Genomic DNA, 72,089 nt, shown 5'->3' on the forward strand with positions numbered 1-72,089 from the left:
ATTACAGTTCTGATTAGCCTTGGACAGCTGGAGTATATATAGCTAAACCCTAATTCAAGAATATTGGAGAACCTTCTACTCCTAGAAATATCTAACTAAAAGCAGTAAACAAATAAACACACATAACTTTCTGGAAATAGATCATTCTAGATCTCTACTTAAAATCAACATGTTTACAAACAAATTTGTTTATACATGATTATATTCTAGAAAGTTCTATAACCTAAATCAATGATATGACCTTCATAGGATGTATTGATAAAAAAAGCTATAGGAGTTATCTCCCTTATCTCATAACTACATGTATTTAGTGTCATACATAACAGTTACTTTGCTCTAAGTGACTTAAGATTTGAAGAATCCCATACAGAGAGATCATACCGTTGAAGAAATTTCAAGATCGGTCTCACAATTACAAGATAATCAAAACGAACATACCACAGTCGTGAAATACATGTACACACAAACACAACATCGCATAAAATCATTGTGTTTTCTGTATACAATGGTTACCATACTTATTTATCAAAGATCGAAGATTGACGGCAAGATATACTCCTTTGATGATGGAGGTAAACACTATCTTACGTATTGATTATCTGGCCAATAGATCGACAACAATAACTGCATAGTGTTTATACAGCTGTCTAGACATACTCCTCTGATAACATACATTTATCCTATAACCGCACGTGTTTAGTAGACTCTTGCTTGAAGACGAACCCTGTGTGACAAGATACATTACTATTTTTTGAAAATATAATTAGAGTTGTCTGCCGTTTGGTTGTAAATTTTAAGAAAGGAAATGTTTCTTTTTTTCTGGCAGACATTTATGTCGAGGCCCAACTATTTTTTCGATACCCTGAAAAATATGTTCCCATGTGAGACTCGTTGACTTCCCTAATAGCTCCACTATACAAGAGAACACCACGAATATACCAGTCTCCCAAAACACGCAATAATAACGCTTTTAATATAACGTTAATTTAATTAAACAAACACATCGAACTTAGAAACCTTGTAGTTTACCCTTTGTCAGTGAGTGATAGGTTGACATGTGCTGGTTCTGTGCCTCTGGCAACATGCTTCAGTTAGTAAGCACTGTCAAAGTGCAGAGATCCACAGATATATTAGTCTCCCAAAATACGCATGCACATCACATCCCAACACACTAGATACATGAGGTCGTCCTTAAAAGATGATATGTCGAATGATATAATTAAATAGGAAATTTCATCTTTCTGTATTTTGCGCGGTCTAGTCGGGATTTGTAGGGAGAGTGCGAAGAAAATAGAAGCATTGAACAATACACTGCGCAAAAGTCATTATTACAAAATAACGGGTCGAAAATGTAGATGAAGCGAACACGAATTCCAATAGAAAACAGAATATAAGGATCGGAAACGTGCGTGATCGGAACAGAAAGTAAACTAGATGTATCGCTGCAATGAAAGATACGGGAAAATTCTTGTGTGATATGTAAGTGCAAATAAGACAATGATCTCCCTTTGCGAGCCCTGTCGAATGAAAACTTTCATTTGACTTTCAATTTATATCATTTTTAAAGCTATAACTAGTTATTTCATAACGAATATGTAAGTCCTATAATGGGTTTTTTTTTATCAGAAAGAGTCAAAATATAATATAAATATAAACTTTATTTATTTTATATTGATTGAGAAACAAGTTATAAAACTTATGTAAATCACTCTCGTTGGCCCGGATGTAAGCGCGCGAGGGGTCTTAGTGTGGGAGGAAACCGGAGTGCCCGGAGAAAACCTACGTGATCGGGCAGGTGACCCCTGACCTTTTCACGTCCGTGTCGGGGATCCAACCCCGGCCGGCTAGGTGAAAGGCGAGCGGCTTAACCACTACACCACCCGATCACCTCGGTTCAAGTGCTTTCTACATTGCTGAGAGGGGTGGTAACAATTTGGAATCGTCAGTCTTTTCCATAAATTGTTTTAACCATGTTTTAACCAATGTTGTTTCGTTAACACAAAAGCGATTACTGTGTTATGGTTTTAACACCAGAAACTTAACGCATTTACTGTCCAATAAACAATCAATATTGATGTTATAGCTTTGGATCAGATCAAACAATATCAGCAATTTTCATAATAATAATTATTTGCTAACAAAAGATGAATTTCAATAAGGATACCGGTAAGAGAGACACATTGGATACCCTCCCGCATTGGCTTGGAAAATTATTCAATACACGGAAAATATCATTTTTTTTTAAAACTAAGCACTAAAGCATTATATACTTGAAATTATTCAGCAGTTATAAGTTTCTGCTGTATTTGACAGCTGTGACCTTGAATGAAGGTCATTGACATTCATGCCAGCATGTTGCAGACCTAATATGAGTACTCCTGGCGTTTTGGTTATGAGAAGAAGTCGATTGAATGAAAAAGTTTATGGATGGCTGACGGCACACGAAGATGGACGAATAAAGGTGACTATAGGGCTGCCTTCGACTCGCATCTCTCGGGTCAAAAGAGTTGTTACTCGGACAGTTGGACGCGTAGTAATCTTACTCGATCATGCTAAAAATATATATTGTACGGAAGTCACAGTATAAAGTAGTGGTTAACGATTAATATAAACAATACGAGGAACTCCTTAGTTGAATATGTTAGTTTCTGAAATAGGTAAATGTCGTTTGTTGAACAAACTTGGTAGCCCTTCATCCATATATGGTTGCAACCCATTCAAGGATTAAGGAGGAGTCAGATTTTAAAGCCAAATTTCAGCATTTTGGACCTCCGTCGTACTATTCCCCTGGGGTCTTCTGCCCTGCAGGTAGGGCGTTAGAATTGTACCTGCTGCCCCTATTACCTGCTGCCCCTATTGCATGATCGTAAAAGGCATAAGTGTCTTCGGCGGCATGCTTCAATGATGCACTATAGAAAGGGCAACAGTCCCACTATACAGGAAGACACAACATGAATATACCGCAGTTTTCCAAAACACGCACCTCGCACAACATACACGCAACACACCAAATACATGGGAGGCCGTCCTTACATGACCATAGCTGTTAATAGGACGTTAATTAATCAAACAAACAAAAAGAAATCTGTTAAAGCTAAAGTAAAAGATGTTCACTAAAGGTATACGATAAATATATTAATGAGTTCATGAATTATTATCCCCCGCGATACGCGTTTGCGGGAGATATTGTTTTGAGGTCCGTCCGTCCGAGATCCTTTTCCGGGCTAAAACACAAAAACCGTTAAATGCAATGCAACTATCTGAATATATCGGACAAGTGCCCTAGTTTTGCCTTTTGCTATTGAGGACCTTCCTTATTGGGAATTGTTTCCATTACCATGGAAATTTAATAAAAAATACCAAATTTCTGTTTCCTTTTGTTTCCGGACTATAACTCCAAAAACGTTGAACGCAGCTCCATGAACCTTTCTCTGTATATCAAAAAAGTGCCCTAGTTGTGCCTTTTGCTATTGCGGACCTTCCATTTTGAGAATTTTTCCGTTAACATGGAAATTTAGTTAAAAAAATACTGAATCACTATTTCTTTGTATCTGGACTATAACTCCACAACCATTTAACGCAGCTCCCTGAACTTTCTGGATATATCGGACAAGTGTCCTAGTTGTGTCTTTTGCTTTTGCGGACCTTCTTTTTTGGATTTTTGTTCTGTTACCATGGAGACTAAGTCAAAAATACCAAATTACAGTTTCTTTTTGTTACCTGATGTTATTTTTCCAGTTTTAGAATACTCGCATTCTATATACATTTAAAGTTATACTTACATAATTGTTACTTTGACCTTGATATATTTTGGTTGTATTATCACCTGCGGGGGTAATGCTACGCTTTGCGGCTCCTTGTATATAAATGTTATCCACCTATTTCCGGTTTCAGTGTTAATTAAATGTTCATTTAAGAAACAAGTGGGAACCGTACCGCAGTATCCAATAACAAAAATATCTCATACACAATTCATTGTATACACGGAAGACCGTCCTTTAATGATATTAACTGGTAAACCCAATCAACAACCAGTTATCGCCAAAATGGTATTTATCTTTTTTCAATTAGTAAATGCATAACACTGCCTCTCCAATTATCTCTGAGTTAAAGGAACGTTTATCTGATGTTAAAATCATTGTAAAATAAAGAGTTATTTATTTATGTGGTTTTTTCCCCCGGTTTGTTTTCATTCCTGATATACCGAAAATACCATAGTCTACAAAATTGGTTGTTTTAAAAACTTTGCTATTTATCAATGAATGGGTTAGTAAGCTAAATTTTTCGTCTTAACGAAATTTGTCGATCTCATCCTCTGAAAATGATGTGAACAGCTCCATTTTGTGCTTTTAGTCTTTCCGGGAGGTATTTGGAGCTCTCTTTTGGGGAAAATTTATTGCTTTTTTTAGAAAACTTTATTATTTTAATTTCAAAAAAAATCTATCAGCACAATTGTATTTCTTTAGAAAATATAATTGCCGCGTACAGTTGTTGCTACAGATATTATATCATCTAGTGGAAATACTGATTTGTTATGTAATTAATGGCAAATGTTGCCATCGTCATTTCAAACACACTAGCATACAATTTCAGAATCATACCGCAGATATCAAATGCAAAACACGACGCTTGGAAGGAAATAAGGCCGTCTTAAAATGGCCTTTACAGAATAGTACGTGAAATGTTCACTAACATTGTCAGTCGAAGTCGAATTAAGGGTTAACGTTTATTCAAGAAACACTTTAAAGTGTTCGTCAGTGATGCTCAGCCAGAATAGTTTACAATCATGGATAATTGACCTGATGACTAAAATATCACATGCCTGGACGACTCGGGTAGACTTGTCTAATTTAGACCCTCAAATATTATTTTTTACTCTCAAATAGACTATAATTTAGTACCAAAGAATCGCCGATGTAATTGCCACATGGATTCCTAAAACACTTCGAGCAAAGAGATAGAAGCTAAAGGTTACGTCCTAATAACAGCCAGGGTCATTTAAAGACAGATCCGTGTGTGCATTGAGTTTTGGTGTGTGAATATATGTACATATACAGTATATATAATATATTTGAAAAAAAAATCCTTACGGACGAATTCTATAAGAAATAAAAACAATAATCACTGACTAGTAACATGAGCGCTTTCGCCCCTTTCAAGGGATATCTAAACCATGCGTAGATGTAGTTATATTGGGTATGCTGGATTACCGTTGTCCACCCATCTGTATTTCTGTAGACACAACTTTGACCGGCGAACTCCTCCTAACTAATTGACAGATTTGGATAGCCATTATGTTAGAAAACACAATGAGGCATTTCACTGGTTCGTGTTATACGATGGTCCGTCTCTTAGCAGGTCCAGACCGTAGAGGTCAAATAGGTAGTCCCTTAGTCGTCGGAGTAGTAAAAGCTTACTAAGTAAATTAAAATATTGCTTATACTTTTTTCAGTGGAATAGAAATAAATTTGAAAGGTTAACTGATTCCATTTATAAAACATGCGTGGTGGGTTTGGAATCGTGTCACAGTCACATGTAAAACGCAAATCCTTTAATGCTCCATCAACCAATATACAAATGTATTTTGTGGAAAAGATATCTGTACTGTTACAACAATAAAGTGACATATCGTTGGTGAGATACGTACTATCGTGACATTATATAGTTATACAAAACGCTGAAACATCACGATCATAGTGTGGTTTAATTCGCAACACTTGTACAGCCCAGCCGTAAAAATCATTATCGTACATAGTAATCAGCATTGTTGTCATTAACTTCAACACAGGCGATGAAAAATGACCAGACGGTGTAAGTACTGCCATATGGTACTGATTGACCTAAACTAACATGGAATGTTTAGGTAATCATATCACCACCGAATATTGGTCAAGCAATAATGTGATATGGGTGTAGAATAGTGGACAGCATATGACAAGAATTACTGGTATCCATGGGAAAGATAGAACAGGGGCATACGTCAATGTTTGAACTATTTGAATGCCACGTGGATCAAATAAATACTCTGTACAACCTACCGATCGTAATGTAATAAAGATTATGGTCACTATTTATAAATGTCTGATAAATTAAAGGGGACAATTCAATGAGGCTAATCCTGTTCCATAACCACGAAGCAAAATATGACATAAATGAATTGTTTTTTATTCCTTATGAAACATATAACAAGAAATATTGACAAATAGTACGACATTATTAAGTATTTTGATTAATACCGTTCAAATTCCAAATCGTTTGTCAATACGATTAAGCAGGTATAATATGTATGATGTACCCATACCCGAGCCAAAAGTCACGTATGTTAATCAAATGCAATACATAACCACGGAGGGGTTGGTGAGATTATATTAAGACAAGAACATGCACCTAATAATGTAAACACACTACTGTAAGAGTAATTTGCTTAGTTCTAGACAAAAAATCTTTACTACACTGGCAAGGGCCAAGGTTCTTCATACAAAACATCCGACCACAATGTGTAATGGCGGACAGCGAGCGAGTTTGAACATTTCACATACATTTCACTACAATGGGCATATCCGAGTAAAAAGCAACTAATCTAGTTTCCATTACAAATTGCTTGTTTCCGACATATGTGCAAATTTTGATATCCTTTAAGACTGAATTTTCCCTTTAAATAGTCGAAGGTCAAATTGCTTTACTTCAGGATGTTGGATTTTTGCATCTACGATTTGTATAAAATATATTCCAAAGCAAACCGAACGATGTGGAGAAAACATTGTGTATGTAATTTGGTGATTTCTGAAAGATATGTTACCATAGAACCATTCGTGAAAATAATTGATTTCTGATGATGCTTTTTTTATTATTTAGTAACGTCCTATTACCTGCCACATGGTAACCAGAGGCAAACAATATCATATTATAAAATGACGATCATAGTTACATACAATGTAGAAACAAAGACAATAAATAAACAAGTGATAACACGTTAAACCGGCTGATGAAATCCAATCTCATTACTGTTGAAAATATTATGAAGATACACTGAAACAAATGCATTTAATATGTCGCTGTAAAAGCATTTTAACATTTTTTGATGATTTATAAACAATACTAACGATTTGATATCTCCTTTAAGTTACGATAATGATTCTGATGCTTCAAATCTAAATATCACATTATGTGTAAATCTGTAACATCACGGCTATTCGTATACGCAGTTAGAAATGATTGCAAGCTAATCTACACTTTCAACAACCTGTTCATGTAAATGTTGTAATCTCATAGAGTCATTCTCCGTTTTTGCACAATTTAATATAAACCATATGTAGCACGTCTAAAAATGTATTTACAGTTTTACATTTGATGGTATACGTGTATCTATGTTTTACAGTATATAAATACTGACCACAATATCAACAATACTACGTGCCCGATGTATATTCAAGTGGTTTGTAATTGTTGCAATCGAATCAATATCAGGAGGACTTCCATTTGTCTCCAAATATGTTTATATGTACTATATGTTATAAAAGATGTATATGAAAATGATGAATTCCATGCTTATTTTCAACCAATTACAATGACATTTCGCCAAATAGCACGAACAAATAAAACCATTTTGCGGCTTTTAAAGAAAATTGTCAAAAACGTTTCGTCGTTAACTTCCGTTGCCGAATCATTATATCAGCGATATGCTAATTCTGAGGCTGATACCCATTTCGTTTTGTATCTGTATAATCGGTTGCCATTAAGAATCTTCGTGGTAAAAAACGTTTAAAGCATAGCATTCTCATGGTATTGTTATCAAAAACATCGATTCTACGATCGGACATTCAAGATATTAACCTTCTTGATAATGATATCACTGAAACACTGTAAACGAATGTTTTTTGGTTTTTGGTGTAATATGTTCCAATCATATAAACCGATTTTCTTTATTTTTTGGTAACTGTTTATTGTCCGTCCGTCAACATTTCCTTTAAATCGCTACTAGTCATAGAGTTCTGCATGGATTGTAACCAAATTTGGCCACAAACATCCTTGGGGGAAGGGGAACAAAACTTGTATAAATTTTGGCTCTGACTCCCCGGGGGCAGGAGGGGCAGGGCCCAATAGGGAAAATAAAGGTAAATCCTATAAATCGCTACTTGTCCTGGAGTTCTGCATGGATTGTAACCAAATTTGGCCACAAACATCCTTGGGGGAAGGGGAACAGAACTTGTATAAATTTTGGCTCTGACTCCCCGGGGGCAGGAGGGGCGTGGCCCAATAGGGGAAATAGAGGTAAATCCTATAAATCGCTACTTGTCCTAGAGTTCTGTATGGATTTTAACCAAATTTGGCCACAAACATCCTTGGGGGAAGGGGAACAGAACTTGTATAAATTTTGGCTCTGACCCCCCGGGGGCAGGAGGGGCAGGGCCCAATAGGGAAAATAAAGGTAAATCCTATAAATCGCTACTTGTCCTAGAGTTCTGCATGGATTGTAATCAAATTTGGCCACAAACATCCTTGGGGGAAGGGGGAAAGAACTTGTATAAATTTTGGCTCTGACCCCCCGGGGGCAGGAGGGGCGGGGCCCAATAGGGAATAAGAGGTAAATATTCAAATGCCTTCAGAAAAGAAACAATGAACCTGTATTCAGAACATGACTTGACATTACAAACCAGGTGAGCGATACAGGCCCTCTGGGCCTCTTGTTATAAGTGTAAAACAATATGAGAGCAATCATTCATCATCAATCATCATCATTATCAACATCTTATCATTATCATCAGCATGGTTATCATTATCAACATCTTATTATCATCATCATCACCATGCCTTTCTATGCCGTGTACATTTGGAATATATATTTCCCAAAAGATCCTTCAAAGAATGGTTTTGTGTCCATCTATATTTATTATCATTATTTAATTACACAAACAATCCAAATGGTGAAAAACAATTACTATGCAGTATATCATTTAAATATGACAGTACACTATTTAAATAATAATAATAATTGACTTTATTTTCATTCGATTGCACATTGAGTCAAAGACTCTTCTCACATGTGGTCGAACATATAAAATGTACAGTATTTACAGCATAGTTAATAAACATACATACTGGCCCTGCAGGTAGGGCGTTAGAATTGTACCTGCTGCCCCTATTGCATGATCGTAAAAGGCGACTAAATTTAGGATCTTATCTTTTCTCTTCTTCCTAACCGACTTCATCTTTCCTAATGCCTCTCTTGGCCTTGAGTTGAGCGTTCGCCCCTGTGAGGAAGGCTCTGGGTTCTGTCCCCTGGCCGAGACACACCAAAGTCTATAAAAGTGGTAGTTTCTGCTCCTGCTTAGCGCTCAGCAAACGGGGAGTGGGACGACTGGTTCGCCCGTTGTCAGTATAATGTGACCGGATGGGGTGTGTTGCTTGGTGTCTTCGGCGGCATGCTTCAGTGATATAGCACTATAAAAAGGGCAATAGTTCCACTATACAAGAAGACACAACATGAATATACCGCAGTCTCCCATAACACGCACCTCGCACAACATACACGCAACACACCGCATACATGGAAGGCCGTCCTTACATGACCATAGCTGTTAATAGGACGTTAATTAAAGAACCAAACCAAAAATAATAAACATACAGTAATTATATAAAATGAAATCAAAGATATCACAGAATAAGTAAATCATATCACAGATGAAATTATCATATCACAAAAACAAAATCATAATATCACAGTCTAGAAAATTGCTATAATTGTACACATAAAAGCCATGCAAACATAAAATCTCATGCTGCAATTATATATAATGAAATAATAAACACAAATAAGTGTCTTGTATACATATATGCCAATATGGCAAAAAATAAAAATTTGACAGATTATACACTAATATAGTATACATTAAAACAAGAAGTAAATGTTATTTGATAACATGAAATACTAAAGGAAGGTTTTAAAAATCATCACATAATAAGATGTGGATAAAGAAATTTCAGTTGTAGTCCATATATAAAATCAATGATTATTTTTATTATTATAAACTTCGAAGAAATGCCTTCTGCATTCAACCTTGAAGGTGTTAAGAGATGGTTTAGCCGTGACCCTTGCAGGAAGGTTATTCCAATGTGCTGGACCATTAAATTTAAAAGAATTTCTGAACTTGGCTGTTTTATGCCGTGGTAAAACAAATTTTCCCATTGTGGAAAGATCTAGTTTGAATGGGATGTACATTACTGACTGTTACAATTTAGGTAGGCAGGACATAAATTATTCATAATTTTGTACATCAAGACACATTCGTTGTATTCAACCCTGTGGGTGAAAGGCAGCCATTTCAATTTGACAAACAGTTGTTCACCTGGAACACTATAATCTACATCTAGAATAATTCGTAGTGTCCTTTTCTGGATTCGTTCAAGTTTTTTTAACAAATTTCTGTGAACAGTGTCCCCAAATGTTGGAACAATAATCAATATATGGTAAAATAAAACAATTATGGTAAGTTATTCTAGCCGACATTGGTAGGAATTTTTTAATTCTGCACAGTTGATAAAGTTTAAAATTTATTTTTTTCAAGACATCTTGCACTTGGATATCCCAAGATAGATGGTCATCGATAATCACACCTAAAAGCTTTTCTTTCTTGACATTTTGTAACTGATAATTTCCATCTGTTATACTTAGTTCTTCTGTAAGTCTGTGCTTCTTCTGTTTACTACCAATAAGCATGGTTTTGGTTTTTTCAGTGTTTATTACCATTTTATTATCATTACAGCAGTTTTTAACATTATTAAAATCATTTTGTAGACATGTTTTAATGATATTTAAGTGTTTATCTGCTTTTTGCATAGAAGTATCATCTGCATACATAAAAAGTTGACATCGTTTTGAGCAGAGAGGGAGATCATTAACATACACTAAAAACATTAAGGGCCCTAGAATGGATCCTTGGGGAACACCAGATTTGATTTCTAGGGGATTGCTAAGAACATTACTAAAAGATACCTTCTGACATCGATGTGTTAAGTAGGAATAGAAAAAAATTATAGTATTTTCTGAAGTAATAGCTTGTGATTGACTAGGTCAAAAGCCTTGCGGAAATCAATAAAAATAACTCCTATCAGATTACCTTTGTCCAGCTCATCATACCATTTGTTTGTGAGAGCAGTTAAGGCAGTCTGCCAAGAGTGCATATTACGAAATCCTGACTGATTCTCAAGGAGAAGGTTATGTTTGTTTAAAAATTCATAAAAAGTGGACTGGACATGTTTTTCTAAAAGTTTTGATAAAACAGGAAGAATGGATATTGGTCGATAATTGCTGACGGAACATTTCTCACCTCTTTAAAAAATAGGATTTACTTTTGCAAGCTTAAATTGGTCAGGAAAAACGTTCATTGAGATACACATGTTTAACAATTTTGTTAACGAATCGCATACATAATCCGCTGATATTCGCAGATACTTGGCTGAAATTCCATCTAAGCCTGTAGCTTTTTTAATGTCAAGATTTTTCAAAAATTTGTTTACATATGTACATGACATTTCTGGTATATTGTAGACAGTGTCTGTAGGGAGCTTTTCAGAAACGAAAGTTTGAATTTTATTAAAACAATTTGAAGGAGTAATTTCCACTATTTCAGAGATATATTCTTTGACTATATCATTAAAAAGTTATTGAATGTATTTGCTATTTCTATTGGATCATCTATTTGTTTATCAGCACCTTCGGCGACATGTTTCAGTGATATAGCACTATAAAAAGGGCAATAGTTCCACTATAAAAGAAGACACAACATGAATATAACGCAGTCTCCCAAAACACGCACCCTGCACAACATACACGCAGCGCACCGCATGCATGGGAGGCCGTCCTTACATGACCATAGCTGTTAATAGGACGTTAATTAATCAAATAAACAAACAAACAAATTATCAGCAGCTAAGACAAAGTTTGGTTTACTATCACACTGGTTTGGAGCAAGTTGTTTGAAATATTTCCAATACTTATTAGCTTCATATTACTAAAACAATAAGTATTTATTATGTGAATGCTGAATATATCTGTACAAAAGAGACAGAGAGAGGTGCAAGTTAATAAAATAGGTGAATAAGGCGCTCCTTGTGCGTAAATGTTTTGTGGTTGTTTTTTTCTTTTCAAAATTAGAATAAAACGGATTAGTCTCCCTTCTGACTATTTTATGTAAGAGTTGTCTCCCTTGATATACTTATAAACAGTTGTTGAAATTAATTCAAATTAACTTTATTGTATATAATTTTTTGAGTTGATGCGAGGAATGATTGAAATGTATGCAAGCGCAAGTTCTGAATATATCTGTAATCAGGTAAGAGGGAAGAGTGAGGTAATTTTGATCTAAAAAAATAATCAAATATGGAAATTGAATGAGAGCCCTAGGTATGCGAATGGGAAATGTATTGTTAATAACATGTATTACTGAATAAACTATTATTTTTTTTTGAAAAACAATAAGAACAATTACATCCTTTTTTATCTCATGAGGTTTGTCATTCCAGAGAAAGCTACAAATAGTAGAGTTTAGTTGGAAAATATATTTTTCGGACGGGTTTGGCAGGTTGATAAAAAGATAATTAAACTGGGAGATAAGGAGTGATTTAATAATGTTTATTTTTCCAATAGGTGTTAGATTCCGCCTTTTCCATGAAGTAATCAGAGCTTTGAGATTTACTAATTTTTTATCAAAATTCAACCTAGGTACTTCCGTTAAGTCAACTGAAAAATCAATGCCTAAAAATGAAAACTTATTTCTACCCCATTGTACTGTAAACGGATATTGTTTGTGACTAAACAACTATAATATCGGTTGGTGCTTCAATTTGAATTGCATCTTATATGATTTTATTCACGCATATGACATATTTCGCATAATTTATGTAAATCTGTATAACTTCCGTTACGTTAAATTATAACAAATTGCGGAACAAAAGCGTCGGGTATTATAAAACATAACACCGTTTCCGGTCTTTTTCGTGATTAAGTAGGTCCAGACGGAAATGCCAAGGTAAAATTGTTACTTCCACAGCCCTTAACGTTTGGTTTTCCCAGTCTTCACATGTTGTCGTTGAAATGTCGTCATATGACTGACAATGACGGCACTGTGTTTTTATTCATCGGAACAACAACATGTACTTACATGGTACCTGGTACTGGTTTGACACCTCTGGTTTTCTTTTGAAGAAATATTTTTGCTCTATCGTATTCATTTTGCGAGAGATCAAAGTAGCAAATAGTGTTCTTGTGTACTTCTATAGCCCATTTGAAAACTGAGTAACATCCTGTATGAATGCTTTTGTCTGTTTTATGGCCATGTCCGCCGACCTATTAACACTTGCACCTAGACCATCGCACAGACCTTTCCCATGGTCTGCTTCAAGGTAGTCCCATGAGGCATCCACTCCAAAATCCTATTTATGGTCACAGAGACATCGGACGATTGTATTGTGTCTGTACTGCGACGTTTGGGAGTCTGTCAAGTAATGATCAAAGTCTGGATCAGTCCTGAAGAATGAGCAGAGGAACCAGAACTAAAACAACATGAGAATTTAGTTGTCCGACAAATTGGTGTTTATGTCGCAGGAAATTGATGAATCTGAAGCCTGCATCACGTTCATGTCCTCGAATGGAAAAGTTTGAGACAATTTTAAGTGGCCTACCCCTCCAGATAAAATTTGGTGAATTTGATAGATGTTCTTACTAAGATCCCTGCCCTTGTTCCCTCAGGCAAAAGTAAACGGGCTCTACAAAATGGTTGACGAAACCGTCCTTCCATTGAGGATCGCTTCATAAACAGAAAACAATAAATGTTGATTCCATCGCTAAAAAAATATTACGATATATTACAAAAACTGTTAGCCATGATGTGCGAATTCTGCCGTTATCATAAAATAATTGTACCGTAATATCGGATAAAGACGATGAAGTCTATCTTCTTACAGACATGTAGTGCATAGACACTAACTTCCGCTCCGTTTATTGTGTTATTATGAAATTTAGATGTTCAAGTTCTGTTTTTTTAATTATTTCATTGCAACAAGTTTCTTCTACAAGAATATCCCTTTTAAAACTCGACTGCTTATGATATCAAATAATTTACCGCCATCATATATAAGTTTAACTTTCATTACTGTTACATGTAACTTACCTTACCAACTAAACACACAATTTGGTTGAAAAATGAGCCAAGATGACATGGAAATATGTTCTATGTCTAATTATATGAGCTTTTAAGAATGATAGAACATAATTTTGTTTCATGCGAAATTTATCTGCTTCTGCTAATGAAATTTGAAAATAGAATTCATGAAATAGTTTCAATTATATAATTACTGATTTTGAATATGATCAGTTGTCAGTATCAAAAAGATATTAATATATCAATTGTTGTTTTTTAAATCTAGTACATGTACAACTCATTTCGTTGTCTGCTATGGCTCATTACTGATTTTCTTTCATTGCTCGATATAACTTAAATGTAGTTTTTTTATCTCCCGTTACCACTGCTATATTAAATCTCCTAGCAGTAAATTGCTCATTAATGTTTTTGGATGAAACGTTCCCTTAAACAGCTACTTATAATGAAATTTCCGAAAAAGTTAAAATCACGCATAAATTGCAACTTTAATTTTAACTTGCAGTCAAATTAAGTATATATATACGCATATATTTTCGGAATAACTGCGAAGTGCCAGTAAGACTGTGTCTGTTATACCTAACCTGCTGCCCTATTAACCGATAACACGAGGCCTTGCAGGTAGAATTGTACCTGCTGCCCTTATTGGATGATGTAAAAGGCGTCTAAATTTAGGATCTTATCTTTTCTCTTCTTCCTTACTGACTTTAACGTCTTAACGTCTCTCTTGACACCGCCTCACTTTTGGCTTTTCGTTGAGCGCTCAGCAAATGGGGAAGGCTCTGGCTTCTTTCCTTATCCTAATTATCTTTAGTCTATACAAGTGGTAGTTTCTACTCTTGCTTAGCGTTAGTATACTATGAGTGGGACGACTGGTTCGACCGTTGTCAGTTTATGACCGGGGTGGGTGTGTTGCTTTGTGTCTTCGCGATCGGTGGCATGTTTAAGTGATTAAGTGCTATATAAAGGGCAATATTGGTTCCACAATACAAGATTCACTTCACACAAGCTACACACCGCATATATCAGAGGACGTCTTTACATGATTCTGGATGTTGATAGGACGTTTCTCTGATTCAACAAAATACTTCATATAGTACTCATGTTTTATTTCATTACATTTATGTCACCGGTTGATTGTGATGGTTACCTGTCGTTTACTGTTAATACCATTAAAGCATATATAATGATTTTCTCTGTCGGTATACATGTAAAACCAATGTTGCTGGGATTGATTATATGTTCTTAGTCTTCACATGATTGTTTTTCTATATGGATACTGGTTTGGTTAAAGATGTTCCACCGCCAACAGCATAAACGATACCCATCATTTGAGCAATAATTGGTGTTTAATCGTGTAAATATATGTATAATTAACACAAAAACTAATTTCAAAAGCTTTATTTTGCTTTCGGTGCATGCGCAATCAGTACTGCATTCCATATAGGACAAATTAGAAGCTCAAACTTCTCAATGGTGGTGATGGTGTAAAGTAAGTAACTTTTGTAACTGAAGAGAAATACTTAATCATCTGCTCCTGTTTTTGATAGTGGAGCTATAGCCATTTAAGGCCGGCCTCCCCAGTGCCCAATGTGAGGCGTGAGAGTCTATATATGTTCTGGGAGGCATAATACAGTTATCTGATAAAGCTTTAATTGTTTTGAAATTACTGATATTTACTATGTATATAACACAGACGTATTGCCGCATTTAAGATGTACGAATAAAACTACCACAGATTAGGTACCAGCGATTTCAAGAAATTATTTTGAACAAGGGACATGCCAATTAAACTGAACTTAAAATTTTGTTACCAAATATATGGTTAAATTGGTGGTGTATGTTGTAGCTTTGCAAATGATTGATTATGCTATAAAATACACTGGCAATATTGGAGTACCAATATCATTTACGTTCAGCAAGATTTCTGATCGTAACTATGGGTTCTTTCCCTGTTTGCATGTTTTACAAACACTAATTCCTCCTACGTATAGAATGAAAATGTAAATTGAACAAATGTTTTTCACCAAGCCTACCCTAGATATTAAGGAAAGCATGGAGTTGAGAAGAGAGGGAGAGGCGACTGAATTGGCGTCTTGATTTATCGTATACATTTGATAATAGTCGACTAGTAAATTGATAAAATACCAGTTATGTTGTAAACGAAAACATAATTCCCATCTGCTGTTCAAATGTGAGCGACATAATCATAGCCTTGGACTAGATTACAATTGGCCCTGCGACCAAAGTCTATAAAAGTGGTAGTTTCTGCTCCTGCTTAGCGCTCAGAATACAGGGAGTGGGACGACTGGTTCGCCCGTTGTCAGTATAATGTGACCGGGTGGGGTGTGTTGCTTGGTGCCCTCGGCGGCAAGTTTCAGTGATATAGCACTATAAAGAGGGCAACAGTTCCACTATACAAGAAGACACAACATGAATATATCGCAGCCTCCCAAAACACACATCTCATACAACATACACGCAACACACCGCATACATTGGAGGCCATTCTTACATGACCATAGCTTTTAATAGGACGTTAATTAATCAAACAAACAAGTTTGTTTGATTAATTAAAGGGGCAATTCAGTAAGGCTAATTCGATATATAACCACGAAGCAAACTATGACATTAATGTATTGTTCTACATTCCTTATGAAGCACATGACAAGAAATAGTGACAAATTCTACATCATTGTTTAGTATTTTGATTGAGATTGCAGATCGTTGATCAATACGATTAAGCAGGTACAACATGTACGCTGTTCCCTTACCCCGAGTCAATTTCTCGCACGTTAAACAAATGCAATACATAACCACTGAGGAGTTGATGAAATTATTTTTGGACAAGAACATGCATCTAATAATGTTAACACAACTGTAAGAGCGATTTGAATAGTTCTAGACAAAAAATGCTTTTGTACACAGGCAAGGGTCAGGGTTCGGCATACAAGACTATGTGTAATGGCGATTGAACATTTCACATACATTTGACTGCAATGGGCTTTTCTGACATATCAAAGTAAGTTTTAATATACTCTTAGAGCGAATTGTCCCTTAAACGTTCTATTTACAGCTATGGTCATGTAAGGACGGCCTCCCATGTATGCGATGTGTTGCGTGTATGTTGTGCGAGGTGCGTGTTTTGGGAGACTGCGGTAAATTAATGTTATGTCTTCTTGTATAGTGGAACTATTGCCCTTTTTATAGTGCTATATCACTGAAGCATGCCGCCGAAGATACCAAGTAACACACCCCACCCGGTAACATTATACTGATAACGGGCGAACCAGTCGTCCCACTCCCCGTTTGCTGAGCGCTAAGCAGCAGCAGAAACTACCACTTTTATAGACTTTGGTGTGTCTCGGCCAGGGGACAGAACCCAGTACTGCGGTATATTCATGTTGTATATGATGTTGTTCTGTATGATGAGATTTACACTTAAAATATACAATGAAAATATATAGAACATTCCGAACTGAGCCAGGTGAGCGATATAAACTCTCTGGACTTCCTTTTCTGCTCTGCTATAGGAATGTGTATTTTACATGAAACATCTTTTGTTATTGCTAAGGTGTGTTACATGGATGACATACGACTTTTACATTTCCACATTCTAACAAGTTATTACAACACATATATGCATTCATTGAGCCCGGTATACACTTTTTACACGGTATGACAAAAAGAAGTGGCTGAAAAATGACAGGACCCATTATTCACATTTTCGTCATTAATCTTATGAAACACAAATTGTAGATAACTTATAGCGATCATGGTTGCATAAATAAAATTGCAAGTCTGTCTACCAGAATGGTTTATGTGAGCCAGAGGGCTCATTAGAAGTTGAACAAACTTAAGTAATTGTAATGTTGTAATCATTACCATTATATACATTACTGTAATTTGTAACTATAAATTATTCAGTGGGACCGTTGTCATTCTCTTTGGCCGATTGACTTTTGTAAACGTTTGTGTTTGACTTCCGCAAACGTAATTACCAAATTGAACTAAAATTTCCGAACGAACCACTATTTTGTTCGTACAATTCAATATATTTTAAGATATTTTCCTATTCACATGTCATAGCAATAATCCCCAATAAAAATGAAACACTCATACAATATAGATATATATAACTCAAAATCTACTTATATTAAGAATTTAAAAGATTTCGAAAAGAGCTGTGTGTGTACGTGTATTATATACTAAATTATCAACAATGATTCTGATTAAACAAACATAATGTTTTAACAAATCCAAAAAAACGAATATTTTAAAATGTATTGGAAATGTTATTACAATGTTTCTTATATAACGTATTACAAATACATGACCTAAATTGAGCTTTACGTTAAACACATTGATGATGGTTATATAAAAACCATTAATAGAAATTCTTTTTTCACCTTTTCATCACTAATGGCGTATTAATATGGAAATGCTACACTACTGGCTTAACTTGCCATTTGCAATGTTCATTTTTATTAAAATTTATATTTATAGGATAGGGTCAATTCTATAGGAAGTATCTGTCCCTGAGACATGAACTATAATGAGGATAAACAAATCCGGACCTCAAATTATTTAGGAGAAACGTTTTCATAGTAGAAATCTTAAATGTTACCTGCATTGAACAACTTTAGGTTTAACAAATTGAATTTATTTTAAAATTATTTAAAGTTATGACAAATGATAATGTATCAAATTTAATTTGTAATTTTATTTATTACTTTGTGAAAAGTACTGCTGCAGTTGTATTTTAATTAAATAGATGTCAGCGTAATTTGTAATTTAATTAATACCCTGCCATGCAATCGTGTCCATCCTTGACTGTACAGACATCGACACGACAGAAAGGAGTTCCCCTGAAAGTAAGGCTTTAGAGGTACGCCTGCTCTCCCCATTGCATGATCTAAAAGGTAACTTAATTTGAAATATATTTCCTTCTTCTTAATGTCTCCTTAAAAACGCCGCACGATTGACATCAGCATTTGCACCTGTAATGACGGCTCCGAGTTTTGTCACATGGCCTAAACAAACATAGTATTTAGCAGGTAGTTTCTGCCTAGCGCTTGAAAAGTGTGGGACTACTGTTTTCCCTGTTGTCAGTATAATGTTACCGGATGAGGTGTGTTCTGTATTTGTGGCGGCAGGTTTCGATAATATAGCACTACAAAAGAACAAGAGTCTATTAGAAATCCTGGGTATACTGCAGCCTCATCAAAAGCACAGAAAATTGTATACAGGAGAAGCTGTTAATAGGACGTTCAGCCAAAACAACCAACCAACGCTGGGAAAAAGTTAAATTAATTATCACCCTGAACAAAATTGAAAGCCGATATCCGATTAGGAGCCATGAACCCGCTGGTTGACAATGTTAATATTTATACTTAACTTCGGATTGGACAAACTATTTTCAGACAGGTCCATTTAAAGACGTTTAGAACATAAAATGTTTGTTGTCGATCATTTCCAATGGGGTTTTTCTGGTAGAATTTCCGAACACTTTAACCATTCGCAGCCTCAAAGAGATTGTAAAATGTTGTTCTATATATATACTGTGCAACTGAAACATTGGCTGGAAAGGGGGAGTTCTTAAAAAGGGCACAGCAAGATATTCTGTCTTCTGTTATTTTAGGTTTATGGTAGTTTTCAATGCGGCAAGGTTGGGTGTCATAATCGTGTTTTGGTAGTATGCTTTATTGGGATAGCACTGCAAAATAATAGATTAACTCGCATAAATATCAGACCACATCCCTATAGGAATGTTTAACAATCTTAATCAAACGAAACGTGTCTATCGCTAAGCTTTAATGTGAGGCATAACCGTGGTTATCTTATTTTAATTATATCTTTTTCTGCATTATTTGCAGCTTATTATTGTAGTATAAAAGTAACCAGACACATAACGTTATCACCCAAAGCAACATGAGAAAGTAAACACCTAGACTGGTGATAAAGAAGTTCCCACATTTCACTGATAAAACTATCAATGTCATAATTAAAACCAAAATCTGAGATTCCGTATTTTGTAATGCTTTTGTAAACATGCAGATACAATAAAACTCTATTGCGGGATAGCTGGTATAATCCATACTAAAAAAACTTTGACAACACAACCAATACATAATTTCCGTAAAAATCAAAACACATTTTATTGTCACGGAAACGGTAGCTACATAATGTTACATTATTGGATGGCAGCCATCATGTTTAGGACTAAAGAAATAGAACCTACCATGTTGTCAGGATAATATTGGATGTCTGCGATAGAGCGGTTGGAGGCAGGTTATAACATGAATAACAAGCATACAAACGCACATAACGTGATACATGTAATAACTATCGATATAAGGTACATCTCAAGATATCAAAGAATGTTCATTTACCTATATTTCCTTCATTCATGTTCATTTTGTGCATTATTCGAAGTTTTGTCTGTGTTGTTTACAACTGTGAATAATATAATGTTGGGTATAAACATTACAACTCATTACAACTCTATGATGGTTTGCAATTGAATATCCCCAATAAGCAAATTTCAGCCACGAACAAACTGAAAACTATATGACAACCCATGGGCGGCAGTACACCATACACCGGTTTACAGGTACTTGTAACAATAAAACTGCTAGACACATTAAAGTCCAACTTTGGAGATGAATATTGTTAAATGTGGGATCTAAATGATGTTTCGCGGTAAATGCACATTCTGTGATATCATGAGACATACGCTGTGTCTATATACATATGTATATTGTTTATTTTAATATTGTTGAGAAGGATGTAGCTGTTCCCGTGGATAGTGATACTTACTGAAATACCACTGCTTTACATTTTCTACATGAATTATTGTGATTTCCGTACACATTTTATAGCTGAAGCTATCAATGCTTTCTAAAGTATCTAATTTCAATAAGACTAGATGGCTTTATACAAAGATATGTGTTGCGCGTACATGTCGAGAAAGCGCGCACTCCTATAGTTTTATTGCACTGTAGCGTACCGTCAGACATCGTACATTTTCCAACCGGGATCATCGTCAGCTGGCATTGGTCAAACTAGTTGTTCTTTCTGTGGAAATATGTGCCAAATGTTGATCGATTTGTTTGTGCCTTCATTCAAACCATTATGCAAAGTGTCCAATAAACCACAATACACATTGAATACGTTTTGGCTATGAAGCATACAACCGACAGTTTGGTTTCGTTCATAAGTCCTAAACATGTTTTAACTTTCTTTAAATACATTTACCAATACATTTTGCGTCTTGGTTTGATATATATTCGATATCTAAAACATATATCTATTTATGTTGGTAAAACAAATCTATATTTTTATTATTGATAATGATATCACGTAGTTTAATTAGCCATCTATTTACACACAGCTGAATAACGGTTGGGTTATTATTAATTCATCTTTAATAACTTATGGACGTTATCGGAACAAAATAAGGAAATACCATCAGCAAATATTTTTGAAATGCAAATTAAATTGTTCATTTTATTATTAATGTATAACATGAATAGTAAAGCCTGAGGTCTGAATCTTAAGGAACACCTGCAATGGTTTTTCTTACAGATCTGCTATATAAAAAAAACGTGTTGTCATCTATGAGTAATATTTTCATTTATATAACCAATTTAATATTTTACCTGAAACGCCATAACTCACGTCCTTCCAACACATTCATGTCATACTCTGGCAAAGGCCTCCGTTATATCACAAAATATATAACAAGTTGGCTGTGCATTTTCGAAGTATTAAAAAACTTCTATGAAATATTTCAATAAGTTTGTTTACAAAGGGATTCCATTACTGAAATACTGACTGATATTCTTCGATCTGGTTCTTTTGAAATACCTCCCCGACTACTAAATGAAGATATAGGTCCGTTTTTACGCCAGAGCACATTTCTAAGCGCTTCGAAAAATTCTAATATCGATAAGAAAAGCCATGGTGCCACAATTAAATAATAACTTGAAACTGTACTCTTTAACGTATTATAAGATTTTAATTTGTCGGTTATGCTATTTTTGATTTTTTTGACGTCCACCTTCACCCTACAAACAAAATGCATTTTTACAGAATCGCTGTAATCGGGCCAAAGTACCCTGGATATTCATCTTCGTGAACACTTAAAAAATATCATAGGAGAGATACGGAGGAAGGCTCTGGGTCCTGTCCTCTGACCGAGGCACACCAAAGATAAAAATAGTAGTTTCTACTCCTGCTTAGCGCTCAGCATTAAGGGAGTGAAACGACGCCTTTTATGATCATGCAATAGGGGAAGCACGTCAGAATTGTACCTGCTGCCTCTATTGCATGATCGTAAAAGGCGACTAAAATTTAGGATCTTATCTTTTCTATTCTTCCTAACTGACTTTTTGTTTCCTAATATCTCCCTTGGTACCGCCTTACTTTTGCGTTGAGCGGTCGCCAATGAGAGGAAGGCTCTGGGTTCTGCCCCCTGGCCGAAACACACCAAAGTCTATAATAGTTGTAGTTTCTGCTTCAGCAAACAGGAAGTGGGACAACTGGTTCGCCTATTGTCAGTAAAATGTGAACGGGTGGGGTGTGTTGCTTGGTGTCTTCAACAGCATGCTTAAGTGATATAGCACTATAAAAAGGGCAACAGTTCCACTATACAAGAAGACACAACATGAATATACCGCAGTCTCCCCAAAACACGCACCTCGCACAACATACACGCAACAAACCGCATACATGGTAGGCCGTCCTTACATGACCTTAGCTGTTGATAGGACGTTAATAAATCAAACAAACAATGTACATATTATCAAATGACAGGTTAGGTCAAAAGTACGTAACATACGACAGGTTTGTTCACAAGTTGGTATTGTCCAATGACAGAATAGGTCACAAGTACGTAACATACAAAGACAGGTTAGGTCACCAGTTCGTATCATCCAATGACAGGTTACGTCACAAGTACTTAACACCCAATATCAGGTTAGGTCACAAGTTCGTATCATCAAATGACAGGTTACGTCACAAGTAATTAACTCCCAACCACAAGTTAGGTCACAAGTACGTATCATCTAATGACAGGATAGGTCACAAGTACGTAACATCCAACCACAGGTTAGGTCATAAGTTCGTATCATCCAATGACAGGTTACGTCACAAGTACTTAACATCCAGCCACAGGTTAGGTCATAAGTTCGTATCATCCAATGACAGGTTACGTCACAAATACTTAACACCCAATATCAGGTTAGGTCACAAGTTCGTCATCCAATGACAGGTTACGTCACAAGTACTTAACACCCAACCACAAGTTAGGTCACAAGTACGTATCATCTAACGACAGGTTAGGTCACAAGTACGTATCATCCAATGACAGGTTAGGTCACAAGTACGTAACATACAACCACAAGTTAGGTCACAAGTTTGTATCATCCATTGACAGGTTAAGTCACAAGCTCGTAACATCCAATACCTGGCAACTGTCACACATGGTATACGAGCTCGCGATCAAGAAGTGGAGGGTTTGTGGTAATAAGTTTCCCTGCAGCCACTATTGCATGATCGTGAAAGACGACTTAATTTAGGATATTATCTTTTCCTGTTCTAACGTCTCCCTTTACACCGCCTTACTTTTGGCCTTTTGCCCTGGAAGGCTCTGGGTTATGTCCCCTGGCCGAGACAAACCAAAGTCTATTAAAATGGTAAATTCTGCTTCTGCTTAGCGCTTGTCATACAATGAGAAGGACGACTGGTTCGTCCATTGTCAGTATAATGTTTGTTTGTTTGTTTGTGACCGGGTGGGTACTGCTTGGTGTCTTCGGCGGCATACTTAAGTGATATAGCACTACAAAAAGGGCAAAATTTCCACTATACAAGAAGACACAACACAAACATACCGCAGTTTCTCACAACACGCATTTCGCACTTCATACACGCTACACACCGCGTACATGGAATGCCGTTCTTACATGATATTGACTATTAATAGAACGTTATTTAATCAAACAAACTGTCTCCCGGGACATCTTATCCACTCGGTGACCGCGGTTCCATCAGCAATGCTTTTCAACATGGAATATGACACATGAAGATGTATAATCTTGCAGAGCCACTATATTCCATCTGAATATTATTTGTAATTTGTCCACTGTCAGCATTGTGTGTCTGGGATGTATATCTTAAATGTACGTGAATTTGGTTTGACCATCAATTATGTTATATTTAGAGTCTTAATTAAAACAGAGTGCGTTCTAATGTTTATTATAACTTTTAACGTAATGAATCATTAAGTGCACCACTTAACATATTTCATATATAGTTACCATTAAGTCAGCACTTTTGATAATTTACGATCTAGTGTTTTGCACTTTCTTTATACCTTTTGACACGACGTCCTTATCTTTATTGCTGAAATAGTTAAACATTCATAATCTATTACACCAAATGGTTGGCAAAACATATAAAGAAAAAGAAAATAATATTCTATCTTTTTAAAAAAATGATGTTCATTGATTATCAGACAACATCTCCTTGTGAATCACGTTCTGATGGCTTTTACACCCCCTGCATTTTAGTTCAAATGCATTTTACCCACCTAGCAACATCAACTGAAAACGTCATTGCATCCCAGTATGTAAATGCATATACAATGTGACGAGATGACAAACGTAAGCGAAAATGATTTTGATAGTTCTTGCAAACTGACATCCGCGTCAAAAATTTAATCGGTAGTTATTTGATTGGTCAACACGAAAGGTCACCAGAACGTGACCACTAATGGGGTGTTATCTGATTAGTGAGTATCGGTATCAGTATTTTAATCAGATTGTATTAATATTTTTCTTTGTTTGCTTGATTGATTAACGTTATATGCTACAGCGAGATAGGACTACGAAAAAAGACAAGATGTCCATTTTTACACGCAAATACTCCACGCATGCTATAGTCTTTCCAGCCACAAATCGTATGCAACTGAAGCCTCAACAAATGGCGTAAGTCGTAGATAGAATGTTAAGCAAAAACATCTGACACGGAAAGAGCGTTTTCTGGCGTGGTAACAATAGCAAGGATTGGATTTATTCAGTAGATAAGCATTTGATGATACAACATTACATCAAGTCGAGATGTTCTGTCTACTTTTGTAATGTAATTATATGTTCTTTTGACAAGCAGATTAGATACGAATAACATCAAGGTAAAAATGCTTATCATCTCTTCACGATTCCAGCTCCTTTTACTTTACTAACAGCGCATATTGGAGAATATCCATATCGTGTACATAACCGACGCTATGATACAACAGTGTTGTAATCTGCCTCTAAACAACAAATACCTTACCCGCGTGACAGGATCTTGTATAAAGGTATCATAAGTGACAGGCTTTTGGAGAAATAAATATTGATAAATGACTAGACGGCATAAAGAAACTACTTCGTCTCGTTGTCTGTGTCTGTTTCTAAAGAAAGATACCATAACATCCTAATTGGAAGTTTTTCTTGGAAGAAACGTACAATTTCTATATTTTTTGTGTGTGTCAATATTACCGGATACATTTCCTGTCCAACGCGCTTTCTTCCGCAGTGAGACAGCACAGATCGCGACGTAAACCGGATAAGTGGTTGCTGATACCTTCTGAACTGTTTTCAATATTCAAGATGTAAATTGGGTGTGTTTTCCATGGTGTGATTGCATTATTGTAACGTTGAGAGACTTATAGATATTGCCCTTCGATCGATATGACTCCAATGGTGTATGACTTATTTTTGACTACCACTTTTTATCAATCAAAGACGTTCACGTAAGTGTTCGAAATTTGGCCTTAGTCATAGTTTATTGATTGATAAGATTAACGTACTATAAACAGCTAGGGTAATTTAAAGATGGCCTCTACATAATACAACGTATTTAGTGTGTGAAGTGAATACGTGGCCTGGTGTTCCAAAAAGGCTTTAAATATGAAATATACATGTAGTGTACAAAAAATCACAAGGTGGAGTGATCACTAGTGTATATAATATCATGGGAGGAGTAGATATTACAGATGCAGTACCCTTAGAGAGGTAATTATGAGTAATGGGATTCTTTACATGTCCGTAGCTAATGACCAATACACATATGCTGTTAATTAGATACCGTTAGCTAAGGGAAGAGTTTAGACTACAAGTAATATGAGTAAAACGCTGGTCAAGCGTTTTTGTACTAGATATGGACCACAGGTGTTCGTTTCTAATATAAGTATAAGTATAATACTGGGTCAAAGTCTATAACTCGGCCGGCCATATAACACTACCCAATTTCAGAAAAAGTATGATTATTATCCAACCGTATATGATATAATAATAGAAATACTCTCAATCGACAGCCAGATAATTTATCTTTAATTTGGTATATGATACAATATATATCATGCCGTATAAATGTCACTAGGTATCCAGAAACATCGGAAAACAGCCAGATTTCAACTGGTCGGACACTGTGGTGTCCTCCGATAAACACGCTAAGGCTCTAATGGGTAGTTCAAAAACCACTGCATGTCAACACTTCAGCTTCATAGGAATTAAAGTTTGGTATATACATGTAGTACACAACATACAAGCAACACACTGCATACATGGGAGGCCGTCCTTACATGACCATAACTGTTAATAGGACGTTAATTAATCAAACAAACCCTATTAAGATCAGTTTTGGTGCGTGGCATTCGATAGCGTCTATGACCTAACATCGACAAGTGCAATCTCCCTTCAGTGACTATGAATCTACAGATAATCACACAAGTCTGTAGGGGGATAGAAACTAGATTCCATAATTCCTCCACGGAGACATTGAACTCAAGCATACTGTACGAGGTCAGAACATTCCAGACTAACATATGGGCTCACAGCTATAGTCGATCGTGAGCTGAAGATGATATTTACATCCCTGTTTTGGATTTGGACAAAGCTGGTGACATCACTGGACGTGAATGCTACATGAAGGTTTGAAAAGTCAGTGATATAGCACTATAAAAAGGGCAACCGTTCCACTATACAAGAAGACACAACACGAACATACCGCAGTCTCCCAGTACACTCACCTCGCACAACATTCACTCAAAACACCGCATACATGGGAGGCCGTCCTTTCATGACCATAGCTGTTAATAGGACAAAATTAATCAAACAAACGAAAATAAACCCACGGGAACGCGTTCTTAACAGTACATCGCGGAATTTTACATCAACAAATTTAATGATTAAATATATAGTGTATGCAAATTACCTGTTTATATAAATTAGATGCTTATTGTTTTGGAATCAAATGGAAACTTTTACATGAAATTCGTTTTTTTGTCTCTATATAGCGGGAATTATCACATTATTTTATGCTGCATAGCAGGAGTAAATTGCCGAAGACATTACCCGACAATGCCATAATTCGTTTGTTGTCTATGGATAGCGAGGATCGTTCCATTATTTTAGTACTACATCACTGAAGCAAATTGCCGAAGACATTATATAATTACCCGAATGTACCTGACAAGGCCACAGATAATAGACGACCGATTGTAATATTATTGTAAATGTCTCGGCTTCAGAATATGGGAGTCGTAAGCATTCCCCATGAGGCTAAACGGTCATCTAAACGTCAGAGGTATGGCGATGGCCAGCGAAAAATTGAAAATATAACCATTAGGAAAGGAGAGAAATACATGATTCTACATTTGCTAAACATGTATCAATTAATAGTTCTGCTGCCCAACACACAAAGTACGTTTTAAATCAAATCTGATGGTGCGCTGTACAATATGTATGGATATGAGATGATAACGTTGGTAGTCGATTTTTTAAGTGCCTGGCATTAAAGGTGATACACAATTCTGAGTGACTGTAAATGGGGTCTTTACATGTAAATCTACGTGTTTCTCATATGAAAGACAGGCTTATAAAGTATAAAAAGTTAATTTATTCACATATTTTTACATTGAACACTTTGTATGAAAATATTACATATGTAAAATATTTAGTTTAAAAAAAATCTTTGTTAAATCTCCTCCATCCCATAATGCATTGTTTACTTTCGTAAACCATTACCTTACCATTACTGATATGTCTGATCGGTCAACTGTGTTAACCGAACACAGGTACAGGTCATTTGTGATCATTACATAATGTATTTTATGTCCCCTCAAGGGTACAGTAGTACATGACAAGTTATGTTGTAGTTTCCTACACTTACCAAATCGTAATGCCCTAAAACAAACCATAACAAATACATCTGCTTTTGATTTAATGAAATTTTATAACGTTAAAAATAATTAATCAATATGAAAAAAATATCCCATGTTCCTTGAGACATGGAATTCAATTATGTGAATTATTCGTCATTCATTGTTGAATTTTGGTGACAGATGATTTATAAACGACGATTAATTGAAATATATGACATGTTTTAATGAAATAAAAAAGGACACATGACAGTTTCTATCCTTATCAAGCGTCTCTATATAAGGACATCCCCGATATGTAGAAATACAGGATGCTCGGGTTCGTCAAATCCTCGTTCATCAATGTGTCAAATAGGATAATGACCAGCTTTGGATGATAGAAGTAAAATTGACGAATAATTCGATTGGTTTAATGTCAAATCGACTGCCAGGGTCATTTAAGTATGTGCCAGGTTTAAGATGTGGAGGAAAGCTGGAGTACCAGGAGAAAAAACATAGACCTAGTACCTGACAACATGTGTTTTAAACCCGCAACCCAGAGACGGAGGAATTGTGGTGCAATGGAAAGCAGTAACTGAGCAGGCCAATGTTTTAAGGTAATAAATAGGTATAAGCACTAGATATACAACCCGAGTAATATTTATGAAGTTGTGAAATCGGCATTTCAAATGCAAATGAAATTAAGGTATATTCTCATTTTTCTGTACAAGAGCAACAAGGAAACAGTATTCCATTGAATAGACCTTCTCGGGCGTACCTACCGCTGAATTTGCAAAGGTTTGTCGAGCGCATAAAATTATGCTTCTAAGCATGTGGTAATTACAACACTACTGTAGGTCGGTCGAATATTTGCATCAATAAGGAAATAGTTTCAGTAATTAATTTAAAGACACGTGTGGCGGATAAAGCGTGTTTATTGTATAGACACCCCACATGGTTTTACATGTTAACAAAGACCGTAAACATCTTGTATTGCCCCTTCATATATAACCCAATTACACACACAGTGTGGCGCCTACGAAAAACCGAAAGGTTGCTTATTGCACAACTAATTTCTATTGAACAACACCAGTGGCTACAGTGCAAGAAGTGCAAACTTTTCCAGATGATGCACTTTTAACACATTCTTCACATTTCTAGTATACATTGTATCTATATAGTAAGCACATAAGAGAGTCGAGTATTTAGTTTAAAGCACCATTATCTTTTTGTCAATTTTTATTAGGAAAAAGTTGTGTAATGATATAGTCCTAATGATGATATTAGTTGACGACAAAACGAAACAGGAATCCCCGTCGGATATACTCCATACATAGGCAAACCGTACGTGGAGGTCGGTTTATATTAATTTTATGCCCCTCCACTAAATGACATTGAAATGGACACCTCAAAAAGGGTGACATTTAAATTTATTGTTAATGACCCAATATGTGGATTAAAACAAGAAATAACGATTATCAATGCAAAAACAAATCACTACAACTAAAGAGTAAAATTTTACCAACATTGTGCTAGCAACTTTAACCTCGGCCATATATGTCAATGCACTTTTGACTGGCAGCAAGAATGCAAAGATATCGTACTTTGATTAGCCTTTAACAAAGCCAATACAAATATTATATTCTTTATAATACATCGACTTTACATTTGATGAATGCCGAAAGAAAATAACATACACATGAAAAAGCAAATCAGTGGTATATGTCTCCGTATTTAGTAAAAAGCATATTTGCACGCAACCTACAAACGCGTACAACATGGGTATTACATTAAGTTCAACTCTAGTTAGCAAAGTACCAAGTTTGTCGCTTGAGACACAGCACAAATATACTGCAGTCTCCTAAAATATGCAAATATTCACACATCGCAATACATTACCGTCCTTAAATGACCCAGGTTGATAATACCGTATAACGGGTTTTTTCGCTAGTGATTAATCTTTGCCAATCGCCATTACATAACTCGGCGAACTATAAACGGGCGAATATTAGGTAGTAGGTCTAATTATGGGTACATGTATATATACAGTACATCCGCAGTTTTTCAACCCGTGAACAGTATGACAACAAATATTAGGAAGTTGGTCTCATTATGGGTACACGTATATTTATTGCATACTTCCAACCTCTCACAAAGGAAATGTGTGGCCAATAAATGTCTTGCTACCACAGTTGAGTCGGCAATAACCCCATTTCATGGCCAATCAGGATTACTTGACCATGAAAGGGGCTGAATCCCCCATTCATGATCAAGTAAAGGTTAGTTCGTGGTTTTCGAGTAATAAGGGATTTATTTCCCCCGAGCGAAGCTTGAGGGTAATAAGTCCCGAGTGACGAGTTATTATATTATAATAAGAACAGTATAAGGCATAGATGTCTTCTGATACGAATGGCGTTTTAGATAAAAAGGATAAGCCAGTTACATTATTTGCTTATTCCGGAACTTACGCTGACACTGTGTAATACATATGTTTATGTTTTAGTGTGTCTAGCATCTTTGGTATACCGTCTATACAAAGTGGCATATTTTTAGCCTTGTCAAATCTATTTTCTTTATGTCTGACTTATTATCCATGTGAGGATTGTCAGACATGGCTTCTTTCGATCTCTAGGTAAAAGCAAAATATTTCAGGTACAAAAAATAATTTTGAAACAAGATCTGTATAGAAGACTTAAATATGTCCCTCTTTTATCTAAAATACGGACGAAAGGTTTGTTTGTTTGTTTGATTAATTAACGTCCCATTAACAGCTATGGTCATGTAAGTACGGCCTCCGATGTATGCGGTCTGATACATGAATGTTGTGCGAGGTGCATGTTTTGGGAGACTGCTGTATATTCATGTTGTGTCTACTTGTATAGTGGAACTGTTGCCCTTTTTATAATGCTATTTCTCTGAAGCATGCCGCCGAAGACACCAAGCAACACACCCACCCCGGTCACATTATACTGACAACGGGCGAACCAGTCGTCCCACGCCCTGTATGCTAAGACAGGGCGAAATGTAATGATATTTATAGAACTTTAACTTCGATAGTTTAATTGTCACATTTTTAAAGCTTTTATGAACTTGATTGATGCTGTTTTTTTCTACTTTCGGAGAACAGAAAGACTTTCTATATAGTCACTTTCTGACCACCAGTACATCATTTAGAGTCAGCAGAATGACAATGGGAGATTGCCGAGCCCGAACCTTTTATACTTATTCCTAGCCGTCTGTTGTTTTTGTGTAACCTGCAATGCCAGTGTAACACATTGGTAGCACTCTATGTCGGCGGCGGTGTCTGGAAAATGGTTTCCGTGCGATAACTTAGATATTTATAGTCCAATTTCAACCACATTTGGTATATTGCTTTCTGTCAGTGAGATCTCGGATTGGTTTGATACTGGTCAAAATCCGTTAATATTTACAAGAGTTACGGTACGGTACTTTAAATTCGTCAAAACGGGCAATTTCTTGTTTTCCGCTCAATAATTTTTGTATTTTAATTATCCGATTTCAACCAAGTTATCTATATTGCTTTTTGTAAATGAGATCTCAGATGAGTTTGATACTGGTCAAAAATCGTCAATATTTACAAAAGTAACGGGATTGGATAACTTCAATTAGTTAATATATAGAATTTATTACAGTGAACAGTCGGACAAGCATGGCTAAAGTCGGTAAAAATTGTTTGAATGTATTCAGTATAATTTCTTATGGAATAGAAAAATAAACTTTCTCGTCAAAATATGTCTGTGTACGTAGAAATTAATTTAAAGTATAGGAATCCTAAAACGTCCTCCCGGCTGACTATGTCCGTAGTGACATTTCCACGCAGCCTCGCTTTCAATGCTTTCAACTTTTCTTTATCTCAATGGTCAGAACTGGGAAACGTAAGCAGAACTTGACCGCCGTATTAATATGTGAGAACTTTTGGAAGGCCAATGAACGCATTTAGACTGGTTTTCTTTGCCCGACTATTCACTTTAATATCACGCACGACACCAATGCATCACATTGAGGATAATTGGTCGGTTTAAGTAGTTACATGTATATACATTTTTACCTCATTCTCATAATCACAGTAAACGATACTTTGAAATATCTGACAGGGAAGCTGCGACTTAAATCTCCTTCTGTTTCCTGCATGTTTTTAATAAAATATATATTAAATAAATACACGCAAAAAATCTCCGTCAGGAAAAAAAATGGGATGACATTTCTAAATACGTTTGAAAACGAGTTCATTTTTGAAGATCTTTCAATTGTGCCAATACAATATATATATAAATATTATACCATTCGTGGTACAAACACGTGTCTATTTATTGACTTGTTTGTTCATGTGTATCGTAAATTAAACAATTGTAATTTCGCTAAAACTAAACTGCTCTCCTTTGTTCAAAATCCAAAATTATTTCAGTTATGATAATGTGATATCACCTGAAATAAATATTCTTATCGTATTTGAATATGGGATCAACATCAAGAACAAACACACACACAATATATTGTGTTTTAACTACAGATATGGTTTAATTTGAACGTTTTTGTACCATCAGCGAACATTATACGTGTTTTAAAACTAGATTTTTTGTCTTTACTAGTAATGTAGATTGTAGGCGGTGTTATTCAACTCTCACGGTATCAAATAACCAGTTCAGCTGTTGATTAACAATTCGTTTACACCACACGTAGTATAAACTCTGGACGCATTCTGATTGGGCGACACGGTGGACTTTGACTGAACTTCTTCTTGGTGTCACGTCATGATTTCGTCAACGTCATCAATAATCGAATGACGTCATACAATTTTGTGATCGCTGTTTGACGTCCAAACTGGTGTTGTAAAGCGTATGCGTCGTGGTCGTTGTGACGTTTTCATACACGTTATTTTTAAATCAACCTTATGTTCTAATTATACATCTTGACGGACAAGAATTTCACTGAGGAGTTTCGTAGATTTAACGTCTACGAAACGAACTTGATCGTGATGGTAATGACTTGGTGCTTATTTGGCGGGAAATAGACGATGCCGTGTCGTGCAAATGCTTTTACATTTATAGATGTAGTCCGACATTGAGTTTTATTATTTGAAAGCAACTAAGAAAAATTAAAGTCAATGAGACGTTAAATGAGTATTATTTAACCCTAAAGATGTTTCCAATTAGAAGAATTTGATATCAATGGATTCTTTATCAAACAATGACCTTTGAATACTAATTAATGTCTTTTTGCTGATGAAAATATTAGCATATATATATTATTTGCATATTTCGGTAAATACACGTTACTGTATCCCCGCCGTATTTATATCGGCAAAAAAACAAATATGATTGTGGTAGAAATAGGTCCACTACTCGTGGTTGTGCAATATTGAATTTAGTCCAAACTTGTAAGTTATTTTTTAAAAATTACAAAAGACACTAGCTAAAGCTCGCGTCTTTTGTAACTTCTAAAAAACAACTCACTCGTGTGGAATAAATTCAATATTCAACAACCCCTCATCGTGATACCTCTATTTTTACATTATCTTTTCAGCAACAATATAACTTTTTATCATTGTCCCTTTGGTGAACTTTGATATCTAACACAAAAACACACAGCAGCAAGTGAGCCTTTTTTATTTTATTGAGCTCTAAGGAATGTTGATTTTACAACTTTTATTCTAACCCTGACTATTTTTTTTTATTTCTGCGCATACTCCATTTCCTGTCAATTGACGATGATTTTCCCTTGATAGCACTGTATCGTTATGTTGTTAAAAAAGAAACCTCGTTTGCGGGAAAAATAACCATTTAAAACCTTTAAGTGTTTTCACATCTACACATTTTAAGGTCAAAAGATGTCTCTTAACAGTTATTAGAACACTTAAAACGTGTGTATATGGGGAAACAACGTTTTAACAGAAGTAAATATAAAGTAACGTTCATAATAATTTTTAATTGAAAATATGTACAAAAGCAAAATTTCTTTAAGAACAATTTTTTTAATGAAAATAGAATATGGTACAAAATGATATTAAAAACACACAATATATCTATATGTGAACCCAAATTCTTAAATAATGGCACAAAATTTCACAAACATAATTTTTCGATGAGCATATCATGTCATTTTAAGAATATTGTTTTTGATAGAAATTAGGTTATCTATCAATAAAACTTCTTAATCATAAACTGAAATTATTATAACAGTTAAGAGATTAGAAACCGTAGATTTATATTTGACGCATCGAAATGATATGTCTACTATTCGCATTTTTTATAATTTAAAGGCAAAACGATCTTTTTAAGTATAGTTTAGACGTCAGTTTAAATAAAATGCCTGTTTTATTTAGTTTATATGGTTGAACTCTCTCTCCACCGGTGTGTTTTGGTCAGGTAGTTATGCAATAACCCTGTCGCGAAAGACAAGTTCACCTTCAATGAAAAACCCATTACATAATAAATACAACACAATTTCTTTAAAATAAAGAGGCTATTTTATACAGAATTATGAGAGACTGATATATATATATACATACAAGATATGAGGATGAAAACATTAAAAAATAATACGAATGACTTATTATGAAATAAGTTTCGGCGTTTATCTAATATTTGTTTTCAGGTTTTGGCATTATTACAACACATATCACAATTTCGGAGAATAGAACATACTTTTTCTGTATCACAAAGTGTTAGAAAACAGAATTTGTCCTACTAGTCTTTAAGATAAGATCATTTCTAAAATCCTGATATAACGGACAATTTAATAAAACATGAAACTCATCTTCTATTTGATAATGACAGTTAAAGATGTTCCAGACTTTAGATTTTACATTTTCATAACGACCAGTTTCTATTCGAATATGATCCGCTCCACATCTGAATTTTGCTAGGGCGCCACGTGCTCTTGTATACATAACTTTAAATAAATAAACTTCATTGCTAAAAAATCACTCTTAAAGTAATTGTAAGTTCTCAAATTACTTCGGCCACGACCAGATGCAGGCAAGGAGTTGTTGAATTGTAACTTTCAGGAATCGCGAAAATAGCGATTTTGCACTGCTAAAGGGATGAAGTTCCGATAACATATCTAAAGGCTTTAATTGTAGAAGACCGAAACGTTCCTTGAACCGGAAGTTCAAGTTACGACCTCTTGGCCCGTGTTTAGAACAAAAGACCACGAGAAAACTTTTCTATTAATCACGAAAGTGCATGTATCCAAAGATAGAATAGTCCACCTTTTGGAAACAAAGAAGCATGACTTAATTACACCATTACATTGATTCTAATTCAGTAAAGCATATGTATGCGAACGTATTGTTTTATTCACGTTACAGACCTCCAAAAAACATATCGTTACCAAGCGCTACTGCAAGTATATAATTACTATGACGCACAGTCAGACAGGCGTTACGTATCTGTGTTTTAAAAAGTTCAGGACGGGTGTAACCTCGCCCCTAAGAACCGTAATCTGATTATCACGCCGAAATGTGTATATTTATAGACAGTATGATAGACAGAAAAGCCATGTATTTTTAAAACAACACCACAACATTTAACATTACATCAGATGTTGAAATCGTATTGTTGACTTTATAGGACAGTTGATCTCAGAACGTCACGATTTGTATTTAATCGAAAAGATTTTTATGAATGAATGGTTCCGATTGAGTAGACTTATTTAGGAGACATTTAAATCGTGGTCATTGCTGACGCAAGCACGACATGGGTACGTATCATAGGCTAGAGTATTGTTTAGCTACCTATAAATAATGAACGAAAGATAGGAAAGGCCATTTAAACGTAAACGTCCACAGAAGTTACATCTACATTTGGATAGATACGGAACCCGTAGACGAACATTACGGAGCGACGTACTGTCCTATAGAACGTAAATTGACTGATATTAACATTATGGGGATGCCGAGTATTGTCATTACTCCAACTAAGACAGAGTCTGCCTCATCTAAGAAAACAGAAAGACCGTCATCAGCTGGAGGGAAGACAACAAACTCACTTAAGCCAAAATGCATTCGCGGCCACAACCGGTCATCGTCAGCTGACATCAAATGGTCAGTCGTCAAACCAAGTATCGTCGATAGTCACCGCAGTACCTCGCTTCCATCTGTGTCTACGTTAGCGTCGTCCAAATCTGAAACATGCCAATGCAAGGAATCAGGCGATGGTATCACTGGAAGCAAGCTTCAGGCCTTCTATCAAGTTTGGTCTTTAAAAGACACAGGGAAACGAACTGTGCATCGGCAACTGGAGCCACCGTCGGCATGGAAACGAAATGAAAATTTCCGGACATGTGGATGTGCCACTCGTAGCCATCAATCGAACACATGCACGAAGAAAGTGGAATCCTGTTCATCTTGTAAGAAACTGTAAGTGAATGACTTAAGTAAATGGTATTGTCTAGACTACGTGGGAATCGTGCATATATTATCGACATCCAAGTTGTGGAGAAATGTGTATAGAAAAGAGAAGGCATTTGAAGACATAATATGAATGAAAGTGTATTCAGTGTGAAACAACAAATACATTTTAACTTTTGGACGGTTTTGTGTAAATCTAGTAAAATACGTCTGTAATTAAGTGAAGTATTAGTGGGATATAATCTGCATATCGGACAAGGTGAAATCCATATTCATGAACATTTAATAGTTACCAGCATGCATATTTTTAATTGACTGTTCCATAGCAATTGTTTACAATATTAATTCTATATATATTTTCTAGTCAGTATTGTTTTTAAATGTGCCATATAAACGAACTAACTTGTACTTGTGATAAAGATGTTTACAAAATCCTGCTGGCAGGAAAACTATGTTGTTTACTACAGAAATAAAATATATGTTTGTAAACAGTTCAACATCTGTGTAATAAATTCCATCTTTAGGTATCCTGATCTTTACGAACCAGTTCTTATGAAAGGATGATAAGGTTAATCTTAAAACGTACTTCTGATAATATACCTTTCCCCCGTAAGTTGATTGTAGTTAACTGCGATATATTGTTCACACATCAGATGTTTGATTTTATCATGCTTTGAAGAGCTGGTTCAGACTATTCACTCGAAAGGTCGTAATCCATTTCACATCAATCTAAACAAAAACGCTTGGTTGTTTTTATACTTGGATGGCGGACATAACGGTATGAGATAAATGTAAATAAACAATTTAAAATCAATGCTTTTTCTTTGAATTACATCAAAAAGTGCAGAACCTGCTTTCAGATTGTTTTACATCAAAGAAATATGTGAAACTATTGGTTGATTTTGCTTAACGGTTTATCATTAACTGTGCTCACTTAAGGACATCCCTATCATAATGAAATATTGCTCTTTTATATAAGGCACCATTGAGAATCCTTCACCAGATCGTCAGGTCACATTACATCCAAGCCAGTCGTCACACTCCCTCTATTATGCTGAACGTTAAGCAAGAGCAGAAAGTAACATTTTCATAGATTAGAATGAGTGCCAAACAGATGACAGAACTAAGAGCCTTCACAGCAAAGCTTTCATATTTGAAAGGGAGTTAAACGACTGGTTTCTCCGTTGTCAATGTATTGTGATAGATAGTGTGTGTTTGTTTGGTGTTATCGGCGGCATGCCAATGAGGTGGTACTATGAAAAGGACAAACGTTTCCAATATTATTAGAGACAAAACACTAACATACTGAGGCCTCCCAAAATATACAACCGTTCACAAAAACACGTTGCATACAAAGAAGCCGCCCGTGAATGTCCTTAGCCGTTCATAGCACGTAATAAACCTGCTACACAAATCATATTTCAAATATTACAAAACATGGTTTAGTCCATTGTTCGTATATAGGTTTCTTTATGAGGAAAATGAGCATAGATTTTCGACAACCGAAAAAATAATGCCAATTCGTGAAAGAACATGCTTTAAATATGTTGATACTTGACAATTGAAGATTAAAAAGTTGTTAGCCGGGCTAATAGAACATACATATTTGAATCGTCTTTATTAGAATGAAATAATGTAATCACAGTATTAAGGGAAATGGTTAAATGTCAAATGTTTGCGTAGCCAAGGAGTAATTGTAAGAATAACAAACAAGTATGTTAAAGACAGCAAAGTTGAAAACACGTATAAGAAACAAAGAGAAACGACATGATGTCATTGATTATAATGATAATAAGCATTGTTTAATGTTTAAATTATCCCTAAAAGTTGAAAATTCTAGAGTATAACATGCGGAAGCTTTTATATGAATGTAGGGTTTGAAGCTATTTTTTAAAATGGGAATAAGGTTCATTTCAGTCTGTGAATGGTCTGTGACTTGCTGTAGTTTTGGCATAGAAAATACAAGCTATATACATAGCTTATTTTATGCTGCGATACAGCTATTTTAAATATTTTTTACATAGTTTCCTCATATCTCTTTTTGAGGCCTCCATATCTTGTGGGGCCCCTTTCAATAGCCAGTTTAGCTGCTCAAGATCACTGATTTGCTGGCTATTTTTAGCCAGATGCTAGAAAATCTTTTAGCGGCGCGATTTTGTACAGCAGCTTTGTGAATCATTTAATTTCAACTAGGCGATTTCATAGACAATTTTAAGACCACCCCAGTCCACCCATTTAGTTTTCTTGTTTATTACATAATTAATATATCTTGATGTATTTGCCAGAATGTGTAATTCTATAGAACTTTGTTGTTTTAATTTCTATATGTAAGCATATATACACATGTATATATTTATAGCATGGTGAAATTCTGTGGAATCCCCACCAAATGATGGAAACTGTTGTAATTTATTGTTCAAAAGTTGAATTTCCACATGATAATTTTTGAAGAATAAAATAATATGATGCTTCTTATAATAAAACATCATGGCTAAAGATGGTCAATTTAAAGTAATGGCGTTTTTTCAAAACGTGTGATATTTCATGCGACATTTACCACGGTGTCATTAGTATATTGATGTTTTTATGGATCTGAATCATAAATAAACATTCATATTCACACATTGCATGTTTTTATGACAGTTTGTGATGGTGGAAATTACAAGAAATACAACTATAATGATTGACCAGAAGAAACTCTTAGACGTTGTGTTTTAGATTTCCTTTTGTTCATGTCAAGAAAACAAATTGACTAGAATGGCAATTGGACGTACAAAAGCAATCCATTTTGTAATTTGATAATATGATTAGAAACTAGAACAAGACAAAATATAATATGAACAGTGGTTTAATTGACTATTACCAACGACAGTTTAGACAGTGAACTGTTGGATGATGAGTGAGTATGCGGGTTGGTGCGGGATGGTGCGAGTTGTGTAGGTGGATAGTGAGTACTTAACACACAGTTGAAAAATATGGAACAGTTAACAATACGTATTTTACATCTCATGAACCAACAGGATAATCTAAGTACGTGTCATTTACAGAGGTGGCGATAAGGCGGAGTATCACCGGTCTATGGTCGGTACCTGGTAAATATCCAATGTGATGTTCGAAAACTCGGAATGGTAATGTTGTTATGTATGACACTAAATACATGTAGTTATGAGATAAGGGAGATAACTCCTATAGCTTTTTTTATCAATACATCCTATGAAGGTCATATCATTGATTTAGGTTATAGAACTTTCTAGAATTTAATCATGTATAAACAAATATGTTTGTAAACATGTTGATTTTAAGTAGAGATCTAGAATGATCTATTTCCAGAAAGTTATGTGTGTTTACTTGTTTACTGTTTTTAGTTAGATATTTCTAGAAGTAGAAGGTTCTCCAATATTCTTGAATTACGGTTTAGCTATATATACTCCAGCTGTCCAAGGCTAATCAGAACTGTAATGAGACCTGTAATAAGACATATCAAGAATTGTACAGCGCCATATAAGATTCTATTGGGAGAGCTATTGTGACTTTATCTGTGGATTATTACAACACTTTGTGTGGATTTTTTCATATTGCCTGGAACTTTTCAAATCATCGGTGGACATTCAATTTCCTTGTGGATTTGTGATTATTGTTAATTTGAAACCTGGAAGGATCAAGGATTATACCAGGACATTCGCATACAGATAAGTAACACTTTAAATCATCGTACTAGTCTTGTACCACCACCAATTACTTTAGATATTGTAAACCATCTCTGTATAATATTGTATATATAATTAAATTGTGTTTTGAATTTAGCTGCTGGTTTCTCCTTTCTGTTATTCGTTCATGTAACAGAAGTGGGGGCTCGTGTCCGAGATCGATATTTTATTTGTGGAATCTAACTTTGAAAAATTAATTAAGAAATTTTCAAAATTTGTGTACAAACTTTGAGTTTTGAAACCAACAGCTAGATAAATATGACTACTATGCAGGTAGAACAGTTTGTTAAAGCACCATCCCTGGAAGTTCTTTTGCAAGTTAGTAAGAAGGATTTACTGTTATTGGGTAAACATTTAGGCCTTACTATCAAAACTAATTTGAGGAAAGCTGAAATTAGGAATGTAATTATAAGATATTTTGTTGACAATGGCAAATTTGACTCTAGTGCATTAGATAGTATAGAGGAAACAGTCAGCTCAGAAATTCAAATTAGACAAATGGAACTTGAACATGAAATGAAACTAAGACAAATGGAAATAGAAAAAGAGTTAAGAGAAAAAGAAATTGAAAGAGAATTAAAAGAAAAAGAGATTGAGAGAGATCAGATGTTAGAGCTAGAGAAGCAGAAAATTCAAGCTGAAACAGAACTTAGAATGAAAGAATTAGAGCTAGCTTCTCAAGACAGTTCAAGTAATCTAACTTTTAGGGGTTTACAAGGAAACAGAGGTTTTGATGTCAGTAGAAACATTAGGTTAGTTCCTCCTTTTCAAGAGAAAGAAGTTGACAAGTATTTTCTGCATTTTGAGAAAATAGCTGACAGTATGAAATGGCCTGAAGATAAGCTTACAATGCTTCTTCAAAGTGTCTTGATTGGTAAAGCTAGAGACATTTATTCTTCTTTTATCTGTAGATGAGATTTCAAATTACCAAGTAGTCAAGAAAGCTATTTTGAAAGCTTATGAGTTAGTTCCTGAGGCTTACCGCCAGAAATTTCGAAACTCGAGAAAGAGAGATGAACAAACTCATGTAGAATTTGCCAGAGAAAAAGAACAATTATTTAATAGGTGGTGTGATTCTAAAGAAATTGATGAGGATTTCGGTAAATTGAGGCAATTATTGTTGATAGAGGAGTTTAAACGTTGTGTCCACACAAACATAAAAACTCATTTAGATGAGAGAAAAGTTGAAACACTTAGTGAAGCAGCTACAATGGCTGATGATTACGCTCTCACCCACAAAGGCTCATTTGTTAAAAACAGTTCTCAAGACAAAAACAGTACCACAGGTACTAGTAAATTTGGTCAGCCTAGGAACCCAACCTTTAGTGGCCCTTCTAACGACAAACCTAAATTAGGTGATAAGACTAAGTCTGATTCTAAAACAGATCATAGGGCAGGTGTGGGGTCTCCTTCTGGTCTTGTTTGTAATTACTGCAAGAAAGTAGGGCATACTATGTCTGAATGTTATTCTCTCCAGCGTAAGGAGCAAAGGCGTAAACAGTCAGTTCCTTCTGTGTTAGCTATGTCAAAGCCTAGTCAGAAACTTAGTGATATTGTGGAAGATTCTAAAGTGTCTGTTGAGATTAAGAGCTCAGAGTCTGATAGTGTCTTGGAGAAGTACTCTCCCTTCATTTCTGAAGGTTTTGTTTCACTTACTAGTGATATTACCAACTTGAAACCTGTGAAGATTTTGCGAGATACTGGGGCTTCTCATTCTTTGATATTAGATGGCGTAGTGCCTTTGTCTGAGGAGACCTCATGTGGTAGTAGTGTTTTGCTTCAAGGTGTAGAGTTAGGTTTTGTTAATGTGCCTCTCCATTCTGTTTATTTAAAGTCAGACTTGGTTACTGGGCCTGTCACCATTGGTGTTAGACCGGAACTTCCCATAGAGGGCGTGTCGCTCATTTTAGGCAATGACTTGGCTGGAGAGAAAGTTAGGGTAGATCCCTTAGTGTCCAGTATTCCAGATAAAACAGATGATGCTGAGTCTATTCAACAGGAATTTCCTGGTATTTTCCCTTCTTGTGCTGTAACTCGTTCAATGAGTAAGAAGGTTTCTGATGTTGCAGTAGTTGAGGATCATTATAGTCCAGGGTTAGGTGACACTTTTTTGGCTCATGATATAGAGGATGTCGGGGGCAAGTGTGATCTTTTGAGCAATCCTGCAGACTTTGATAGTGATAGAGTTGTTCCTAACAAGGGTACTTCTTTGTCTGACATGATGAGCAAATCATCTTTGTCTAGAGAGGAGCTTATAGTAGAACAGGAAAAAGATCCTGAAATCTCCTTACTGTGTGATCGGGCTTTGAGTGAGGAAGAGGCGGAGAAAGTCCCGGTTTGTTACTTCCGTAGGTCAGGTGTGTTGATGCGCAAGTGGCGCCCCCCTGATGTGTCTCCCGAGGAAGACTGGAAGGTTGTCAATCAAATAGTTGTCCCACCGAGGTATAGGCAAGATATTCTGAGTTTGTCTCATGATGTACCTATGGCAGGGCATCTAGGTGTGACCAAGACTTATAACAGGATCTTAGATCACTTCTTTTGGCCCAAGTTGAAACGGGATGTGGCTGATTTTTGTAGGTCTTGTCATACTTGTCAGGTGGTAGGGAAACCTAATCAGAAAATCCCTGTTGCACCTTTGCACCCCATTCCAGCATTTGAGGAACCATTTAGTAGAGTCATTATAGACTGTGTAGGTCCTCTACCCAAAACTAAGTCTGGGAATGAGTATCTTTTAACTATTATGTGTGCTTCCACACGCTTTCCTGAAGCCATTCCACTCAGGAATATTAAAGCCCCTAACATAGTCAAGGCTTTGGTTAAATTCTTTACATTGGTTGGTCTTCCAAAAGCTGTCCAATCGGACCAAGGTTCGAATTTCATGTCTGGTATTTTTCAACAAGTCATGTACCAGCTCCAGATCAAGCAGTATAAGTCTAGTGCTTATCATCCAGAGTCTCAGGGTGCTTTAGAACGTTTTCATCAGACATTGAAGAATATGATGAGATCTTATTGTTTTGAAATCAAAAGAGATTGGGACGAAGGTATACACATGTTGTTGTTTGGCGTTAGAGAATCTGTACAAGAATCTCTTGGCTTCAGTCCCTTTGAACTTGTGTTTGGACATACTGTACGTGGTCCTTTGAAAATTTTGAAAGACAAAATTTTGGACGAAGATTCTAAAGTTAATCTCTTAGAGTATGTGTCTAACTTTAAGCAAAGGTTGACAAGGGCATGTGAACTGGCAAAAGAAAATTTGGCCGTTACTCAAACCAAAATGAAAACATGGTATGATAAAGATGCCCGTGCAAGAAGTTTTGATCCAGGTGACAAAATTTTGGCTCTATTACCAATACTGGGTCAGCCTTTGCAAGCTAGATATTTTGGACCTTATGTTGTTGAGAAAAAGGTCGATGATGTTAACTACATTGTACAAACTCCAGGGAGGCGCAAGAAAACTCAATTATGTCATGTTAATATGCTTAAGAAATATGTAGATAGAGAAGAGAGCAAGACCTCTCAACCTATTGCTACTTTGGCCTATGTACCATCACAAAGTGAAAGTACAGCTGATATTTGTAAATTAGACTTAGATGGTGGTGTACAAGATGTAGGTTTAGACTGTGGTGTTAAGTTACGGAATTCAGATGTGCTCGCGAACTTGGACAAGAAACTATGTCATCTATCGGAAAAAGAACGCAATGAACTTAAAGATTTGATACTTGAGTATAAACATTTGTTTCCGGATACACCAGGCAAAACAGATGCTATCTATCACGACGTGGATGTAGGCGATGCGCCACCTGTCAAGCAACATCCTTACCGTGTCAATCCTTTGAAAGAAGAACACTTAAAGAAAGAAATTCAATACATGTTGGACAATGATATTATTGAACCAAGCAAAAGTGAATGGAGCTCTCCATGTGTTCTGGTGCCAAAGCCAGACAAGACATACCGGTTCTGTACTGACTTCAGAAAAGTAAACTCTGTCAGTAAAACAGACTCTTATCCAATTCCAAGGATTGACTCATGTATTGACAAAGTTGGCAAAGCCAAGTACGTAAGCAAGTTTGACCTGTTGAAAGGATATTGGCAGGTGCCATTAACAGAAAGAGCTAAAGAAGTGTCGGCATTTGTAACCTCGCAAGGTTTGTACCAGTACAAAGTTATGCCATTTGGTATGAAGAATGCCCCGGCAACATTTCAACGTCTTCTTAACAGCGTGATATCAGACCTGGAAGGCTGTGATGGATACATTGATGACGTCATCAACTACCACGACACGTGGGAAGACCATCTACGCGGGATTCGTGAATTCTTCGAAAGACTCACTACCATGAAATTGACTGTAAACTTATTGAAATGTGAATTTTGTCATGCAACTGTTGAATTTTTAGGCCATGTTGTAGGACAGGGGCAGGTTAAACCTGTTCAGGCCAAAGTAGAATCAATTATAGATTTTCCAGCTCCTGGAGGCAAGAGAGAGCTGATGAGGTTTCTTGGTATGGCTGGATACTACAGAAAATTTTGTCAAAATTTCTCTGTTATAGCAGCTCCACTTACTGCTTTGTTAAAGAAAAATGTCAAATTTGTCTGGTCAGACGAATGTAAGTCTGCCTTTGAGAAATTGAAAGCCATACTATCAAACTCACCAGTTCTGACTGCTCCAGATTTTAATAAACAGTTTAAACTGTTTGTTGACGCCAGCGATGTAGGTGTTGGTGCTGTTTTGATGCAAGAAGGTACTGAACAAATTGACCATCCAATTTGTTATTTCTCGAAAAAGTTTGACAAACACCAGAGAAATTATTCCACCATTGAGAAAGAATGTTTAGCATTGATTTTGGCCTTAAACCAATTTGATGTGTATCTATGCACTACAGTTGTGCCTGTGTTGGTCTTCACCGACCACAACCCTTTGACATTCATTGGGAAAATGAAAAACAAAAATCAAAGAATTCTCAGGTGGAGTTTGACTTTGCAAGAGTACAATCTTGACATCAAACATATCAAAGGGAAAGACAATATTCTAGCTGATGCTTTATCAAGGATTTAAATATTACTTGATATGTCAAGAAAGTTTCCTTTTCAAGAAAACTTTCTTTTCTTTAAGGAGGGGTGTGTTATGTATGACACTAAATACATGTAGTTATGAGATAAGGGAGATAACTCCTATAGCTTTTTTTTATCAATACATCCTATGAAGGTCATATCATTGATTTAGGTTATAGAACTTTCTAGAATTTAATCATGTATAAACAAATATGTTTGTAAACATGTTGATTTTAAGTAGAGATCTAGAATGATCTATTTCCAGAAAGTTATGTGTGTTTACTTGTTTACTGTTTTTAGTTAGATATTTCTAGAAGTAGAAGGTTCTCCAATATTCTTGAATTACGGTTTAGCTATATATACTCCAGCTGTCCAAGGCTAATCAGACCTGTAATAAGACATATCAAGAATTGTACAGCGCCATATAAGATTCTATTGGGAGAGCTATTGTGACTTTATCTGTGGATTATTACAACACTTTGTGTGGATTTTTTCATATTGCCTGGAACTTTTCAAATCATCGGTGGACATTCAATTTCCTTGTGGATTTGTGATTATTGTTAATTTGAAACCTGGAAGGATCAAGGATTATACCAGGACATTCGCATACAGATAAGTAACACTTTAAATCATCGTACTAGTCTTGTACCACCACCAATTACTTTAGATATTGTAAACCATCTCTGTATAATATTGTATATATAATTAAATTGTGTTTTGAATTTAGCTGCTGGTTTCTCCTTTCTGTTATTCGTTCATGTAACAATGTGTCTGTCACGGAAGCATGTATAATTGGAACTGTATATGTACTAATTATGTTGTTATTTTGTGGTATCTGTTGTATTTAAAATAGCGCGGTAAGTTGGGGTTTTAAATAGGTAAGTACCGTTAGGCGGAAACTACGTCACGGGTAGGTGTTCATGGCTGGTGCTATGTCGTGACGGACATGTTTCTTTGTCCGCGTGCCCGATAATATTTATCGGAGATTCCATAACATGTGAGCCAGGCACAGACATCAGACTGTGGTAAGTACTCTTTCTACCTTACTTCTATTCTGTTTTAGTTGGTATTATTGTATTGTACCTGATATTATCGTGTCAGACAATCTAGGTATCTGTGCGCTCCAGTTCTCCAGTCGACCGTGACTATTGTTTATCGAGTAGATTGAAATATGTTGTATTTATGTTATTTCATGTCATATTTCATATGTATCATATATATTAACATAGTATACTTACTTAATGCATGTGTTTGGTAACTATATATGCAATTCATCACTATGTATCACGGGTTTCATTCAATTATATAGAACTACGGAAGCCCAGTTCTATTGTTATAACGGTAAAGAGTAATGTGTGCGCGCGCGGGTAAAAAATGTATGGAAGCCGATGAGAGCAACTCTGAGTGTTATACCTGTTTATAGTATTTTTTGTTCATTTTGGAGCCGCACATTAGTGTGTATCATTGTATAATAGGTATATATGTTATTTAGTAATTGGTTTACATCTTATTAGTAACATAATTAGTTAAATAAGTGTAATTTCAGTATAGTTCTTTATAGGATTATGTATTAGGAATGTATGGAGTTTGTGTGAAAAATCGAAATAATAATTGATAATAAAATACTTGTAGCTTCACATTATGGGAGTTGGAAGCAAGCCCAAGGAACCAACAGCCATGACCAGGCGTTAGATATCCCAGCAACATCCCAAGCAACTGAACCGACCGGTAACATATATGTATTCTCCATCAAGGTCAATGTCAGCTATGGTGAGCTAGAGTGGTCTTACAGCGAGGGTTGTTTGTGAACAACGTAACTTAAATACCTGTCGTGTCTTGGACACTAGTGAATAGAGATAGCTGTTACTAATGGGCTCTGGATTGAGCTGGATGGATGGTGGATGGATGGTGTTCATCTTCCTAAACTCTTCACTGCATACTGCAGAGGCTCTAGATTGAGTGTTTTTTCCTCGATAAATTGGTGGCAGCGGTGGGATAACCAACGTTAGTTTGTATAGGAATGGAAATCTGATTATATTGACTTCGCTGTTAGGTGAGATTGTTTGACGGACTCCGGTTAGGGACTTCTTCTTACTTCACTTCTTTTCTGTACGTTAGTCTACGCGGACGTGGTCTTCGGAGAGCAGGTAAGTTAATTGGAAGGAAGTTCATGCTTTGTAACAGGTAAGTCCTAGTTTTTGTACAAAGTAGTACTTAATTCTTCGTTGTTCAGTATTATTGTCGTATTATTGTTGTTCTTATTTCCGGCACTAGTAAGTTATATTTTTTGCAGGATATCGTCACTCGCTGAGTTGATGAATATCGGAAAGGAGTTAGGATTGGAAGGTGAGGAGCTTCGTTCTTTTATTTAGGAGCAACAAGCTAAACCGTGAACAAGAGAGACGGGAACGACAAAATCAGAGAGATTTTGAACAGAATGAGAGAGACAGAGCCGACAAGAGGGCAGAGGAAGAACAGAAGCGTAAGCTGGAGTTGATTTAGGCGGGTCATCAGGTACAACCGGATATGGCTCAGAGGGACAATGCTGTGAGTAAAGGTCCTAAATTTCCCGCATTCAACGAGGAAAAGGACAACATCGATGCGTATATTCAGCGGTTTGACATGCGACAGCTCAGAGATGGAATCGAGATAGTTGGGGAGCTAACTTGAGCGCATTACTGACGGGTAATGCTTTAACGGTGTTTTCAAGATTGCCAGTTGATCAGGCGTTTGAATTCAACGAGTTGAAGAAAGCTTTGCTGAAGAGAATTGACAAGACAGAAGAGGGTTTCAGGAAGAGTTTCCGCACGTTACGACCAGAGGGAGGAGAAACCTTTTCTCAGTTTGCTATTCAACTGGACAATTATTTGGAGAGATGGATCGAGCTCACCAATATGAACAAGACGCATGAAGGTTTGAAGGACTTAGTCATGAGGGACCAGTTCCTTCAGGTTTGCAATCAGGATTTGTTGTTGTTCTTAAAGGAAAGTATACCCAAATCGATTGACGAGATGTCGGCCCTTGCAGATCAGTATGCAGAAGCTAGACGAACCAGAGCAGTTCATCTTGTGATGTCTCAAGCATGGGGGTCAGAAATCCTCGACATCCGGACATTCAGCATCTATGTTTTCATAAGGTAAGTCGTCTGGAGGCACATATGATATGGCAAAGGAAATAACTTGTTTTTATTGCAAGAAGGTGGGACATATTGCATCGGATTGCCGCAAGAAGAAGTCCGACAAGTTGAAGGAAGGGGAAGTAGCATCTATTGTGCAGGAATCTGGGAATAGCGAGGAACACGGTATTCCGAAGATGAGTCAGGTCTGTAATTCGAAAGCATCATCTATGCCAGTTGTCTTTGGTCGAGTCGGTCGTAAACTTGTAAACGTATTGCGGGACTCGGGTTGTGATGAGGTTGGAGTTAGACGAAGCCTAGTGGACACTGAGATGATTACTGAGAAGACCAAGACTTACATTTTAGCTGATGGTTCTCGACTCATCTGTCAGATCGCCCATATCGACATTGACACGCCATACTTTAGAGGAGAGGCGGAATCGTTTTTGTTGGAGTCGCCTCTCTACGACGTGATAGTTGGGAATGTCAAAGATGCTATTCCTGTTGATCAACCTAATGAACAGTGGCAGACAGATTCCATCAATGCAGTACAGACTAGAGCAGCAGAGAAACACGAAGCCTTTTAAACCACTGCAGGTATCCAGTTTCATGAGTGATCTTTGGAGCGTACAGGATCTGAAAGAAGAACAGCATACAGATGCTAGTCTAGAGAAATTTAGGAAGCTAGCGAGGGAGAAAGATACGTGAAAATGACCCGGGATGATGGCGGAAAGTCTGTGATTCTTAACCACAAAGGATTACTCTACAGGGAATTTCAGAGTCCGGGATCGCTACAGGGAAAGTATTCCGACAGCTGATCGTTTCAACGGAGTATCGACAAATGGTGAAGAAACTTGCACATGAATCGATAATGTCTGGCCGTCTCGCCGCAAAGAGAACTTCAAGCAGGATTCTGGCGGAGTTTTTTTGGCCGGGAATCCAAGCGGACGCTACGCGTTTCTGCCGTTCATGTGATATTTGCCATCGCACGTTTCCAAAGGGAAGAGTACCAAAATCCCCGCCGGGAAGTATGCCACTGATAGACACTCCTTTCAAGAGGATCGCTGTGGATTTAATGGGACCCTGGAACCGGCGAGAGAGCGTGGTAATAGGTTCATCTTAACTGTGGTGGGCCACGCTACAAGGTACCCGGAGGCTGTGACACTGAAGGGGATTGAGACGGAGAGAGTTGCTGAGGTGCTAGTGGAAATTTTCAGTCGTGTTAGTGTACCAGCTGAGATGTTGACAGACCAGGGGGCTTAATTCACATCTGGATTGATGAAGGAAGTGAGCAGGTTATTGTCGATTCGCCTTGTGGAGCGCTTCGAACAGATGCTGAGAAAGATGGCGGCTGAAAAGCCGAAGGACTGGGACCGTTATCTCAACGCGCTGTTGTTTGCATACAGAGAGGTACCACAAGAAATCTGGGATTTTCGCCTTTTGAACTGTTATACGGCAGAGTTGTTCGTGGCCCTATGATGATTCTTAGAGAATTACTCACTAAGGAACTACCAAATGAAGACATCAAGATGACCTATCAGTATGTGATGGATCTTCGTGAACGTATGAAGGAAACCTGTCAGGTTGCTATGGATAACTTGAAGGAGGCAGGACGAGTTCAGAAGAGAAACTTCAATAGGAGGACGAAATCCAGAGAATTAAAATCGGGAGACAACGTACTTGTGCTCTTACCAACGAAAGCAAATAAGTTGTTGATGCAATGGCGTGGCCCTTACGAAGTGGTGGAAAAGGTTGGACCCTATGATTACCGTGTAAACAGGGACGGGGAAATCAAAACCCTACACATTAATCTGTTGAAGAAATACGTTGAGGCAGAAAAAGTTGTAACACAAAATGACGGAGGGATTTTTACGTGTATGGTGACCAGTGTGGTAACGGAGGAAGGAGATCAACAAACAGAAATGGATTTTTCTAGTACACTGGAAGCACTTCCAAGCGACATAGGGAAGGAGCATGTTGAAGATGTGGAAGTGTCCAGTGATTTGTTGACGGATCTGCCCGGAAGGACTAACCTTGCACAACATGAGATCAACACAACGACTGATATTCCTGTTCATGTAAATCCCTATCCACTACCTTACACCACCAAAGAGGTTATCAAAGAAGAAGAAATGAATAAGATGATGGAGATGGATGTGATAGAACCATCAGTTTCACCATACTCGGCTCCTGTGGTCATGGTTAAGAAGAAAGACGGAACGAATCGTTTTTGCATCGACTTCAGGAGACTGAATCGTGTCACAATATTTGATGCTGAACCGATGCCCAACACTGATGACATTTTCCCGAGGATAGCTGGAGCTAAATACTTTTCCAAACTTGACCTAAGCAAAGGTTATTGGCAAGTGCCTTTATCATCGGAAGGAAAGCCCATGACAGCCTTTTCCACACCTCAAGGCTTGTTCCAGTTCAAGGTGATGCCGTTTGGCCTTGTGAACGCGCCAGCGACTTTCAGTAGATTAATGAGGAAAATCCTTAAAGAAATGAACCACATTGACAACTTCATAGATGACATCTTGATCTACACAGACACGTGGGAGAAACATATGCAGATGCTCAAGGATTTGTTCGCAGACTCCGAGTCAGTGTTGAAAGCGAGACCAACCAAGTGTGCGATAGGATTTTCTAGTCTATCATGTCTGGGACATATTGTAGGAGATGGGAAATTGCAGCTAGAGGAATCCAAGGTGAAGGCTGTTGCAGACGCACAGCGACCGGAGACGAAGAAGCAAATGAGGTCGTTTTTAGGATTGGCCGGGTTTTACCGACGGTTCATTCCGAAATTTGTTGCAATCGCTGTTCCATTGACGGACCTGACGAAGAAAGGTTGCCCGAACAAGGTGATTTGGACAGATATTCATGACAGAGCATTTTCGACGCTCAAGAGCATGTTGACGGCCAGACCTGTTATCAGATTACCAAATTTGAAACAAGAGTTCATTCTTCGGACAGACGCATAAGACACTGGTCTGGGTGCTGTTCTGTTGCAGGAAGAGTATGGAGAAAAGATGCCGATTGCCTATGCTAATAGGAAGCTTCTTCCACGAGAGAAGAACTATGCTATCATCGAGAAGGAGTGTTTGGCAATTGTGTGGGCAGTCCAGAAGTTTGAACCATATATTTATGGCCAGGAATTTATTCTTGAAACGGACCATCAGCCTTTAACATACCTGCATAGATCGAAAACTGCAAACGCGAGACTAATGCGTTGGGCGCTACTCCTGCAGCCATATAGACTGAAGATTCGCGCCATCAAAGGATCTGACAACGTTGGAGCAGACTACTTGAGTAGGCTATAGGACCTACATGCATCGTGATTGTTGCAGAGAGTGTGTCACTTTCTTCGGAAGCCCGGGGATGTGTCACGGAAGCATGTATAATTGGGACTGTATATGTACTTATTATGTTATTATTTTGTTGTATCTGTTGTATTTGAAATAGCGCGGTAAGTTGGGGTTTTAAATAGGTAAGTACCGTTAGGCGGAAACTACGTCACGGGTAGGTGTTCATGGCTGGTGCTATGTCATGACGGACATGTTTCTTTGTCCGCGTGCCCGATAAGATTTATCGGAGATTCCATAACATTTGAGCCAGGCACAGACACCAGACTGTGGTAAGTACTCTTTCTACCTTACTTCTATTCTGTTTAAGTTGGTATTATATTGTATTGTACCTGATATTATCGTGTCAGACAATCCAGGAATCTGTGCGCTCTAGTTCTCCAGTCGACCATGACTATTGTTTATCGAGTAGATTGAAATATGTTGTATTTATGTTATTTCATGTCATATTTCATATGTATCATATATATTAACACAGTATACTTACTTAATGCTTGTGTTTGATAACTATATATGCAATTCATCACTAAGTATTACGGGTTTCACTCGATTATAAAACTACGGAAGCTAAGTTCTGTTGCTATAACGTTAAAGCGTAATGTGTGCGCGCGCGGGTAAAAAACGTATGGAAGCCGATGAGAGCAACTCTGAGTGTTATACCTGTTTATAGTATTTTTTGTTCATTTTGGAGCCGCACATTAGTGTTTATCATTGTATAATAGGTATATATGATATTTAGTAATTGGTTTACATCTTATTAGTAACATAATTAGTTAAATAAGTGTAATTTCAGTATAGTTCTATATAGGATTATCTATTCGGAATGTATGGAGTTTGTGTGAAATAATAATTGTTAATAAAATACTTGTAGCTTCACATAATGGGAGTTGGAAGCAAGCCCAAGGAACCAAAAGCCATGACCAGGCGTTAGATATCCCAGCAACATCCCAAGCAACTGGACCGACCGGGAACATATATGTATTCTCGATCAAGGTCAAGGTCAGCTATGGTGAGCTACATTGTATTGTGGTCTTACAGCGAGGGTTGTTTGTGAACAACGTGACATAAATACCTGTCGTGTCTTGGACACTAATGAATAGAGATAGCTGTTACTCTATGGGCTCTGGATTGAGCTGGATGGATAGAGTTCATCTTCCTTAACTCTTCACTGCATACTGCAGAGGCTCATGATTGAGTGTTTTTCCCTCAATAGCTAGTTATCAGCTATTTGTCACTGGAACTTTGTGTGAGGCTACATAATCAAGACATTTTAGGGAAACTGTTTGAATGTTTGCGTATTAGTGAGGGTGTATGACTATTTTGTATAAATTTATCGCATATGTCGTTTATCACATTTATAAATAAATATCATCTTTGTTTTGTTTTCAATAGTCTCCGTTTTCATTTCCCGACGCTTGTCCCACGTTAACAGTGTCCAAATATTTAACCATTGCGGCGGCCCTTTTTTATTTTTGTTGCTTTTTTCATTATCATAAATATTTCTAACGGGACCATTTTTTTTATAAATATGAATACTTATATATTACTCAGCAAGTTCCTGTTGCAATCTTTTTTAAGTATTTCACAGGATGTGTAATATTGTGAAAATAGTAATAGCAGGCAAATTAAATGTCAATGATATGCAATGTAATCAAGGATACATTCCTACAATATATATTATTTTATGAAATCATGTCTCGCATTAGTTTTCCTCACAGACTAGATTTAATAGACAATACCATACTTAAATGTATGAAACATAGATAAATATTTAGTAATTACATGTGAACAATTTTGAGGTGTGAGAAAAGAAATGAAATATATATACTTCACCGAAAATGGTGTCGCTTGAGAGGAACTATAAATGTTCATGAATGTGTTTTGTTTGTAGACTGTGAATTCTTTATTGAGCCATCATTTTGAGAAATAGTCAAAACGCTACTTTTCTTAAAAACACAATGTATCTACCGTTTTAAATCGATCCCTAAGGTTCCCTTGTTCCGAAAAGCTCACAAAGATGGATCCTTGTGTAAAATTGAAAACATCCTTCAATAAATAATTTTCTGTTTTGTAAGCATTCTTCAAGTATGTTTTGTTGCCGCTTTCTATTTGACAATAAGAACACATAAGTCACGAAGTAATGTAAACATCTTTCAAGCTATGGGGCGGACGCACAATAAATTTGTAGCATTATTCATATTCTTATTTGTATTTATGATATGACCAGCAACATCATAATCCGTTTTTTGTCGGTCGCATTGTCTTGCGCTATTATCCATTACTTGTTATTAGTTGCATAAAAATAATCAATTCTCATTACCATGTCGTATGATTTAGGTATGTCAATAACTTTTGTGACATTCGTGTCTTATCTTTTAGCATGAGGGTGTGATGGTCCACTAATTCCATGTCATTTCAAATCGATGGATTAAATACTTCGGACGCTATTGATGGATATCAGCCATGCGATTAACTGATATTAAAAACTAGAATTATGTCAGTATAACATGAAAAGCCGCTGCAATAACAAATTTATTTTGATTGCTTATTCATCCTAAAACGGTCTATCATACAGATCCGATGCTACGGAACACGTGTACGTGAATACCTCGAAAATGTTTGTGTTTGTTATTTCTGTCAAGTTAATTCACGGGTGATTTATTTTAATCATTAAGAATTAGGAATTGTGGACAGTGATCATATACATTGATACATTGTTTTCACTTCAAACCGGCATGGTTAACACGTTTTAGTGTTCGCACGGCTTGTCATTTGTTTACTTGAATCGGCATAGATATTCGTCATTGGTGCACATCGTTTCTGCAGTCGTGGATTCAATATAATCATTACATGAAACATCTACTCAAGGCATTTACAGTTTTTAAATATGTTTATTTGTGAACGTAACCTACCTGTATGTCACGATCAGTTGGAGAAACCATGCTTTACTTTTCGGCCGCCATGTTTTGTTTACGCAGTAGTCAGTAAAATATGATTAGCCGTAAAGTTTCGTATTTAACTCTGGATAAAAAATACTTAGTACGATGTTTTAATGCAGTTAATACTTGCATTAATTTCTGAAGTATTATCAAACTATCGTCGTATCAATAGCAATACCGAACGAATTCCCAAACACGACCCGAAGTGAAACATGTGAAATCATGGCTTCGACCCGGCGCCATTTTCCACGGTACTGCCAGCGAAAAATAGGTCATCTTCTGAAGCCACATACATGTACCGACATGCAACATGCTAATAATAAATAAAAATGCATCACGAAAATCCCATTTCTATTTGTGAACTGCAAAAATATCAAGTAATGCTTATAATAATATGAACTGGTTGGTGACATGGCTATCGTTTGTTTATCTGGCGAAATGTCAATACCGGAAGTCAGCAGATGCGCACGCATCAACCGGAGATGGGTCCAACACGCACCTATCTTAATAAAGCCGCTTGGCTCAGCCATTAGCGGCTTTAAAATTGAAATAATATAGTAGCTAATATATAACCTCCATATGTATCCGATTAGTCTAAAACTAAAAGCATTTCAATATTTTCAAATGTAGATATATTTATTGTCAGTATTTTAATAGTTTTGCTTACTTTTTAATTTGTTGCCTTGGTTTTTTTTATGTATTCATTCTTTGTTCACATATGTAGAAAATAAGTTTGAACGTTACCTGCTGCCCCTAATGCATGATCGTACAAAGCGACTAAATTTATGATCTTATATTTTCTCTTCTTCCTAACTGGTTTTATTCTTCCTTACGTCTCCCTTGACACCGTCTCACCTCTGGCATTCTGTGGATCACTCGCCCCTTTGAGGTAAGCCCTGGGTTCTGTTCAATTTGACCGGATGGAGTGTGTTACTTGGTGTCTTCGGTGGCATGCTTCAGTGATATAGCACTATGAAAAGGGCAAGACTTCCACTATACAAGAACACACATCACGAATTTATACCGCAGTCCGAAAACACACACCCTCACTTCATACAAGCAACATACTTGACCCTTTCTGTTAATAGGACCTTGATATAATCAATCAAACAATTGTGTGGCACTTTGGAATGATGACGAATATTTGTTTCTTGAAATTATGAGAAATTGAAAATTATATTTAATCAAGATCCAGAAAAAAGAGGAAGCACAAAGTGAAAGACCAATAAAACACGATAGTTTTGTGCATCTTATATCATCATAAGGTGTTATACTTTATCAATAAACATACTTAAGCACTTTCACCATAATTTATGTTACAAAAAATTAATAGGACCGTATCGCTTCATGTATGTCAGATCATAATTCAGCAGACACATTATGGATACTTATCAGCAAGACATACTTATTGAGTAATAGGTTACAGCGTGTAAACGTTAATCAGATTTATGTTTGTACCTCAAACGCAGAGGGGTAATGATAATACAATAAATAATAAGATATTAAAATCGAAACCGTTCATTAAAATCTAGGTTTTCTAAACATAGTAATGCTGTTTTATCACATATTTCGCATATCAAATCTGATATGGATTGAAGCCTGGGGTTTCGGCGACAGGCTAACTACACAAACACATTACGCGCAAAATTGTTATCAAACACCGAGTCTGGTTGGGTCTTTGTTAAGCTAAAATCATCCATTTTAATGTCAATTAGAACAAAACCATTACCAAACGTATTAGATAGATATAGCACTATAAAAAGGGCAACAGTTCCACTATACAAGAAGGCACAACATGAATATACCGCAATCTCCCAAAACACGCACCTCTCACAACATACACGCAAAACACCGCATACATGGGAGGCTGTCCTTACATGACCATAGCTTTAATAGGACGTTAATTAATCAAACATACAAACATAGATATATATATGTATTAGATAGTTTGAATATAAAATTGTATGAAGTGTAGATCTAAAAAACGTTAATAAACATTCAAATTAAGTCGTGTTTGTAAACTTTCAATATTCCGTTCTGACTGCAAATGATGACATGGTGACATCGTGGTTTGATCGTTTGATATGAAGCAATAGATGATAAGGAGACGTACCAAGGCCGTCTTTTAAAACACGACTCATTGACAAACAAATGGCGAATACATAAAAAGAGCTACATTGCACGAGTTCAGCATTACAAAAGAATATATTAAAGCAAAACACACAAACATCCACCAATTTCTATTCATGTTTTACACCCAGATTTTAATAACAAAGCACATAAAAAACAGTGTATAATAAAATGGCACAATCCCTCTTGAAAGGAGTAAAAACGATTTTGATTACGTGTTAATATATTGATTTACCCGACTTTTTTATACAGCCCACATTTTGGAAAGACATTTGACTCTTCAAAGTTACTTACTGACGTATCAATAGAATTGCAAAGCGTCTGTTTATTTGTATGTACACCGATTCAATCAGGCGCTACCAAACTCACCACGAATAGGTTGTAAATTGCATAATGATAGCCGTGCCACTTGATGTCATGTCAACTGGATAACAGAATAAAACAATCAAACCGGAAACCACATAGGGCACAAGTACCAATCTTTGGCTATATTCCATGTCAGCAAGAACACGACATCTTATAGATTTAGAACCTACTCCGTATGGTTGTCGCCGAATGTTTATTCAGTAAATACAATAAAGTACCACCGATATTTAATTCGTCTATTGAATTTGACCTCAGATGTGCTCCAGGCAGGTTTTAGATGACAAAGGTGTCGGTAAGTATACTGTGATTGTATAACTTATTAAAGGGAGGTGGGATTGAGGTATATCGGCGACAGCTATAAGTGCATACTGTACTTAACACTTGAAATGTCATTCCCGGTCAGGTCAAAAAGTAATATCTTAACGACTATCAGGTATATTGATTTGCTCCCTAATCACGATTGGAAATAGCTAGGTAGGGTTTTGTACGTGCGTAAATACAAAAAAAAAAGATAGATATGAAGAATGCCGTATTGGTACCTTACAAACCCCAAAAGGTCAACAAAACTATAGCGTAGGCTGATTACTCTGCGGCACCTACGATAACATTAGTCAATACAATAATGACATTAAACTGGCTTTTCCCACTAGGTAGGACCACTCCGTTAGAAATGAGGACCAATTTGTAAGAATTGTTGAAAATTGATTTATTTTCGCATAATGATCTCGCTTAATAAGATCAAAAATAATTTTATAAGCTGTTCATGTTCTTTTAATGTTATTTTATTGTGTGCTCGCAACCCCTCGACATTAGAGCTGATGTATCTGGATTTTCAATATCTGCGTTTAGGATTTCATAATTATCATTGTGAACATTAAATGGGCCATTAAAGTAAATATCACGATATTGCTGGAAACTTACAATAGCCATTGCATATAGTAAACACAAAACACATTATCAATATAAAACTAAGTTGGATGCTCTGTTCTGTATACAATTTTAAAAAGAATCTGCCAACAGAGAAAAATTGATATATGACTGAAACGAAAGTTGATTAAAATGTCTTATCACATTGACAAGTGGTTTAATGCCCCGCCACACTAGCACAACTTGTCACAACGAAATGTCAGCAGAACAGGATGGCAATGATATTGATTATCAAAAGGTATCCATATGGATTAATCATGAAATAGTAACCCTCAATGTAAAATACTTGCACCATACAGATTAAGCCATCACTATCATATAAACATATAGAAAATACAATGATCCAAATTATTCTAACCTAAGTTGACTGAGCCATAAAGGTCCTCGGGGTACTCACTGTCATAAAGGTCTTACCAATTATCCCACAGGGTAGTATTTGTTAATTTAATCATTACATATGTATGTAGAAATTAAAATGAATTTGACATTTATTATACACAAAGGATCTTATAATAAAACCAGGAAGTAAATTCATACCAGGTCTCGATACACTTTGTCAGACACATGTCCAGTATCTACAAGGTTGAGTATTGTTTAATAACTTAATGACACTAAGTATTCGCAAGGACTTAACTGCCCACTGATACGTTTGACGGGTTCAATATTTATTAAAGGGCCATTCTCTCTAGATTCTCTAGTTCAGCTAGACTAAAAAAACAGTACTTAATAACTTGTATAAAATAAAAAAAATCCTATTGTATTTTTTATTATCATTTTCCTTTAATTGATGAAGACGTGTTTCAACGCAATCACCTTCGACTTCCATAGTTCAAATATTTATTTGCTAATGTGACACTGATGTACAGAATAAATAACAGATATTTACGTTAATGAGCCAGGCCGTATGAAATGATTTAATTGTCTTGAACATCAAACACTTTCTTACCGATTACTAAGGAATTTAAATTCATAAAACAATATTAATGCATAAATGCACATTAAATGTTGATGGGTTTCAGGTAAATTTGGTTTTTAAGCCTCAAATATTTTCATAATTAGAAGTAATATATTGGTCCATGATGTTCTTCAATGACACAAATTATCAAATTACACATCTTTATTGCGTTCAAAATAAAGATTAAAGAAGCCCCACCGCATACTGAGCTTAAACAATATTTATCATTTGGACAATAACGGATGCCTTATCGTGTATACATATGTCTAATTAATAAAAATACAATTTAAATCATTTGTTTTTATTTTGTTGCCTGCTGTTAAAAGGACGTTAATTAATCAAACAAACAAAAAAGCCAGCTTTACCAAGACTTCATTTCATATAGGGCATAGTGCCATTGAATTTTTTCGGGATGCAAGTATTGTGAAATATTTTATTCTAAGCAAAATAAGAAGCTCAGACTTTTCACTCATGTTAAAAGTGCAAACTATTAAGTTTTGTTTCTGCAGAAAACTACTATTTGTCTGGTTTTTTTCAATAGATAAATACCATTCGTACCAGCACATCAAAGTGAATACATGTAATTAGATTTGGGCTGTTTAGTTATATAATCATTATTCTAGAATAAGTGATAATATTATTCGCGGTACCAATTTTTCTTTTCAAATGATTTCAATTACGTGAGATGTACATGCAAAACAATGATTTAATGTACTTTTAAGAACAGTTAAGCGAGTATGCATTGTTTAGTGTCTACCTGCAGGGCAATAGGCACAAATGGCAAGGTACTTAATGCTAATATATGTATCATTAAAACAATGTTTCAATACAATTGTCTCTTTGCACATATTTCTTTAGGCAAGAATAAACAACCGCATTAAAAGCGTTTTTGACATATTACAAAAACTATACGATTTTCATTTCAAAACAACATTAATGCTTTGAATTACCACATGTAAACGTTTATGGGTTTCGCGACAATTTAGATTTTGCCTCTAACATTTTCAAAATATATAATGTCAAATTCCTCCATAATTACCACACATGTTTAAATGAAGATAAATCACATATCAACGTATTTAGATTCGGCATTTTAGCATAGGCACTCATGGCATGAATAAAACCTTCTTTTATAAAACAATTTCAATAACATGACATTTATACCTGTAAAAATTATTAGGTTTTAAGTCGGAATTTAATTTCATATGACGTCATCATTATATTCACATTGCAACGGACCACACACCATATAGTGGAGTACTCAATTGGTCTTATTAGATATGTTTTCTTTGATCAGTTATCCTCCTAATCCAGATGAACTATATATGACTGCTGTTATACACCTTTGTCTCAAGAAAAAACATTTGGAAAAAATGTAATCAATTACATAGACTGACATTCGTATTAATAACGATGTTGATGGACGAATAGGTAGAGCGTTACAATATAATTCAAACATCATATAACTTATACATACACATACCAGGCGACTTAATCTGGAATATATCTTTTATTTTCTTCCAATTGGCTTTTTCTTTCATAACGTCTCACCTGACACTGTCTCACATTTGGCCATGTATTGGGAGTTCGCCAGTTCGAGAAAGGCATCTGTCCTTTTGCAGCTTTAGGCTAGTGGCTAATTTTACATAATGTATAGCATAGTGAAACTGAGACGAATGTCTGGTCAGAAGTTTGTGATGTCTGCTTAGTGTAATTAAATTAAAAAATAGTTTCACTTTTACAAGGACTAAATATGTTATTATGTACAAGAAATCCTTGTTGTTATCTAGCAAATTTAATGAAATGACGATACATCTATTATTAATGTCTGACTTTTGCGACAAATCAAAATACAACATTCAAACTCTGAAATCGATATGTTATTAATGAGGGAAAAAGTAGAAAAAAATCAATTTTTTATCATGTTTTGATGTGTGAAGGAATAGTTACTATTTTTCTCATACATGTACCTACTCGTGTCGCCTTAAGATGTATTGCATGGCTATCCATATAATCTTAACAATGTTTTGTCTGAACTCGACTTATGTTCCTCTTACATCTCGACCAAGTTATATGTTTATAGTTGACTGAGATAACCACAGTTGACTTGTGATTTTACCTTTTCATTAGAGTTAAACTGTATCATCACCTTCACGAACAAAGTATGTCCATGCATGTATGTACAATTATCATAAACAGTTTGCTGATCGATCTGTGAACTGAAGTGACATGTTCGTGCTTATGACATGTCTCTCATTTCAATGAAAGATAAATTAAGTTTCTGATCGACCAAATCTAGAATACTTAATTTCTAACCGAGCACTCCGATCGGAGTTTAATTTTTAATATTTTTATTTACCGTAGTAATTGTACATCGCTACGGTAACAATATGATGGTAAAGCATTAAAGTGATCATGTTTATATTTTTAATACCACTCCTTTAAAATAAAGGCGAACCACTAAGCTGCATATAGCTACGTAACTCTGTGACTTACACCCCCCTTAATATTACGTTATATGTTTTAGAAGTTAGTACCAATACGTGGATACTGTGATACAAAGCCTTTTAATATGTGACGTGTTTATGCCATGGTAAAAATGGAGTAGTGACAATGTTTCGTCAGCGCCAAGTACTTTAGTGCTTTAGCCGTTAGGTCTAATATCATAATTGTTGTAGATATAGGCTAACATAACACTGTGGAAGCCACTTCAAGTGTGAGTGTACGCTTGATACTAAACAGGGGGTCGAACGTGCGAAGGTGTAATTTGGTATGCGAAGCAAATATGGCGTCGAAAGCTCCGCTTCGAGTGTCAACAGTGACTGGTAAATCACTTATGTCGCTTCTGTGCTTCATGCAACACTCTTAAAGATGTTGCGTTTCGGTGACAAAACGATTGCAGGTTTTTAAAATGCAACATATAATTACTATCCTCACTGAAACAAAAATCTATTGAAGAAAAACCAAGCGATTTCCACGCTAAAATCAGCACCTGGGCATGGTACAGGAATCTTTTTGACTGAATGTGAAATTGTAGTTCGTAAGAACCGCCGTATTTTAGACAGAATCCTGTAAAATACCCTATCAAACAATTTTTGCCCTGTTCCCACTGTGAGAAATGACTGAATTTACAGTACCGAGCGTTTTATTTCGGTGTACGCAATCATTGGTATGCGCAGTCTTGGACACCACCAGTTTTGGTATGATGTGATCTGTTTTTATTCAAGTGATGTAGATATTTGGAAAGTGGTATCACTGTTTAAATATGTGGTGTAGGTATTTTAGAGTGTGCAACAATGTTTTTGTGTCAAACATTCTGTAATGGACAAAACATCAAATTTATTAGTGAGCCCTTTTTGTCAGGCATACTCAAGAAAAATCTATTATAAATGGTAAAATTGCTCGAAAGGCAAAGCAAATACAGACATGTTTTTTACCGACTGTTACAAAATAAATTATCATTTTCCGTTCACATCATATTGCTCAATGATCACCGAAACTGAATTGAATATTTCAATAAGAAAAAAATATTTTTTTTTTAATATGGGCACTTAGACCTGTACATCCGTTCAGTGTGAAAATAGAAATGTCAAAGACACAACCTAAATGTTTGACTCGAAGCGGACAGGATCAGACGGGGATGAACGAACATTGGGGGGGATGTAGGTTACCTGCAAGATTGTAGACTAGACAGAAAATAGCGTCGTCTTCAGCCGATATAGTAGGCCGGGTATGTATATTCGTTCTAGAGTAGGGAGAGGGGACATAAATTAAATACTCCATTCTGACGACTTTAAACACGCAATTTTTTATAGTAATATTGATTTGTTTTTTATCTTATTGATTGTATGTGCCCCTGTGATCAAGGCCCCATACAGCCTTCGATGTAACAAACCCCTGTGGTCTTAGCCATGTTCCATACCCTACAGCTATGCACGGACGCAGCTTGATAACCAAATATTAACTCGCGCACGTGCTCGATACAGGTTAGTATTCAAATACTAATTATCTGTGCTCGTGCATAGCAACGGGCAATACATTCAATGATAACCCCAATCAAACAAAGGAGCTATGCCTTCAGTTCATGTTATCGGCACCCTTGTGTAAGTGGAACCAACAAAAAAAAACATACAATCTCGATTGAGACATTGGGTCTCATAACATTATATATGTAATGTTATGTAAATCCAAAAATGGAACATACTAAGTATCTGCTACAGCTAGGTTGATTGTTTGTTGGACCAAAACTAGTTTATCTTACCCATCTGTTATAATAACAGCATTAGTTATTGTAAAATAACATGTTAGTAAAATAATAGAAAATACGAGTTTAGTAGTCAAACACTAAAATTCATCATACCAAAACTGGTGGTGTCCACGACTACGCATACCAATGATTGCGTACACCGAAATAAAACGCTCGGTACTGTAAATTCAGTCATTTCTCAGAGTGGAAACAGGACAAAGATTGTTTGATAGGGTATTTTACAGGATTCTGTATATTATACGGCAGTTCTTACGAACTACAATTTCACATTCAGCCAAGAAAAGTCCTGTACCATGCCCAGGTGCTGTTTTTAGCGTGAAAATCGCGTGGTTTTTCTTCAATAAATTTTTGTTTAAGTGAGGACAGTAATTATATGTTGCATTTTTAGAAACTGCAATCATTTTGTCACCGAAACACAACATCTATAAGAGTGTTGCATGAAGCATAGAAGCGACATGAGTGATTTCCCAGTCACTGTTGACACTCGAAGCGGAGCTTTCGACGCCATATTTGCTTCGCATACCAAATTACACGTTCGACCCTCTGCTAAAGTAATGAGGCGGCCCACCTACGATTATATATTTAAAGGTATTGGTGGTGCTTCCGTGTTGAATTTGACATAAAACTTCTATCCGAATCCATCCATCGCTGTAAATAGAAGAGTATATTAATCAAATTTAATTAAAGTGCTAACTTACTAATAATAATAAATACAACAACCAGAAAATGACAGCATGTATAACATGTCATTTTATTACTGTTACGTTTTCTACCTGCTTTATTACGAATGTCAAATGTAAATATATTGTATTTGGATTGGGTTTGCATGACCTTGCAGTAGAAGATGCAATCGATTTCATAGTTTTATAGATTAAAGCGCTCCCTGTCATTACAAATATCTTTAATAGACCGGAGGTGATGGTCCGGTGTCGTGTGGTGTAAATTTTGTTGATACCACATGCTGATACCTCGGTCCGAGGTGCATATCGCACTATGTTCATTTACCCCAGGGAACATATGACACAATTGCTACAGCTCTGTAATAAATATATTTATCAGTTCTTATGGCCGATAGAAAAGTGTAAGTGTAGGTCATTGAGTAAAACCATCAAATGTTCGTGAAATCGATACTAATTCAAAACAAAATATCGATAGGCCTGGCCATCTTATCAAAATCGGTATACATATTACCGTTACAGTATGTAATGGATTTCTATCCGGGAAAATTAATATATAATTTTATTGTTTTCCGGATGTGATATTTCCCAAAAATTTTTGTACAATTTCAATATATTTCGTATTATTTGTATTCAAGAAAAGTTTTTCAAATTTAATTTTACATTGATCATTAGCGTATTAGGCGCCTTATTGTATTATGCCGACAACGAATATTCATAGTGAAGCGACGAACGCGAGAAAAAGCGTCCAAATATTTGCACAGATCACTGATCAGAACAGGATGACTGAAGTGGTCGGCCAACTGATGAGTAACACCCTGTTTAAAACACATCAATGGTCAGTCTCGCTATTATCGTATCAGAAGAAGTTAAACGATATTCACGTAAACTTTTACAGCCAGGGTCATGTAAGGACGGCCTCCAATGTATGCGGTGTGTAGCGTGTATGTCGTGTGCTGAGCGTTATTTGGGAGACTGCCGTATATTGGTGTCTTCTTGTATGTTGAACAGTGACATACAGTTAAGAGTTTCACCATACAAGAAGACACAACACGAATATACCGCAGTCTCCCATAACACACAACGCATTCATACACGCAGGACACTGCATACATGGAAGGCCGTCCTCACACGACCCTGGTTGTTAATAGGACGTTTATTTATTCAAAGAAACAAACAAATCCTACTACTTTATTCATACTTGAAGCCTGTAATAATCATCTAGGTAAACGATTTCAGGGCATTAGTTACTCGCATCATATAGGCCCAAAATTACTACCTACCCAGGAGGAGACATCATCGTTCGCCTTATTTCGTATACCACTCCGACTGTAGTGTATGATGGAAGGTTTCTTTTATTTCATAAATCAAATGAATCGCCTAAAACGTCTCATTTGCTGATGTCTTAGCAAACAGCAAACCTCCATTTTTTCTCCACGAAACCCTAACAAAGCAATAAGCGACGGTGTATACGCGAAGGTGCGATAAAGCCTATATAACTATATCATGTGAACTTGGGAATTATCCCAACCCGCCACTTCCTCGTCGCAAGAGCAAACCCGATGTTGCGACGAAACCCCGGGCCAACATACTCATCGAATAAAAGCAATTGCCTATCATTCTGTAAATAAATGTATTTTCTGTGAAAAAAAATCATGGTATAACTTGACAGAATATCTTAGTATAGTAGAACGGAGAAAAAGCCGTTTTGCACGTGTTTTAAACATTAAATTTCATTTGTCCAGATATGCGGCTCAACCTATGGCGGAACCATTCGTGTCAGGAGTATTTGATAAGCACATGATATATGTACAACAAAATATGCCGTATGTCCCCAGGGGTAAAAGAGCGACAGTGCGGTTTACACCTTGGACAGAAGATGCATGTCAGCAATTTTCTCTTAAACACATTATGCATTACATCACAGATACTTTAATTTGTTTTGTGAAAGTTCTACATGTAGCGTCCTTTTCAACAGCTGCAAGCTATCCTGACGGGGTCTCATTGCAGGGCCTAGATGGGGAAGAGGATCTGAGTTGGAGAGTTGCTAATTTAGTTTTGATACCTTTACCATTCAGTTGTCACTTTCTGCAATACCTGAAAGTAATGACCACATCACTTACTGAAAATGTTTATTCCATGTAATAGTAGGGGCCGTTTTATAACAACTTCACTATCTCGTTCCTGCGAACTTGCCTCACCTTATCACATTTATGGAATGTTCTATTTTTAAAAATAACGCAAAAAAATAAACTATGAAGAGAGAGGACACAAGTTGGTTTTGTAATTAAAGCAATAAAATAATGGTAATCATTTTAAAGATATGAAGGGAAATTATTTTAGGCTGCTATAATAAACTGATAAGAACTTGACATCTTTTTCACACGAAATGCACTATCAGTTTAAAGCGCGTGTTGTACAATTTATACGTGATAACTGAAGTATAGGTATACATACCCTACGACCATTAATCATGAACCTATCTGACCATCAAGTCATGGCTCTTTAGAATTTCAGCGCATCACTAAATGGAACAAGGATGACGGTTTTTTCACACACGTTAAGTGCATTTGAGTTCAATATCAATAAAAGAAACTGGAGGATGCTTATTGAAAGGATTTAGTATGTCATGAAATCCGAGATAATAAAAACGTAAGTATAAGAGTCGAAACATACTCAACTTTTACCATAACTGCTTAGAGATGAAAATAAAACAGTGATTTATCAAGCGTCTTTTTTGTTTAGTTTAACGTCCTATTAACAGCCAAGGTAAATTAAGTACGTGCCAGGTTTAGATTGGACACTCGGACAATGTGGCCCCCTTTTTATTAAGGAAAGATATATAGATAATACATTTTAATTGTTGTTCAATAGCAATCTGTCTCTGCAAAATGATATCAAATCAAATCAGAATAGTACTACCAAATGCATTATAATATCCTGCTATATCTGTAATTACTCTTTTACATTGACTTGCGCGCGATTTCATGTGTTATAAAATGTTATACTATAAATGTGAAAAATACTGATCTGCACATCCCACATAATATTATAGCCTTTTCTGCAATAGACTTTAAAAGTACAAAGATTCACCATTGATTAAGATGTAGTTTTATTTCTTTATCGTGAAAATCAAAGAAAAATACGTTTGTTTCATCCGTACGACCTATTGTGTCTCTATATGTGACTGATACATTGTCTGTGTTGACGCCTACAGTGTGTTATACCAAGCCCACGAAGTGAAAAACTCAGTATACGCGACTTTTATAGGTCTCCATCATTCCCAAGGATGAGATATTCGAATCGAAACTTCCATTTCCACATTGATTTGCTAATTAAGCACATGGAGATCATTCCCTGCCCTTCATTGCATTTGGAAAGAACAATATGATACCCTGAAAGGAAGCTAAACGCCTTTAGAATATTTTGATTTCTTTTTCATCCCTAATACCTTATTCAGGTTATTGGATATCCTTTCATATGTGTAATGTTACATTACAAGTAAACCTGTAATTGAGTCCCATTAATGTTGCCGCGTAGACTGTTTCGGATGCTTGTAAGTCAAACCAGCGCTCCTAGTATATGTTTTAAATTCTAGTAAACGTAAGCGTAGTAAACGCACGGTCGTATGTGGTGACAAAAATATGCACTGAACCATGTGGACTTACTTATTCACTGAAATGTATAATGTTTTTACTAACAATACAACAACCTACGAGCCAACAATAATATCTTTAGGGTTAAGACGGATGCATAGAAACTTTTAGCAACTAAGTTATGTTCAAGTACACAGCATAATGAGTGATATATACAGACATACACAATATCACTAGTTTAATCCGGGTCTAAAACATTACTAATATATAGCTAGAAATGAAAATAGGTGTCCAAACGTTATATAGATTTACATTTCAATAGATTGCAGATAATATATACATGTACATGTGTGATATGTAAAGTTTTGTTTATTTGTTATGCGATATTTTGTATATTTGTTGAAATAGAGGGTACACAAAGTAAGAAAGGAGAAAAAGAAATGCCAGTCAATCAAAATATACCACTTGTATAAACATACTAATTTTGATGTTATGGTAATTTGATGGTCAGTCTCAGAGAGTTGAATAACACTCGCCTATCGTGGTAGATATATTCTTAAATGATAACACGCAAATAATTTAAAACATAATATAATGATTTATTATATAAACCATTACACGTTACAGTACACGTGTTTCAATATAATACTTCCTACAATTGTTAACAAGGAGATTATTTATTAATAATAAGTTTGAGTATAACATCGGTAAAAATACTGTCAGACTAAAATTGCACAATCCCTTTTCCAGTCTTGAAATATTTCACAATTGTCATATTGGTATAAGTACCAAGAAGATTGTGTATTTGACGGACATCATCACAAAACATCGTACTTTCTTATTCAAATTCGGTCTCATCACATCTTTAATGTTTCAGCGTATCGCATGCAAACAGTTATGACTTGTTAGTGTGGTGTCCTACCTACTTTACCACTAGGACACTGGTGAACTGACTGAAGTCCTAATTCACCTAGATAGGAGCGGGTAGCACAGCCACACGAACGGTACTGGTCACTCCTCTTCCATGCTGCAGGTGGATCTAAGACTCTAGTTTTTACTGCATGCTTGCCAGTGTCCTTCATTGTCCAAATCTTGAAGAATGGCCGTACTTTGTTCCCCTGGAGGCCATTTATCGAGGATGATATATCTTTGCACACACATCCGTCATGGGTGGTCATTTGTTTCAGGGGTTCTGGATAGGTAGTGTTACTGTTGTCCTTGACATGTTTTAGGGACCGCGAGCAGCTACTGATGCCATTGGTTGATGAACTCCGAAGACAGTTCGATTTCATAGATGACAGGGTTGTCTTGTGGTCACCGGATGCTGATTGCGGCCGCCGATGACTCTTAGTATAAGCAGATGGTTTCTTCTTTGCATCGGCTATCATTGATTCTGTTTTACACATTTCTCTTTAAAATTTGAAACAAGGTTAGTATAGAATAATTTGGTACACGTTTCTTTTCAGTCACGTCGTCTTCGTAATGTTACGGTTGCTGTACTGCCGTCCGTTCCGACGTTTTCGGACATTTTTAACACCTTGAGGCCTACCTTTATTTGATTTTGTAAACGTCACGTATGTCTCGTAAGTGATTTCGATGTAATGTGCCAGTAAAACACTGCTTTGTTAGTTTACTTTGAAGTTGTAGTAAATTACATTTAAGCTGTATAATTTTATTTATTGTATTTGAAATATTCGTGGCACATTAACTACAATTACTAATATTGTACATAAAGTCAATTTTAACATTAAGTCAATGTTTAGCTGATATTTGACTTTAATTCCCAGAATCGGTTCTTTAAAAACCTAATAAAGCTTAGTACCTGCGGATCAAACGTATTGGATCTACTCTAGCGGAACGATTCATTCATAAATCTTGCGTAGATAAGACGTCTTTGTATCAACAAACCATTTCCGATCACGTTGTTCATTCATAAGTATATGTAGCGTATTGATACAAAGGTTCGTACTGAAATATATTCAATAGAACTTGCATTGTTTTCTGGTAATATGTAATTTTGGCTGGTGAATAATCAATTTGATGGTATCCTGAGGTTAAATTTTAGGCCTCATTTACTTAAAGACTTGTGCAATGTAATTGAAAAAGAGTTAATTCGTTCGCGATGACACATATTTATTTTCCTTTACATATAATATAAAGCTCTTCAACTATAAATCACGACAGAAAAAGATCGTAAAAACCTTGTAGACATGAAAACACGAAATTAAGTTTCTCTACACATTTTAACGATGTCTAGAATATGAATTGTAAATACGTTAAATACCTATATATCTATTACATTACCCCCACGCTAACGATTCACTCAGCGACATTACGGCCTTAAAAAAGGGAAAACAAATATGTAATCGTAATATTTCTAACTGCCAATAAACCACAGAGTTAAACCGTTTTCTCTGGTAGTTTAACTCCCATGCTAATATTGATGCCGAAATAGAAGCATATTAAAATAAACAAAACCAAAAAATGTAACACAAGTGCTATGAAAAGGAATTACAAATTCGAAACGATGTTAAAGCGTATGGAAGTTGATATGGCGGTTATGTTACAATTTCGTCTAACTTGTATAACAAATTTCAAGGCAAATTCTATGCATCAGATATTAGATATGCTTCAACGCTGACGAATTACATTTTGTCTCTACCAAAAATAGGAGTAGACGAATATGTAGTTTCTTCAGCTGCAACAATTACTTATTTTACGCCATTACAAACATTGAAAATATTGAGCTTCTTAAAGATAAATAAATTAAGCATAATTAATTGCGCACTATGCCTAATATGGAATAAAGCACTGATTTTTCAATGATGAAAATCGTTTATGCTCTGTCGGCGATGTATCATCTTTAAACGTTTTTGTCACATACATCAGAAACATGTATAACAGTCAGAAATATTACAGTTTTATGTTTATAATCAGCGACTGACGTCGTAATCTTGGTACCTTTGTGTCAAATGGAAAATTATATCATATAAGCGAAGTGGATTGCACGCTCGAATGCCATGTGGGGCAGTTGATATTACTAATAGATTAAAGTTCAAGTTGTTATCCACAGTTACTGCATATGCGCCAAATTTCATATCATTAATTGTGAATAAAACACATAAAAATGATCGCAATTCGATTTCAGGGTTTCATTAAATGCAAATAAAACACCTCTAATCGACCTCAATTCAATGACAGACAGTATTTTACACCTAACAAGTGCTAAGGTGGGAGTTTGGTAAACTTTCGGTGCCAGTATGGCAGACAGGAATAGTACTTATTTACGTAGTTGTTTAAGCAGGCGATGTCCACCAATGATCTACACTCACTTCATGTACCAGCTGTGCCATCTGGGATGTGCTGTCAAATCACATAGCCAAGCCTTCATATCTAGCCAAGCCCAGTGATATTTGATAAAGGTCTCTTCAGTCGAGACCACTTATTGTTGAAGTCGTGAATACCTTATTAAATCCACTGTTTTCTCTGTGTTTCCTATAGATTATATGTCGTGCGTCTACGAGACAATAATTACGATTTAATTTATGTTATTGTATTATCGAACGCAAAGACTTATTCTCATTTCCTACAAACCAACTAAATATTTTATTTTAATAGATTTTTTTACATGATTTAGGTTTTATATTTCATATCTCCTATTGTACTTTATAGAAAATAATTATGTTGTAAGAATTATCTTGTTTTCATTTATTAAAAGCAATAAAGACTAAAACACTGCAAAACGTTTGTAGTATTCTATATATAATCTCATATCCCAAGTAAGCCATTCCACGCATATCTTTGTACACCTACGTCGAAACATGCGACTTACAACCGATACATAGGTAAGCAAGTACAATAGGTATATGTTTGATGAAACCAAAACAAAAATGTTTTGAAATAATTTCTATTTTTCCATGATTATATTGACTACGATACATGACTTGATAAAGACTTATTCAATTGAAAGGGATTTCAAAAACATGAGTACAATGAAGGCACTTTCATAACCGTATTCAATAATCTAGAAAGCTCGTTCTTTGTCAAAATCAAATCTATTGGAATTGTATTTCCAACATCTCTATTTTATTACATATATCACAAGCGAACTCGAAAGATATTTGCTGTGTCATTTCGTTTATGAAAAACGGTTTACTACATTATAGTAGTACGTTTCGTTATTTTTGATGACTACGGCTTCATGTCGTGAAATGATCTTTGCTATTGATAGGATGCTGAGTAAAAGAAGCCCTTAATCATTTGCAATCAATTATAATTTTTGGTAATGAC

The 72,089-nt window shown here is 35.9% G+C and overlaps 1 pseudogene; it reads left to right on the forward strand.

The window, feature by feature from the left end:
- Positions 1-36,245: 36,245 nt before the first annotated feature.
- LOC138316662 (uncharacterized) lies at positions 36,246-48,605 on the forward strand (annotated as a pseudogene).
- Positions 48,606-72,089: the final 23,484 nt, after the last annotated feature.

Source organism: Argopecten irradians, chromosome 2 (assembly GCF_041381155.1).
Source record: "Argopecten irradians isolate NY chromosome 2, Ai_NY, whole genome shotgun sequence".
Taxonomy (NCBI): domain Eukaryota; kingdom Metazoa; phylum Mollusca; class Bivalvia; order Pectinida; family Pectinidae; genus Argopecten; species Argopecten irradians.